Source organism: Panicum hallii, chromosome 4, assembly GCF_002211085.1.
Source record: "Panicum hallii strain FIL2 chromosome 4, PHallii_v3.1, whole genome shotgun sequence".
NCBI classification, from domain to species: Eukaryota; Viridiplantae; Streptophyta; class Magnoliopsida; order Poales; family Poaceae; genus Panicum; species Panicum hallii.
This window is the reverse complement of record NC_038045.1, coordinates 4319159-4385515: the sequence shown is the minus strand read 5'-3', so window position 1 is coordinate 4385515 and position 66357 is coordinate 4319159. Positions and strand designations below refer to the sequence as shown.

General features: G+C 49.5%; 3 protein-coding genes, 2 long non-coding RNA genes and 1 other non-coding gene across 10 annotated transcripts; 2 read left to right on the top strand and 4 right to left on the bottom strand.

Annotated features, from left to right (window-relative positions):
* Positions 1 to 24468: 24468 nt before the first annotated feature.
* LOC112889932 lies at positions 24469 to 29267 on the bottom strand. 2 transcript variants are annotated; one of them, XR_003228229.1, is made up of 2 exons: positions 24833 to 29267; positions 24469 to 24691 (listed from the first exon to the last, which is right to left on the bottom strand). It is a non-coding gene; the product is annotated as an uncharacterized LOC112889932 (long non-coding RNA). The 2 variants fall into 2 exon arrangements; XR_003228228.1 differs by having other exon boundaries at positions 24851 to 29267.
* Positions 29268 to 29837: 570 nt separating this feature from the next.
* Positions 29838 to 31604, bottom strand: LOC112888646. The gene is made up of 3 exons (XR_003227874.1): positions 31528 to 31604; positions 30379 to 30463; positions 29838 to 29929 (listed from the first exon to the last, which is right to left on the bottom strand). It is a non-coding gene; the product is annotated as an uncharacterized LOC112888646 (long non-coding RNA).
* A 2188-nt stretch (positions 31605 to 33792) lies between these two features.
* Positions 33793 to 35759, bottom strand: LOC112889464 (protein POLAR LOCALIZATION DURING ASYMMETRIC DIVISION AND REDISTRIBUTION-like). Of its 2 annotated transcripts, none has more exons than XM_025956127.1 (4): positions 35348 to 35759; positions 34602 to 35122; positions 34219 to 34517; positions 33793 to 34128 (listed from the first exon to the last, which is right to left on the bottom strand). In XM_025956127.1, exons 1-4 carry the CDS (start codon positions 35640 to 35642, stop codon positions 34125 to 34127), a joined length of 1119 nt encoding a protein of 372 aa, XP_025811912.1. In that variant the 5' UTR covers positions 35643 to 35759; the 3' UTR covers positions 33793 to 34124. The 2 variants fall into 2 exon arrangements, with proteins under 2 accessions (XP_025811912.1, XP_025811913.1); XM_025956128.1 differs by having other exon boundaries at positions 34602 to 35059; positions 35348 to 35756.
* A 1962-nt stretch (positions 35760 to 37721) lies between these two features.
* Positions 37722 to 37803, top strand: TRNAS-AGA. Its single transcript has one exon. It is a non-coding gene; the product is annotated as a tRNA-Ser (tRNA).
* A 2455-nt stretch (positions 37804 to 40258) lies between these two features.
* Positions 40259 to 42033, bottom strand: LOC112888552 (WRKY transcription factor WRKY28-like). Of its 3 annotated transcripts, none has more exons than XM_025954778.1 (3): positions 41656 to 42033; positions 41156 to 41554; positions 40259 to 41032 (listed from the first exon to the last, which is right to left on the bottom strand). In XM_025954778.1, the coding sequence occupies exons 1-3, from the start codon at positions 41791 to 41793 to the stop codon at positions 40574 to 40576; spliced, it is 996 nt and encodes a 331-aa protein (XP_025810563.1). In that variant the 5' UTR covers positions 41794 to 42033; the 3' UTR covers positions 40259 to 40573. The 3 variants fall into 3 exon arrangements, with proteins under 3 accessions (XP_025810563.1, XP_025810565.1, XP_025810564.1); XM_025954780.1 differs by having other exon boundaries at positions 41156 to 41548; XM_025954779.1 differs by having other exon boundaries at positions 41156 to 41551; positions 41656 to 41989.
* An 11324-nt stretch (positions 42034 to 53357) lies between these two features.
* On the top strand, positions 53358 to 66157 carry LOC112889142 (transcription initiation factor TFIID subunit 5-like). Its single transcript, XM_025955631.1, has 23 exons — positions 53358 to 53609; positions 54448 to 54649; positions 54721 to 55482; positions 58056 to 58209; positions 58752 to 58950; positions 59885 to 59966; positions 60263 to 60341; positions 60436 to 60533; positions 60658 to 60714; positions 61265 to 61352; positions 61458 to 61567; positions 61725 to 61823; positions 62065 to 62216; positions 62613 to 62723; positions 62800 to 62869; positions 62948 to 62987; positions 63435 to 63599; positions 63705 to 63781; positions 63895 to 64011; positions 64198 to 64463; positions 65420 to 65515; positions 65611 to 65686; positions 65781 to 66157. The coding sequence occupies exons 1-23, from the start codon at positions 53476 to 53478 to the stop codon at positions 65835 to 65837; spliced, it is 3291 nt and encodes a 1096-aa protein (XP_025811416.1). The 5' UTR covers positions 53358 to 53475; the 3' UTR covers positions 65838 to 66157.
* Positions 66158 to 66357: the final 200 nt, after the last annotated feature.

Genomic DNA, 66357 nt, shown 5'->3' with positions numbered 1-66357 from the left:
ATGCGTGCTCTCCCTTTTATAGGCTCAAGGGGAGCGCGTACACTGAGCGGGGTCCCGACAGGTGGACCCGGCGACATATTAAATAACGTACACATTGGAGCCTTAAATGCCTCAGATCCTAAGATCTTCCTCATCAGCCTCCATGTGTATCCTCCGTCCGGATATGGTCTTGTGCCGTCTTGTTAGCATAGGGTATGCTACCACTGACGTGCGTAGAGGGAGTCGTGCTGTCGCTACAGAGTCAGCTCCCGTTGACAGGCAAAGGGGCTATGCTGACCTGCCGTGCTGTAGCCTTTGCGCACTATAGCAGCGCACGCCGTGGCCTTCCTGTAGCAGGTCATAATAACCCTTCGCCTACGCGCGGGGCGTTGTGATGTGACCATACGCCCCTCACCCACGCATGCGGCGCTGTGATGTGACGCGCCGACTCGGCAACTGGCGGGCTTACCGTGATGTCACCCATACCTGCCCAATATGTCAGAGGGCAGCCCATGCCCTGTCTCAGGCACGCGCACCCCAACCACCCGTATTTAATGCGGTAGTTGGGCTGGCTTCTCGCAGAAGACTGGAATCCTCCGGACACGTGGCGGCCTTGGTTTAGCGGCTGCTCCCTCAGGGGCACGTGGCTGCACCAGACCTCCTCCCCGGAGGGATGGGAGGTCCGGGCCCCCTGGCTGGCGCAGGCACCCAGGCTCCCTAGTGGTCCGGCTTCCACACGTGGGGGCCCAAGACCATCCCGCAGTGGTGCGGGCCCGTGGTGGTTGTTCCTGAGCACCTCGTCCTTGCGGGCTCGTGAAGGCGCCGGACCTGCTGGAGCGTGGGGGGGAGGTCCGGGGACCGTGCCCCAAGTCATCAGACCCGGACCGTACGTCCTGTCGCCCAGAACCTTAGTACGAGGTTATGGTTAACCTCACGCCCCTCGGGCTGGACACACTAGTAGGAGGTACCCCTGTCTGTATGTACCGACAGAGGCTCCCGGGCCCACCTCGGGTGAGGTACGAACCCGCAGGTGAGGCCATAATCTTGTGTTGCGCTGGGTGGACTGCTTGCTCCCATTGCGAAGGGGTAAGAAGGACTCCCCCCCCCCCCGCGGCGAGATCTCCGAGGCGTCATCCACTGCCCGCGATCAGCGCGCCTGACGGTTCAGCTTCCGTCTTATTCGCGCACGTCCCGCTGTACTGGCGATTCAAATTCCACCTTTTCCTCCCGCCTTCAGCGACCACGCCTTTGACTGGCGGGCCCGGGCCCACCGGTCATAGGGGGTGAGAGGCGGGCTCTTGGTGCGATCGACTCTTCGGATTCCCCTCGGTCACCGTGGAGTTCAAAGGGGGAACAGCCTTATTTAAAGGCATGTGCCGCAGGGGTTGGCTACCTATTCGCATTTGCCTTCTTCAGACGCTGCAGCGCCCTTTCGTCTTCTCTCGCACTTTGCGACTTGCTCTTTTCGCCCATCGCCTTTTCCCTTCCTGCTTCCGCACGATCATTTCCTTCGCACCCGCGGCAATCTCCACCATGTCTCCTTTAGCCATCCTCGCCGCTTCCAGCGTCAGGAGCAGCTCGACTCGGTGCGCCGCCTCCTGGGTTGGACCGCGCCGGAACTTGCCGGGAAGATCCGGGCAGGTTCGAGCTCCCTCAACGACCTGGTCGCGGGGGAATTCGTCCTCTTCAACGCGTACATCTCCTGCGGGCTAGCCCCTCTGATCTTCTCCTTCTTTCTTTTGCTCCTGGAGGAGTTCAGGCTTCAGCTGTAGCACCTCACCCCCCACTCCATCCTGCTCGTGTTCGTGTTCGTCCACTTTATGGAGATGTTCGTGGGGGTCTGCCCCTGCGTCATCATCTTCAAGCACTTCTACGCCCTGGTCGGGTCAGGGAGGAGCAGGTGCGCCATCGGCGCCTACTACTTCCAGCTGCGGCATGGGATGTCCAACTCTTCAGCGCCTTCTCCAGCGTCAAGTGGGAGGACTGGCGCACGGACTGGGTCATCGCCATGACCAACGCCAACGACTGCCTCGAGATGCCGACCGAAGGGCCCCTCGTCGACCGCAACAGCTGGAGAGCTAGGCCATCCCTTCCGGCAGAGCTCGACCCAGTGCTGGACCGGGTCAAGGTTCTAGCGAGGGGCGGCCTCACATCGATGACGGTGCTGGGCAACTTCCTGAGGAGCCGCATCGCTCCTCTGCAACAACGATCTAGGTTGGCCTGCATGTTCACCGGAGTGAACGACTGCAGCAGGATCGTGCGCGGGGCCGGCACGGATCTGACCGACACGGAGCTGGAGGTCCTGATCCGAGGGATGACCGGCGAGGCGTACGCCCCGGAGTTGCTGGTGCTACCGAGAGGGATCAAGGCGCTGTGTGAGGACCAAGGGATGCGGACGGCGATCCTAGCATCACTGCGTACCCTCGACGACGACGGCCAGGCAGTCCGGCAGGTGAGGGGTGACCCCAATCGCGGGATCCGGATCCCTGGCACCTCGCCCGACAACCCCCGGCGTGCCAATCCAAGCCCCGGCGGGTCTAGCCATGGAGCCCCGACACCCTCCGGCAAAGGGAAGGAGCCGGGGGCGACCAGCACGCGGACCAGCCGGGACCGCGAGGAAGACAGGTCGCAGAGGCTCCGCCGCGACGACGGATCCTTCGTGAGGGAGCTAGGCCCCAAGCGCCAGAGGATGTCGGAGTCGGGGGGGGGCAGAGTAGCTCCCGAGATCCGCCGCCATCACCAGCAGCAGCCACAGGGGAGGCCTGAGGAGCCACGGCGGTTTCTGCCATAGCAGCGACTACCGCCGCCGCCTCAGCCTCCACAGCAGCGCCAGGCGCCACCACCGCCACCGCTCCAGCGGCAGCAGCAGGCCCCACCGCCCCAGCAGCAGCAGGCCCTGCCACCGCCACCGGAGACGCCTACGGCTGAGCATCCCCGCCGGTCGCTCGGGGCGCCAGCCTCAAGGATGAGGCAATCCCCAGTCTTCCAGGCAGGATGGGGGGTGCGGAGCTCCACGTGAGTGGTTAACTCCCCTTGTCCTCTTTATTTATTTATTTTTTATTTTTTGAATCCTTATCTTGATGATGCTTGCCAGGACTACTCGCCCTACCTCAACTTCTGCTTCCTCCGGCGATTCCTCGGCCGGGAGGTCCGGCCCCCAGCAGGCATCTCACGCCACCGCTGGGGGGCTGGCAGCATCACCGACAGCACCTCCAGCCCCGCCCACGGCCACGGAGGTCCGGGCCGGAGCTCCGGTGGCTGAGGCCGCACAACAAATGGAGGCGACCCCTCCAGCCATGGCGGCCGGAGAGGCGAGAGGCTGCACCGGCGGTCACAGCGGGAGCCACGGTGGGGGCACCCTCTTTAGAGCCGGCTGCGGAGGAGGTCACGGCGGAGATGCCAGTGGAGGCACCGACTGTGGGGACAGCCGCAGTCGAGGTCGCAGAAGCAGGTGGCCGGGGACCTGATGCGTGCGCCCCTAGCTCCGACCCCGAGTCCGCGCAGGGGGACGAGCCGGAGGTGGTGCATGGGAGGCGCCTCCTCCCAAGCCCGGTGGAGGTGCCTTTTCCCCGCCTCCTGGTCAAGGCCCAGCGGGCGATGGAGGAGGCGGAAGCGGGCTTCCGGCGGGAGTGGGAGAAGCTGGAGGCAGAGCGTCTTCGGCTCTCCGACTAGGAGCGCCGTCTGGGGGACCGCATCTAGGTGGTGGCCTCCCGCATCGCCGAGGAGCAGGCCCGACTCAAGCGGGAGCGCGAGGTTATCCGCGAGAAGATGGGCAGGGTCGTTGACCGGGAGATTGCGGTCGTCTCTCGGGAGAAGGCGGCGGCCCGGAAGGAGAAGGAGGTGGAGCTGAAGGAGCGGGCGGCTCGTCATACCATCGACACTGCCAAGGCTATGGCAAAGATGATCGATGACAAGCAGGCCGCCCTCAACCACCGGGAGCAGGACCTGTCCCTCCAGGAGGCTGTCGTCAAGTAGGAGGAGGCCCGCCTCTCTGCCCTCCGGACAGACCTAAAGGCCCGAACCCAAGCCCTCGAGGACCGATGCCTGCACCAGGAGGAGGAGAGCCGATCCCTCTCCCAACGGCTCGACGCCCTCAAGCGTCGCGAGGCCGAGGTGGAGGGGCTCCTGGCAGAGCAGCATACAGGGGTCGAGCAGATCGCGAAGTGAGTCGGTGAAGCAAGCACCGCCCTGGAATCTCTTGGGCTAAGTCCCATCCAGGTTGCAGAGGCCCCTTCTTCGATCGGTGCCGTTCTTCCACCGCTGGACTCCGCCGCCGAGCGTCTGCAGCGCCTGGAGTCCACTCTCGTCACGTGCCTCGAGGCTGAAGGACAGTAGGTTGCTCGGCTGGTGGTAGACCACGTCCTTACCTGCTTTCGGAGCCACGACCCCGCCATCTCCTTAACTCCAGTCCTAGAGGGCCCCGTACCAGAAGCGGAGGCCACCGCCCAGGAGGGAGTACAAGAGGCGGTGGAGGTCGTGGAGGCCCACTTCGAGCGCAGCATGGAGCCGGACCTGTAGAAGGAGAAGGCCCCCTCCGGGCTGCCGAAGAAATAGGAGTAGTATTTTTGTTGTTTTTGTACATATTGTAAGTTATGTGAAATTTTGTGTACGATATGTAAAACAAATTATTTTTGTACACATTATGACTAATGTAATATTCTGTGTATGATATGCAATATAAAAACTTAGCTGTTTTTCATTTGCTTGTTCTCCTTCTGTCATGTGCCTTCTGGACTACCGAGGTCCCTTGGCCCCCTGAGAGGTAGTCGCAAGGGATTGGGGCTAGCTACCACGAAAACGAGGTTTTGTCCTGCACATGACTTAGGATCGGTGCTTAGACATTCTCACAGGGTTCCGGATCTTGCTGGCAAGAGTCCTTTGAGATGTAAAACTAGCCTTAGTGAATCAGAGCGCCAGGACCCATCCTGTAGGAATGAGGGGATCCGGACTTCCGGATCCGCAGTTCTAGCTATTACGGTACTTATCCTAGGGAGGTAAAGCGTGCAGGCTTAGGCTACGAAACCAGGCTAAGCGGCTACATGACTCCGGGCCTCCCCCGAGGACAAGTACACTTCCCCGAAGCTGGTCCCTAGAAGACCGGACCCCTCCTTCCTGTGAAGGAGGGATCTTGGGCGGAGACACAGCCCAGCAACTCAATTCGGGACTCAAGCACAGCACAGGAATAAGGGACCGCATGGGGGTTAGGGTAAGCGGGAGGCAAGAAAAAGAACTGAATTGCATCAACCTAAAAGATAAACTCAGAATAAATTTTTCGTTGATAAATTGGTACAGATAGAATGTGCGATGAACGCCTGGAGCCGGGTTTACGAGGGCGGACCTCCACCGGCCTGGTCCGCACAAAGGTGCTACCATATTATAATGGAAAAAATTTATTCTCGGCTAGGTCCCTAAGGATAAAACTTACGGAGGTGCTCAATGTTCCATGGGTTGGGTAGTTGCACGCCCTCCTCCGTAGCTAAGCGAACTGAACCGGATCGGCACACCTTTGACACCTTGAAGGGGCCCTCCCAGCTGGGGGAGAGCTTATGGAGCCCTTCTCGGTTTAGGATTCGCCGCAGGACTAGGTCCCCGACCTGGAGCTCCCTACTATGCATGAACTGCTGATGGTAATGCCGGATTGCTTGGTTATACCATGCATTTCGGACTGCTGCTCGCCATCTTCGCTCGTCGACGAGGTCTACATCTTGACGGCGTTACCGCTCCTGCAATTCCTCATCGAAGGCTTGGACTCGTAGCGAGCCCATAGTGATCTCCGGGGGAAGGCATGCTTCGGCCCCGTAGACCAGTAAGAAAGGGGTCTCCCCAGTTGCTCGGCTAGGTGTGGTCCGGTTCCCCCATAGTACGCTCAAAAGCTGGTCAACCCATTTCGCACTATGCTTCTCAAGATCGTTGTATGTGCGAATCTTGAGCCCTATGAGTATCTCAGCATTAGCCCGTTCTACTTGGCCATTGCTTCTGGGACGTGCCACAGAAACAAAACAGAGCTGGATGCCGATGTCCTCGCAGTATTCTTGAAAGTGCTGGCTCTTGAACTGGGTCCCATTGTCGGTGACGACTTGGTTCGGGACCCCGAACCTCCACACAATTGACTTGAGGAATGTGATAGCAAATGCTTTGCTGATGTTGACCATAGGGGTAGCTTCCGGCCACTTGATGAATTTGTTGATAGCAATGTACAGGTACCGGTACCCGCCGACGGCCCTGAGGAAAGGTCCCAAGATATCCAACCCCCATACAGCGAAAGGCCAAGAGGGTGGAATCATTTGCAGAGCCTGAGCTGGAGTGTGTATCTGCTTTGCATGGAACTGGCATGCTTTGCAGGACTCTACCAGCTCAGCTGCATCCTGGAGCGTTGTCGGCCAATAAAAGCCATGCCGGAAGGCCTTACCGACCAGCGTGCGGGATAAAGAATAACTTCCGCACTCGCGTCCATGGATCTCTACGAGCAAGTCGCAGCCCTCTTCCCGAGTGATGCACCACATGAGGATGCCATTGGCGCCACGGCGGTAGAGATCCCCTTCTACCACCGCGTATCGTTTAGCCAATCGCACTATTCGCTCAGCGGATGCTTGGTCTTCAAAAAGGATGTTGTCTTTCAGGTAGTCCCGGATCTCGGAGATCCATGCATCGGGACCCCCCTGAGAGTTTGGATGCGGCTCCTCGAGGTCTTCGGGACCCTCGAAGGTGCACACAATTCTTGGCGGACCCACGGATGGAGCGCCGCCGGGACCGCTAGTTTCGAGGTGCTAGACTGACCCCCTTCGCCCAGTTCGGCAGGCTGGGCAGATGGCTTCAGCAGCCGTCTTTGAAAGACGCCCTCCGGCACGGATGCCTGAGTTGATGCCCTCGTGGAGAGTGCATCTGCTGCCGAGTTGTCTTCACGTGGAACGTGTTGCAGTTCCAGTACGTCAAAATCCGTCTCCAGCTTCCTCACATGGATAAGTTATGCTGCGAGCTGGGGTTTATTGCAACTGCACTCCCTCCGGACCTGCTTGATGATGAGCTGAGAGTCTCCCTTGACCAGGAGCTGCCGGACCCCAGGGATAGCGCCGCAGTCAGTCCGAAGATCAGGTCCTCGTATTGCGCTATGTTATTGGTGGCCTCAAAGTCGAGGAGCACCATGTATTTCACTTGTTCGCTACTTGGGTCGATGAGGACCACACCAGCTCCAGCCTTCTTGTTGCAGGTGGACCCATCGAAGAAGAGCGTCCAGTGGGGTCCGGTGAACACCAAAGCCCTGACTTCTAGAAGTGGGGGATTCGAACCATGGTCCGAATCCCCAGGAACGCTTGGCGTAGGCGTCAACTCTGCAATGAAGTCGGCAAGGACCTGACTCTTGATGGCGTGGCGGGGCTAGAAGTCAAGTTGAAATCCAGCAAGCTCAGCAACCCACTTGGCGATGTTGCCCGTGGCGTTGGTGTTGTGTAGGATGGCCCTCAAAGGGTAAGAGGTCACCACCACAATTTTGTGGGCCTGGAAATAATGGGGGAGCTTTCGGGACGCAATGAGTATAGCATAAAGGAGTTTATGCGTCTCGAAATACCTGGCCTTTGCTTCATGTAGGATCTCGATGACGTAGTAGACCGGCTTTTGGACGGTCTTGACTTTAGCAGCAGGACTAGGCCCTTCTCCCTGAGCTGGGGATTCTCCGGACCCCAGGTCTTCTGGCTCTTTCCCGGGTCGGGACCTGGCCGGACCCCCGAAGCAAGGTCGGTTGTCACATCGGTGAAGGTCGGACCTCCACTTTCCACAGGGGGGACCATAGGGGCTCCCTGTATGAGCTACTCGGACCTCTCTGTGACTAGCACCATGCTGATCACCTCAGTCATCGCTACAAGATACAGAAACAGCGTCTCACCAGGCTCCGGAGCTACCAGTACTGGTAGGGAGGTGAGATACTGCTTCATTTCTTGGAAGGCTTGCTCTGCCTTCTCAGTCCATGTGAATGGACCGGACCCCCCTCATCAACTTGAAGAAGGGGAGAGCTCTCTTCGCCAGCCTTGAGATGACGCGGCTAAGGGCTACAAGCGATCCCGTTAACCTCTGCACGTCCTTGAGTCGTGCAGGTGGCCTTATTGCTTCGATTGCCCGGATCTTGTCCGGGTTTGCCTCGATTCCCCGGTGTGACACCAGGAACCCAAGTAGCTTCCTCGCCGAAATGCCAAAGACATATTTCTCAGGGTTGAGCTTCGTGGATGTTGCGCGCAGTTTGTCGAAGACCTGAGCTAAATTCTCTAGAAGGGAATTCGATTCTCTAGTCTTGACTACGATGTCATCGACATAAACCTCAACTATGTCTCTAATCAAACCACCTAATGTAATATTCATTGCGCGAGCAAAGGTGGGCAAGGCATTAAGCAGTCCATATGGTATTACAACATAGCAATAAAGACCATCCACTGTTACAAAAGTTGTATGCTTCCTATCTGCCTTAGCCATTTTAATTTGATGAAAACCAGAATAGGCATCTATGAAGGATAGCAAGTCACACCCGGAGGTGTAATCTACAATTTGATCTATACGTGGAAGTGGATAGGGGTCTTTTGGACATGCCTTATTTAGGTTGATGTAGTCGATGCACATCCGAAGCTTCCCGTTGGCCTTTGGGACGACGACCGGATTGGCCAACCACTCGAGGTGGTGGACCTCTTCGATGAAACCAGCTTGCAGCAGCTTGCGGACCTCTTCACGGATGAAGTTCAGCCACTCGATGGACTGCTTCCGTGGCTTTTGTCGCACCGGCCTAGCGTCGGGGTGGATCCTCAGATGGTGCTCAATCACCTCCCTGCGGATCCCCTGCATCTGTGACGGCTCCCAAGCGAACACGTCAATATTTGCTCGGAGGAAGGCGTTGAGCGTGCTTTCCTATTTCTCTCCCAGGTTCCCCCCGATGCGGGTGGTCTATGAGGGCTCCGCTCCAACCTGGACGGTCTTCACGGGGACATGGTCCGTATCAGATGGACGAACTTTCGGCGCTCTTGCTGGTGGCCTAGCGCGCGAGGATGAGGGCTCGGACCCCTCTGCGCCGGTAGCTGGGGCGAGACCCGCTGCCCGTGCACACAGCTTCTCTACTGCCACTACGGCAGTAGTCCGGTCACCCTGCACGGTGAGGACTCGTGCAGGGGACGGCATCTTGAGGACCAAATACCCATACATCTAGGCCCCTAATTGATTTTGGTGATTCTTGACAATCATAATTTGGGATATGATGCTTTGATGAAGTTGTGTGCAGGAATAAAATGAAAGAATTGAGAAGAAGATGAAAAAAAGGTCCCTAATTCAAATATGTATGGTGGTGGAGTTCACTGGTGATTTAATTCAGATTTTCATTTTGAATTTGAGTATAGGACTACCATACTATAAAGGGGGATGCTGTTGATTGATCCAGGTTGTCAAAGTGCTTCAGTTTGAGATGAAATTCTTTCTTGAGAAAATCTACCTTCTAAATTCATCTGGGATGGATGATCCGGCCTGCCAGCAAATTTTCCTCTACCCCACGCCAGATGATCCGGTCTGCCTGGCCGTTCCCCTCTGTCCTGGGTCGGACGATCCGGCCCTAGGCCAGATGATCCGGCCTCTAAGCCTGAAACCTTCTGTCGTCTGTCGGATGATCCGACCCCATGGCCAGATGATCCGGCCCTGGAAATTCTTAAGAGTTTTTCGTGCTTAAATGAGTGCTCGGTCGGATAATCCGGCCATGGGAGTTGCGTAGTTTATTTTGACCTATTCTGTTGCTTGCTCGGATGATCCGGTACCCCTTAGAAATACACATAACGGTCACCTGAGGTGGGTGGGGTATTTATACCCTTTCACCCCCCCCCCCTCATCCACTGCTGCTGCTTCCCACGACCTAACACACCTCCACAGCATTCATTTCAACCCTCCCCTCCATCCAAAGCTTGATTCTTGCAAGGATTCACCTAGGGATTGAGAGGGAGTGAGATTTGTGGTGTGGGAAGAGAGCACTTCGTGGGCTTTCACTTGTTCATCTCAACAAGCACTTGAAGCATCCTTTGATTCATCGATTTGCGTTTGTTACTCTTGGAGCCCAGCTCCTAATGTTTAGAGGTGCCGGTAAGCTCCCATTGCTTTGTGATTTGAGCTCCCAGAAGTTTATATTACCCCTCTTTGTGAGATCAATAGTAAGTAACTCAATCCTCCTTTGTGGTTGATTGTGAGAGACTTGGGGCTAGTGACAGCCCGGCTCTTTGTGAGCATCTCAATGGAGACGTATTTCCTTTGTGGAGTGAACTTCGGATTAAATCTTGTGTCTCCATTTACTTATTGTTGTTCATATTGTTCTTAAGCTTGTTTCGACCCGATCTACTAGATAGGTGTAGATCTCGTATATTGGATTCATGCATAGGCTTTGCAATACCTTTTACCAACTTATTCAAAGGGAATCGTCAAAAGTTAAGTATATTTTGAACTTAGTTGTTGGTTATTTTCTCCCGGCTGGAAGATCCGACCTTAGGCTGGATCATCCGGAACCCGGAAGATCCGACCTTGAGCCGGATCATCCGGCCACTGACGTTTTTCTGCCAAGATTTTCAGGAAAAATTTGAACAAAGCCTATTCACCCCCCCCCACCCTCTAGGCCTAGTGTTGGTCCTTTCAGGGGCGCCGCTTTCGGTGCCCCCGGCTTCACCGAGAAAACTTCCTGACGAAGACTCTTGACGTCTCTCCGGGAGACGAGCTCCGAGCTGCCGCCGTACATGACGTACAGCTTCTTGTGGCGCTCGTCACCCCGGACTCGGAGTCAGACTGGTGGTAGAGACCCTTAAGGTCCTTCTTTTGGGTTTGGTACCCCAATTCCTTCTCCGTCGCAGCGGCGTCGGAAACCTTCTCCTTGCCAGACCGCCGCGGCGGGGAGGAGTCATCCTTTGAGGCCTGCTCGCGCCTCTTGCTGACGCGCTCCGCGAGTTTCAAGATCTCGTTCAGGAAAAATTTGAACAAGGCCTATTCACCCCCCCTCTAGGACTAGTATTGGTCCTTTCAATTGTTATCAGAGCCTAATCCCTTGATTAAGGCTTAACCGCTAAGGGAAACACACTATGGCCAGGATCAGTGATAACTCCGGTATTGGTGCATCCTCCGAGAAAGAACATGTGGTTGTGGAATGATGCTCAGATGATGATGATGACTTCGCTATAAGCGATGTTGATGAGAGCTTGGAAAAAACAAAGAAGAAGAAATGAAGTGAGAAGATAAGAAAGAAGATTGCCGAATAAACCGAGAAGAAAGCACAAAAGCTTCTATTTCCTCACTTTGATGGGAGTGAGTATGCTCGTTGGAGCGATGATATGAAAATATACTTATATGGTCTTCATCCCTCTCTTTGGACTATTGTGGTTGTAGGTGTGGACATTAACGCCAAGCCCCCTCACACAAAAGAGTAAGAACATGACTTCTTCCGAAATGCTCAAGCCGCGATGGTTCTTCGAAGCTCTCTAAGCTCATATGAATACAACAAGATAAGAGGGCTTGAAATTGCAAAGGACATTTGGGATACACTCCAATTGTCTCATAAAGGAACGGATGTGGTCAAGGAGGGAAAGATGGATATTCTTCAAGGGGAACTTGAATCCTTTGTCATGAAGAAGGATGAAAGTCTTAAAGAAATACATGATCGCTTGAAGCTTCTTGTGACCGAGATAAGGATGCTTGGTAGTAAGGATTGGGATGAGCACAAAGTCACCAAGAAAATGCTTAGAGCATATGCTCCGAAGAATCCAATGCTTGCAACCATGATCAGAAACAAGAGAAAATTTAAGCATATGCTACCCATGGAGTTGTTCAACAAGTTGCAATTCCATGAGATGAACAACTTGGATGTGTCCAAATAAATTGAACAAAGTGAAGTCAAGGCAATTGCTCTAAAGGCCGAACCAAGCAAGAAGAATGAGTCAAAAGAAAAGACCTCAAAGTCAAAGAAGAAGGAAGATTCAAGTGACAATGATAGCACCGATGAAGAGACTGCCATGATGGTGAAGAACTTCAAGAAGTTCATGAAGAGAAGAGGTGACAAGAAGTCGGTTCACCAAAGAAGATGTTATGAGTGCGGTGAGAAAGGTCACTACATCGTCGATTGTCCTCACAACAAAAATGACAAGGAGGACAATAAGTCAAAAGACAAGTACCATGATAAAGAGAAGAAGTACAAGGAGAAGAGCAAGGAATACAAGAAGAAACATGGCAATGCTCATGTTGGTGAAGGTTGGGAGTCAAGTGATGACTCCGACAAAAAAGAAGTAGCAACTCTTGCTATTCAAGCCCCTACACCAACTCAAAGACTCTTCAACAACTACTCTGAAAGTGATGATGAATTTCCCATTTGCCTTATGGCTCAAGGGACCAAGGTATTAAATGCTTCCGCTCCTCCATCATCTACTCCCTCAACATCTAGTGACATAGAAAATAATCTAGATAAAGAGGAAGCCGAACTAGAAAGAAATATGATAAATGAGTTTGGCAAAAAGGGCTATAAACAAATTAAAAAACTAATGGAGAAATTGAAAAGGAGAAAAGAGACTCTCGAGAGGCAAGAAGACTTGCTTATCCTTGAAAAGGAAAGAAACCTTACCCTTAAGAAAACTCTAGTTGAGGAAAAGGTGAAGGTTGATAAATTGACACTTGACTTGTCAAGTGCCAATGACTCACTTAAGAGGATGTCTAAGGAATCATCTTTGATTAATGACTCTTTTGTAATCTAAAGAATGCACATAGTGAGCTTCAAGAAAGGCATTCAAGCCTAGAGGTCAAATATAAAGATCTTGAAGCTAACTTTGATACTCTTTCGAAAAATAACAAAACCAACTCCAAAACAACTCATGATCCAAATGTCTCCACTAGTGAAGGTTGCTCAAAATGTTATTCAATTGATATCAAATCTTGTGTAACTAACCTTGTTAAGCTAGAAGAAAAAGTCAAAGCGAAAAATGCTCAAATTAGGGATTTGAACAAATTGGTTGACATGAGTAAAGCCAAAGGTAAGAGTGTATTCGAGTCACATCCGGCATATAAGGTCGAGAGATATCCTAGTATTCAGGATGGACTCAGATTCACACGAGGTGGAAGGTCAAATGGCACAAGAAAAATAAATGGATATGAGGTGCCCTTGTTCAAGAGAGGCACTAATATTGGAGAGTTGATGAACATTACTCATGGTGCGTCAAGGGTGAACAACATTGAAGCAAAGCCCTTGGTTAAGATTCTTAGCAAGGTTGCCAAGGACTCAACCAATCTCAAGGAAAAAGAGAAGATCATTGAGCGCAAACCATCTTCCAACTATATAATTGATTACACGGTCATGTGGGATCAAAATGGGAAGATGGTGGTCAAGTATGTTGGCGCTCATGCCAAAAAAATGATGAGAAGTGTTTGGCTGCCCAAGATGTCTCGGTCTAACCCTCAAGGACCCAACCTCATTTGAGTACCTAAAATCAAGATTTGATTTGTTTTGTAGGCATATTCCTCCGATGGTCCTATATGGTTGCTAGATAGCAGTTCTTCAAATCATATGACCGGAGAGAAGAAAATATTTACTAATCTTGAAAAATATGACTCGCCTATTGAGAGAATCATGTTTGGTGATAATAATTATGGTGATGTTGCTGGTCTAGGTGATATCCCTATCTCAAAAGATTCATCACTTACTAATGTCTATTTAGTTGATACTTTGGGGTGCAATTTGTTGTCCGTTTCACAACTTTGTGAGAAAGGCTACAATTGTCTCTTTACTAATAAGGGTGTGACCATCTTGAGAAGGGAGGATTCCTCTATTGCTTTTACAGGTAGTTTAAAGGAAAAACTTTATTTAGTTGATTTCACAACTACTAAAGTGAAACCTAAGACATGTTTAGTGGCAAAATCTAACTTGGGTTGGTTTTGGCATCGCCGGCTTGCCCACGTTGGCATGAGGAACTTGGCCAAACTTCAAAAAGGTGAGCACATCCTAGTTCTAACAAATGTTACTTTTGAGAAAAACAGGTTATGTAATGCTTGCCAAGCCGGAAAACAAGTTAGTGCTCCTCATCCACCCAAGAACATATTGACTAGTTCAAGACCTTTGAAACTACTTCATATGGATTTATTTGGTCCAATTGCTTATGTTAGTATTGGTGGGAATAAATATGGTCTTGTGATTGTGGATGACTTCTCTAGATACACTTGGGTATACTTCTTACATGATAAAAGTGAAGCTCAAAGGGTTATCAAAAAGTTCATTAGAAGAGCACAAAATGAGTTTGAATTGAAGATTAAGAATATTAGAAGTGATAATGGTTCGGAGTTTCGGAATCTCAATGTCGACGAATATCTTGATGAAGAAGGGATCAAGCATGAGCTCTCAGCTCCTTATACTGCTCAACAAAATGGCATTGTTGAAAGGAAGAATAGAACTCTTATTGAGATGGCTAGAACTATGCTTGATGAATACAAGACTCCGGATTCATTTTGGGCCGAAGCAATTAATACGGCGTGCCATGCCGTGAATCGTCTCTATCTTCAAAAGTACTTGGGCAAGACTCCATATGAGATCTTCAACGGTAACGAGCCAAAGGTGCATTACTTTAGAGTCTTTGGTTGCAAGTGTTATATTCTTAACAAGAAAATCAAAAGTTCTAAGTTTTCACCTAAGGTTGATGAAGGTTTTCTACTTGGTCATGGTACTAACGAACATGCCTATCGTGTCTTCAACAAAACCTCCGGGTGTGTTGAGGTCACGGTAGATGTGAAATTTGATGAATCAAACAGCTCTCAAGTAGAGCAAGTTGAAAATGACCTTGTAGGTAATGAAGAGCCTCCAAACCAATCCATCTTGAAGATGGGTCTAGGAGAAGTAAGACCTCATGAAGATCAAGAAAAAGAGCAAACGGAAACCCAAGCTCCGAATATTTATCCTAATCTTAATTCATCATCATCAACAAGAGTCGAACCACCAAATTCTTCTCAAGATCAAGATCAAGCTCATGGTGACGATCATGATCGTGGCAATGATCAAGGGGGAGCTAGTGGTGAAGATGCTCAAGTTGATGGTTCTCATGATGAGGGCGATGATGATGAGCCTATTCAACGCCAATCAATATTCCCTCACCCAAGAGTTCATCAAAGTATTCAACGGGATCATCCCGTTGATAATATCCTTGGGAGTATTCGAAGAGGGGTAACTACTCGTTCACGTTTACTAAATTTTTATGCATATTACTCGTTTGTTTCCTCTTTGGAACCTCTTAAGGTACAAGATGCTCTTGGTGATGCGGATTGGATCATTGCAATACAAGAAGAGCTGAATAACTTTACAAGAAATAAAGTTTGGGAGTTGGTTCCAAGACCCAAACCCAAGCAAAATGTAATTGGTACAAAGTGGGTTTTCCGGAACAAGCAAGATGAGCATGGCATTGTCACAAGAAACAAGTCTAGATTGGTTGCTAAAGGTTTTACTCAAATTGAAGGTCTAGATTTTGATGAGACTTACGCTCCGGTGGCTAGGCTTGAGTCCATTCGTATTCTTCTAACCTATGCCGCCCATCATGACTTCGAACTATATCAAATGGATGTGAAGAGTGCATTCTTAAATGGACCTCTCTCCGAGTTGGTATATGTAGAGCAACCTCCGGGCTTTGAAGATTCTCAATTTCCCGATTATGTGTACAAGCTCCATAAGGCGCTCTATGGGCTCAAGCAAGTTCCAAGAGCATGGTATGAATGACTTAAGGAATTTCTTCTTAAGAATAGCTTTGAAATGGGCAAAACTGATTCTATACTCTTCATTCAAAAAGTAGACAAGAACTTATTTATTTGCCAAATTTATATTGATGATATTATCTTTGGTTCTACTAATAAGAAGTTTTGTGAAGAATTTACTAGGATCATGACAAAGAGGTTTGAGATGTCCATGATGGGTAAATTGAAGTTCTTTCTTGGTTTTCAAATCAAGCAATTGAAGAACGGAACTTTCTTATGTCAAACCAAGTATACAAGTGATATGCTCAAGAAGTTTGACATGGCAAATGCTAAGCCCATCAAGACTCCTATGGTTGTAAATGGACATCTTGATCTCAATGAAGATGGAAAACCGGTCGATCAAAAAGTATATCGCTCCATGATTGGATCTCTTCTTTACCTTTGTGCATCTAGGCCGGATATTATGCTTAGTGTGTGCATGTGTGCAAGATTTCAAGCCAATCCTAAGGAATGTCATTTAGTGGCTGTTAAAAGAATCTTTAGATATTTAGTGCATACTCCAAACCTTGGCTTATGGTATCCCAAGGGCTCCACTTTTGACCTACTTGGCTACTCCGATTCGGATTATGCCAGTTGCAAGGTAGATCGAAAGAGTACAACAGTGACTTGCCAATTTCTTGGTCGGTCCTTGGTGTCTTGGAGTTCTAAGAAATAAAATTCCATTGCGCTATCCACCGTCGAGGCCGAGTATGTTGCAGCCGATGCTTGTTGTGCTCAACTGCTTTGGATGAGGCAAACCTTGAGTGATTTCGGTTGTGAGTACAAAAAGATTCCTCTCTTGTGTGATAATGAGAGTGCCATTAAACTAGCCAACAACCCAGTCCAACACTCAACAACCAAGCATATTGACATAACACACCATTTCCTTAGAGACCACGAAGCCAAAGGAGATATCGCACTAAGTCATGTAGGAACTGAAAAACAACTAGCCGATATCTTCACAAAGCCTCTCGATGAGCAAAGGTTTTGTTCTTTGAGGAGTGAGCTAAATATTTTGGATTCTCATAACTTGGCTTGACTTGTTGTATACACCTTGTATTGATGCTTAGACTAAGAAAAATTCATTTGTGTGAGTTTTTCAAAAATCTTTGGTGTTGAGATCTTTAGATCTTTCATTGGCTCAAATGATCATAGTTATGTAATAATAAATGTGACCGATCATTTTAAGTCAAGGGTCTTATATGTCCATACTTCCAATTATCTTCTTCGAATCAAATTCCTCAAATCAACATCACCTAGGCTTTTATCTCTCGTGGAAGTCGGATCATCCGGCCCTACACCGGATCATCCGACTCTCTATTATGTTATCGTCTGTCGACCGTCGGATCATCCGACCCTATACCGGATGATCCGGCCCCTTCGTCCGGGTTGCCTCTATTACGTACCGGATCATCCGGCCCTACACCGGATGATCCGACCGCTCCAGTCGTGTATCTCTGTTAGCCGTCGGATCATCCGGCCTTACACCAGATGCACTTCACCTATATAAGGAACCGACCATTTGGAACCCTAGACATCACCTCTTCTTTCATCCGCCGGCTCCTTTTCTCTCCAAAACTTGCACGGCGATTTTTTGACCCAACCAAAATTTCTTCATGCCCTCTTGTGCCTTGCTTCCTCCGCATCGGAAAATCCGGCATTACTCCGGAACTTTGTTTCAAATTGCGCGGGAAACTCGAAGGTATTTCTTTCAAAATCCTCTCGCCCCGATCTCTCAATGTAGGATGTCTTATGCTTTCCTCCAGTGAATCATCTTCTTTACCCATCTAGAAATCATGCCTAGAGTTTCATACGTTTTGGTCAGCTAGTTTGTCGTATTCACGAATTTAGAGTTCATCCCCGAGCAGGGCCGGATGACCCGATGGTGGGCCGGATGATCCAGCTCCCGGATCATCCGAGCTAGGGCCGGATCATCCGTCCTGCCCTGAGATGCACAACGAGCTCATGAATTCATATCGTTCTCTTGATCCATATCCTAAATTCTTGTTAATCATTTGATCTAGATGGTGAGGGAAAATGTGACCAAGAAGAAGGGTCCTCCCACCGACTCCAAATCAACGGAGTATGAAACCGGTTCCGATGGAGAGGTGTACGTTAAAGAAAAGACAAGAAAGAAAACCGTCCCTCAGAGGAATGTAGGAGGACGTGGTGCACAAATTCCTCAAGGGAGAGGCTCGACGGCTGCAGGAAGTTCTAGTGGTCATCCCAGAATGAAGCAAGCAAGTATTAGCCGTCCAACAGATGAGTATGATGATGATATTGATCTTTCATATCTAGAAACCATGGTTGTTAGTATCATGCGTCCAACTCGTGGCCCCCATGATCCCTCAATGGTGAATTACAAGAGGGGTGGCAACTCTATCTCAACGCTTCAATACAGTGAAGATCCTAGACATGTTGAGCGCAGTTTCTTTGAAGATGTTCGCTTTTGCTTTCCTCATCAAGCTGATTGGTTTGAATCAGTTATCATGACCAAGAAGCACGTCACCACTGAGATGAGGTGGATTGATTGGGATCACTTGAAGAGGTTGTCGTCACCGGTTAAGGAAGTGGTTGAGGCTGTGTATGATCGCTGCAATGAGATGGATCTTGTGGAGATCATGAGTTTCAGATGTGATTGGAATGAAGAGGTTGTGGCCCAATTCTATGCCACACTCTTTGTTGAGAAAGATGAGCGAACCATCCATTGGTCAATCGGAGAAAAGCGATTCAGATACAAGATGGCTCAGTTTAGTATCTTATTTGGTCACACGGAGACTCTACAGTTTATGGAGGTGGCTACATTGTGGTTCGTGACAACTCTAAGGTTGACTTGCATGAAGGCAATGAACTTGAGCCCTCCAAGATGCACTTCATGTATGATAGAGCATATAGAGAGATAATGTATGGACAAATCAAGGGGCTCACTCCTTATTACAAGATGCTCAACACTCTCTTTAGGTTCACTCTCACTCCTAGAGTTGGTGACACAGATAAAATATCCTCTAGAGCCAAGAACCTACTAGCTCAAATGGCGCCCGATCGAACCAAGTTTGTTGCATAGAGTTTATTTGGCATGAGATCATTGCTTGTTCATCTGATTCATCTAGTGCATGCCATTATGCTCCGTACATCTTTCACATGATTAAAGCGGCAACTCAGCTCAACATAGTGCACAGCACCATTCACATGGCCTATCGGTCAAACAAAGGAAAGATCGAACAGACTCTTCATATTGCCACTCATGGCACGGGGATTCCTGCTTCTGGACCCTTTCCGGGTGCCTATGCTTCGAACTTCACTCCCGGTGCATCATCTTCGCAAGCTGCTCCTCCGTCTCCTACGACACCATCTACTTCTCGTGGGCGCAAGGCTTCCAAGTCCAAGAAAGGCAAGTTATCCTTTATTGCTCAAGGCATTTTTGCTTGCTTCAATATGTGTCGTCAAAATGCACATCTAGGCCCCTAATTGATTTTGGTGATTCTTGACAATCACAATTTGGGATATGATGCTTTGATGAAGTTGTGTGCAGAAATAAAATGAAAGAATTGAGAAGAAGATGAAAAGAAGATCCCCAATTCAAATATGTATGGTGGTGGAGTTCACTAGTGATTTAATTCAGATTTTCATTTTAAATTTGAGTATAGGACCACCGTACTATAAAGGGGGATGCTGTCAATTGATCCAGGTTCTCAAAGTGCTTCAGTTTGAGATGAAATTTTTTCTTGAGAAAATCTACCTTCTAAATTCATCTGGGACGGATGATCCGGCCTGCCAGCAAATTTTCCTCTACCCCAGGCCAGATGATCCGGTCTGCCTGGCTGTTCCCCTTTGTCATAGGTCGGATGATCCGGCCTCTAAGCCTGAAACCTTCGGTCGCCTGTCGGATGATCCGACCCCATGGCCGGATGATCCGGCCCTGGGAATTCTTGAGAGCTTTTCTTGCTTAAATAAGTGTTGGGTCGGATGATCCGGCCATGGGAGTTGCGTAGTGTATTTTAACCTATTCTGTTGCTTGCTCGGATGATCCGGACTAACACCGGATGATCCGGTACCCCTCAGAAATACAAATAACAGTCACTTGAGGTGGGTGGGGTATTTATACCCTTTCACCCCCCTCATGCACTGCTGCTGCTTCCCACGACCTAACACACCTCCACAGCATTAATTTCAACCCTCCCCTCCATCCAAGAGCTTGATTCTTGCAAGAATTCACCTAGGGATTGAGAGGGAGTGAGATTTGGGGTGTGGAAAGAGAGCACTTCGTGGGCTTTCACTTGTTCATCTCAAGAAGCACTTGAAGCATCCTTTAATTCATCGATTTGCGTTTATTACTCTTGGAGCCCAGCTCCTAGACGTTTAGAGGTGCCAGTAAGCTCCCATTGCTTTGTGATTTGAGCTCCTGGAAGTTTGTATTATCCCTCTTTGTGAGATCAATAGTAAGTAACTCAATTCTCCTTTGTGGTTGATTGTGAGAGATTTGGGGCTAGTGACAGCCCGGCTCTTTGTCAGCATCTCAATGGAGACGTAGCTCCTTTGTGGAGTGAATTTCGGATTAAATCTTGTGTCTCCATTAACTTATTGTTGTTCATATCGTTCTTGAGCTTGTTTCGACCCGATCTACTAGATAGGTGTAGATCTCGTATATTGGATTCCCGCATAGGCTTTGCCATACCTTTTACCAACTTTGTATTCAAAGGAAATCATCAAAAGTTAAGTATATTTTGAACTTAGTTGTTGGTTATTTTCTCCCGGCTGGAAGATCCGACCTTAGGCCGGATCATCCGGGTTCCGAAAAAATTTTCAGGAAAAATTTGAACAAGGCCTATTCACCCCCTCCCCCATCCTCTAGGCCTAGTGCTGGTCCTTTCAGGGGCGCCGCTTTCGGTGCCCCCGGATTCACCGAGAAAACTTCCTGACGAAGACTCTTGACGTCTCTCCGGGAGACGAGCTCCGAGCTGCCGCCGTACATGACATACAGTTTCTTGTGGCGCTCGTCACCCCGGACTTGGAGTCAGACTGGTGGTAGAGACCCTTAAGGTCCTTCTTTCGGGTTTGGTACCCAAATTCCTTCTCCGCCGCGGCGACGTCGGAAACCTTCTCCTTGCCAGACCGCCGCGGCGGGGAGGAGTCATCCTTTGAGGCCTGCTCGCGCCTCTTGCTGATGCGCTCCGCGAGATTCAAAATCTCGCGGCATTCGGAGGCACTGTGGCGGGCCCCAGGATGAACAGGACACAACCCCGGGTCGCTACGCTGTTGGCGCGAACGCTTGCCGCGCGGGTTCTGGCCCCCGGCCGCTGCAGCTGCAGCGATCGGAGCTCCAGTCTGCGGCTTGTTTGCGCCGCGATTCTTCTTGTTCTTCTTCTTGCTGCCACCAGGGGCAGCAGCACTGGAGCCCCCCATCTAGGTTGGCCCTCTTTGAGGGGCAGAGTGCCATGCACGGCCCTCTGCAGCCCTGTTGCACTTGTCCGCCAAGGCAAACAAGGTGGTGACAGTCTCCACCTGATGGGTCGCCAGCTTCTCCAGCATCTTCTCGTCACGGACCCCCTGTCGGAAAGCCGTGATAATAAATGCATCGGAAATACGTAGAATGCTTCCACGTACCTTTGTGAAACGGAAGATGAAGGCCCGGAGGGTTTCCCCTGGTTGCTGCCTCACAGCGTGGAGGTGGACCAACACCGCGCTGGCCCGGTCAAGGCTACGTGGAAGTAACTTGCCATTACGGCGTCCGTACCCCCAGCCGTAGTGATAGCGGTGATTTAGACTTGCAGAAATTCTGACAGGTTGGTGGACCCGTCGTACTTTTCCCGCAGGTGGGGCCGAAATTTGGCCGAAATTTGGACGGCCAGACCACCGCTCGGAGGTGGTCTGCGAGCGCTGCGCAACCCACCCCAGCCATCGAGGCCTGGACATGTCCTTACGGCTTCGGTACAGCCGCTTCGAGCTCGGCCTCGAGGTTACGACCCTCAATATTGAGTCGGCGCTCACGCACCCGATCCATGGTGACGCGGGCGTTCTCTCCCGCATGCCTACATTTAAGTTCTGCCCGCAGGTCTTCGGTCCGTGCACTCCTCACTGTTGGGGAGTGCACAGAGCCGGATGCGCCGCCGCCTTGACAGCGGCGCTGCTTGGACGCAGATCCCCCCGCTGAGCCTGGGGTGACCTATGCCAAGTTGAGGAGGTGGTCGACGTCATCACGCCATTGCCTCAGCACGTCAGGCGAGGCCGCCACATCCGGCGCGTTACGGAGCAACTCCCTGGCCGCCACTAACGGCCCATTTGGTGCGGGCTGCGATAGGGCCTTGAGGCCTGCTCCGCAGCACGCTGCGGCGCGATGCGCGCCCCAACCCTCGACGGAGGACGACGAGAGGCATGCGGCGCAGATGACGCAACTTCCTCTCCCATCGGATGGTCACGGTGCTCGACTACCAATGGCATTGTGGTCTTGAGCCTTGATCAAGCGAAAATCAAACCTCCCCTACCAGGCGCGCCAAATGTCGGAGAATTTCTCCAGCCGGGTGGCGAAGTGCATCCGCCTAATCCTAATTTAGGATGAGTTTGGAGGAAGTCAAGGGATGCTCGATCGAGAGGTGTATGAACACGAGAAGCGCACAAGGGTTTAGAGTGGCTCAGGCCGCCGGAGCATAAAACCCTACGTCCACAGTGTGTTGTGAAAACTTTTGCTTTCGTGAGAACTTTTGTTTTAACGTGCGCGCCCTCTCTTTTATAGGCCCAAAGGGAGCGCGTACACTGAGCGGGATCCCGACAATTGGATCCTGCAATATATTAAATAACGTACACATTGAACCCTTAAATGCCTCAATGCCTCATGCCTCAGTTCCTGAGATCTTCCTCATCAACCTCTGTATATATTCCCCGTCCGGTCTTGTACCGTCTTGTTAGCATAGGATCTGCTACCGCTAACGTGCGTAGAGGTGCGTACGGATATAGTCTCGTGCCGTCTTATTAGCATAGGGTCTGTTACCGCTAACGTGCGTAGAGGTGTGTAGAGGGAGTTGTACTGTCGCTATAGAGTCAGCTCCCGCTGATAGGCGCTATAGAGTCAGCTCCCGCTGATAGGCGAAGGGACTATACTGACCTGCCGTGCTGTAGCCTTTGCGCACTATAGCAGCGCACGCCGTGGCCTTCCTCATAATAACTCTTCACCCACGCGCGCGGCGCTGTGATGTGACCATACGCCCCTCGCCCACGCACGCGGCGCTGTGACGCGCCGCCTCGGTACCTAGCGAGCTTACCGTGATGTCACCCATACCTGCCCAACGTGTCAAAGGGCAGCCCATACCCTGTCTCAAGCATGCGCACCCCAACCACCCGCATTTAATGCAGTAATTGGACTGGCTTCTCGCAGAAGACTGAAATCCTCCGGACACGTGACGGCCTTGGTTTAGCGGTCGCTCTCTCAGAGGCTCTCTCAGAGGCACATGGCAGCACCGGACTTCCTCTCCGAAGGGATGGGAGGTCCGGGCCCACTAGCTAGCCCAGATGCCCAGGCTCCCTCGGGTCCGGCTTCCACACGTGGGGGGGTCCGGCTTCCACACGTGGGGCTCAAAGACCATCCCGCGGTGGTGCGAACCCATGGTGGCTGATCCTAAGCACCTCATCCTTACGGGTTCATGAAGGCGCTGGACCTGCTGGAGCGTGGGGAAGGTCCGAAAACCGTGCCCCCAGTCATCAGATCCGGGCCGTACGCCCTGAAGCTTAGTACGAGGTTACGGTTAACCTCACGCCCCTCGATCTGGACACACTAGCATGAGTACCCTCGCGCCCCTCGGGGTGGACACACTACCCCTGTTACCCCTATCTGTATGTACAGACAACTATTTTCTTTATTTTTGACTTTTCTTTCCCTCGCACTCGCATTTCCTTTTTTTTTTGCAACTATACATCCTTGCCGCCACAAAATGTGAGCAAAGACAAGTAGATCAACTCACACAAAAACGGAAGAAACAAACCAAGAACAATAGAGTTAAGCACCACTGAAATTGGGCAGCATTTTGAGGTTATGCCACCGGGCGATTGGAGAAAGTAGTTAATGAGACCTTGCAGGAAAAAAAATTAGATCAAAACAAGCAATTCATCCAAACAAGCAATTCATCCAAACAAGTTGGGTCATCCCAACCAACAAAACAAGGAATCTACCCACATCTGAAATGCATCAAATCAAGACACAAGACAAGTTGACATCTTAGTCCCGTTACCACGATCCAGGTCCCATTTGAAATCACGCATAGAAGAATACTGGATAGCATAAGGAATAAGTAGATAGAGAGCAAAAGAGAACTACTTAAGTACAAAATAATGATAAAGCATAAACAGTAAGGTCATTCGAATGGCTCAGATCTGCCCCAATGTCAACACAATACTTGGTGGAAGCACCATGTAATCTCTCTCTTTCTCTCTCTGAATCGAACTTTTTAAGTAGGATTGTTATTCCAATGTGTACTACTGCTACCCCACCACCACCACCACCGCCGCCACCGAAGCAGCAGCAATGACAACAATTAGTTGCAAAACTGGTTACTTGTAATGGTACAAGCCATCCTAGTTTTGCAGCAAATTGAGCAAAATACTAAAGGTAACAACAATTCAGGGATTCTAAAAAGCAATTGATCTATGGGGCATTCGATCATCACTGCCACTGAAGAACAGTACAAAAGGAAGATCAACAGATAGAAGTGGGAAAGAAAATTGAAAAACCAAAGGAATGTATAGGAACTACCAGAATGGATCAACAATGCACAGATATAATAGTTCTGATGGCCCAAAGGTTACTAGCAATTGCCAAAAGTTCAATGCCTTCAGAGTCCAAACTCAACCAGGTCCAACAGGAGTACAGGACCTAAACATAACTCAAGAAATCATTGGAAGAAATTTTGAGATAAACAAAGGTAACTGAAAGTATCTTCATGAAAGGTAAGCACTGATATTGCAGCAAGGTAGAAGGTAACTGCATGGAGTTAGACAAGTGTAAGAAAAGGAAAAAGAAAATAGCAATTAGACCCAAAAAAAACACACTGCAACAAAATATTCAACTAAAATAAAGTACTGTGTGGGTAGCAGTAAAATATTTGAGTGGGCTCAGCTTCACCTTTGCTCGATCCTTCACCTTTGCTCGATCATATAACTGTATCCGCGCCTTCTCTTATCACCAGATCAACCTGTTGAGATAAGCGGAGCTGTCCTGGTTATCACCCATGAAAAATGGCATGACCATCCAAGGACAAAACCATTTGAGCATAGTTGGAAAGGTTTCCAAGAGAGGAGAGAGAGGATTCCAGTTTAATGCCAACAGCAGCCCTGATTCCTCAAATGTGCTTATCTCAGACATCATTGTTGATCATTGCCCCCAATTGGAATTTCATTTTTTTCATTCTTGAGACCAAGGCAGGTAGTCAATGAGATTGAACTGATTTGACACATTAGTCCCACTAACATTGACCAAGGTCCCAGGTTCGAATCCAGCAGGAAGGGAAGTGAAGTGAAGAGCCCCTAGAGATCCAGGTCAGCAATGCAAGACAGAATCGCAGAGCTGTAGAGATCAACAGGGCATGCAAGACGGCACAAAGGAATAAGTAGCTAAGAGCTCAAAAGAGTACAAAACCAAACGTTTGAAGCAATCAAATCAAAGAACAGATTAACTGCAATGGCACCAAAAGCCACCTTCAAAATAACCCTGGGGGTAACTCCGTAGGTTTTGCATAGTCCAAAGAGTGGGTTAGGTGGTTTTGGATTCCACACCAATATCACTCCTCACAACAACATTTGGACCATGGCACATCTCAACATATATGTCATTTAAAGACTTACAAACTCAGGTGTTATTCAGACAGGCTTCAAGAAAGAAAGGAAAAAGAGATCACTTGAATGGCTCAGATTTAACCCATTATCAGCAGGACAACTGCAATACAATGTAAGCTCTCTCTCTCTCTCCCCAAATGAACTTTTAAACAGCATTGTCCAATGTCCGATCAAATGGGCCACCAGCTGTCGTTACTATCAGCAGTAACAGACATCAGCCGCCGCAGTTGGCTGCAGAACTGGTTACTTGTTGCACAAGCCATCCTAGTTAAGCAGCAAAAAATACAAAATACCACAGGTACCAAATAAGATGATGCTAGAGAGCATAATAATACCACAGGTACCAAATAAGATGATGCTAGAGAGCATAATCTCTCTAATGGGAAGGTGAATCATCATAGCCACTCAAGAGTAGAACAAACAAAAAAGAAATATCACACAGCATCATAAACAATAACAAGTATCTTCCGTCCCCATATAAAACACAAGAAGTGAGGTACTGCATGTGAGCAGAAAGAGTGAGGTGAGAGGGAGACTGGGGGAAGAGGCAGTTTGTGGCCTGTTTGGAACACAGATCTGCCCCATATATTCAAGGGAAAACTCCAGATGACCATGCCCAGCAAAACGTGGATGTATAGTGGGATATGGATTGAGATTTCTTTTATCCTTCTCTTTTTTCCTCTTTTTTTTGAGGGGTGTTTCAAAAGGGGGGTTGAAAATTCCAAGTAAAAAAGTGCGACTGGAAAGCACCCAAACAAAAAACCAACTTGCAGTTCACACCCCTAGGTGCCACCACTGACCTTGTGGCAGCTGTTCAAGAACAGGGGCAGAACCACAGAACCCAGTATAGGACATGGGTGTACAAATGTACACCTGATAATTTTTGCCAAAAAGATCGAAGTTAGTAGGTACAATACATACATATACTTGTAACTGGGTCAGACCTGAATACAAATAGCTTACATTAGGGTTTGGGGTGCTCCATTTTGCACAGCAGGAAGGAAAGAGAAGGGATGAGCATACCTAGTGGGTGCCTGTCACCAGAGAATGACCTGATGAAAACGTGACGAAGGGCACCATGCTCGTCCAGTCATCGCCACCAGGAAAGGAAGGCCATGAGAGGGAGCTAGGTTATCACTCATCTGAATGACCATCCTAGGCAGAGAACCACAAACAAGGAATGGTTGCATAGGCGCAACAGAGGACAGGGTCAAGGTCAAATTTGATACCACAGCTGGCTCGATTGATGGAACATCAAAGGCAAGTCTTTTAGAAAGGGCTCATCATCATTGCCACTCGCCCACTCGTTAGCACTCCATTTTCATATAAATATGTGGGTCAATTTACACATGGCATTCTCAAATTCTCAAAGGCATGCATGTAAGCAAAAATTCAGACATGAGTGCATATACAAACAGATAAACAAACGAGGGAGGCAAGGATCCATCAATCACAGGCCAGCTCTCACACTGCCTGACAAAACCCCAACTGGGAACCACAGCAAACCTGCTCCACGGTTCCCAATCCTCTGCTGCTGCGAACATGCACAGCTGCTTGAGATCCTAAAAGTCAAAATGTCACAGCAGGAAGGATGGCCCCGGGAAGCACAGGTCCGAGAGGGCCACTGTTACTAGTCGAGTTCTGACTTCAGCATGAAGGCATTTTTCCACATTGTTAAATTTTCAAGCTGATGATAGTTTGAAAGATGAAAAGATAGATAGATAGACAGACAGATAGACAGACAGATAGACAGAGAGAAAATGAATTGTACAGAAAGACAATGCTGAAATATTGAAACAGCACTGAGAGGGCTCAGCTTCGCCTTTGCTCAATCATAGAAGCCTAGCTCTCACATCCATTGCTGCACAAATTTACTCATCCTAATGTAAGTGGAACTGCGCTGGTTATCACATATCTGAATGACCATCCTAGGCACAGAACCACAAACAATAAGGGATGGTTAAATAGGCTTCAAGAGGGGAGAGCTCAGCTCAAATTAGATACCCACAACTACCTTGATTATTCAATGGCATGCAATTCAGAAAAGGTTGAACATCATCACCCCTCATCAGTCATCAGCAACCCATACATAGGTCTGCGTCTGTTTCCATGTCAGAATTGGTCAGCCTAAGTAAAATTTCACTTACACTGGGTACTTTTACCCAAGTCAGAAAACCACATCTTTTCTCATCTCATCTCATATCCTGATCTCGTTCGCCTCTGACCATCCAAATTCCACCAAGGTGGAGAGGATGAGGAGCAGAAGGGCTAGGAACATTCAAAAGCAGAGCAGAGTAGATCACAGCACAGCCCACAGAGGCAACAGCAGGCGAAAGAGATCACCTCTGCAGCAGAGGCGGGGGCATCGACAGGAATAGAGAGAAGGCATCGCAAGCAAGGTATATATGCATCCATGCATCAAGAGGGCTCAGCTTCGCCTTTTCTCAATCATATAAACCCAACCCTAACACCTCTTGATCCAAAAGCAACTCATCTTGATGTAAGTGGAACTGCACCGGTTATCACTCATCTGAGTGACCATCCAAGGCAGAGAACCGCCAACAAAAAGGTATGATAGCATAGGCTGCAAGAGTAAGGGTGAGATTAAATTTTATACCCAACAGCTGCCTCGATTGCTCAAAGGCATGCTTTCAGAAAAGGATGATCATCATTGCCCCAGATTAGTATTTTCGGCCTGTTTGGCAGAGAATCCTTAAATCCTAAATCAGACAGCATCATCAAATATAAGTTAGGGACGTGAAACCTTCTTGATACCAAACAACGAATCAGGACACCGCGGCCGGCCAAACCAGACTCGGAAGCCCGTCAGGTGCCACCGCACAGTTCCCAGCCCCTGCCACCACCGATGCCAAGGCAATGCAACGGCGGCGAGGCGGCACCGTAGAGATGGGGACCTTAATCGACATCCGCTTCAGATAATGGCCCGCGCACAGCGTTGATTCGATCTAGGGTTTGGGTTCAGGGGAATGGAATGTGCAAATATACATACACACATACACATACACGAGAGAGAGAGAGAAAGAGAGGAAGACGAGGAGGAGGAGGAGAAGGACGACGACGACGACGACCATGGCGGCGGTGAGACGAGGCGGAGGAGGAAGAGGAGGAGACAGCGAGCGTACCAAAACGGAAACAATCGCAATCAAGCGCTCGAAAAAATCCATCAATGGCGGCTCAGATCCCGCGTTGCCCGGCCACGCCCCCGACCAGGACCCGCCGGCGGACCCCGCCCCCACGGTCCCCAACCCCAACCCCCGCCGCCGCAGCACCGTCGCCCGCCCAAGGGCCTGCAATCCGACGCGGCGCGTTGGAGCGGGGAGAGGGGTGGCCCCGAGGAAGCAGGGATCCGAGGCGGGCTGCCGCTCGGGAACCGGGCCGGCGCCAACCGCGTCGCCCTTCCTCATCGCCGCCGTTTTTTCCCCAAGGGCCGCGGGTATCGGTGTGGTGATCACCGGCCGCCGCGAGTGGGAGCAGGCGGCGGTGATGGCAGATTGGTGGCATGCAGGCATGGTACAGGACTGCACGAGTAGCCATAGAGCGCACGCCTCGCCGCCGCCGCCGCCACACGCGGTGGCCTCACACTTAAACTAACGAGTGAATGAGTAATCTGCGGTCGGAGGCGGCGAGGTCGGCGAGGTTTTGTGCGGGGTTGGGGGAGGAGCAACTGCGGGGCCCACTCGCACGCGTCCGCCACCAGCGGCTCGCTGGGGCGCTCGTGCTCCGCAATGTGGCCCAGGCGCAGCATTGGTCTCATACCACCGCCAGCACTGTCGACCGTTTTACACAGCCGAAATGTATTACTCCCTCCGTCCCATAAAAAAAAATCGTCGAAGCTCCCACGAGAGAAAACAAGGCATAGATGAAAATACGAAGCTGCCCCATATTAAATTCACAACAATCCAAAGAATAAGCACTCCCATATGCAAATGTGTCACACATTTAATAGTCTCCACTCCACTAGCCGATCAAAATGGCGGCAAAGTCCACATTGGACACTTAGACAGGCGCCAACTACTTAAACAAAAGGACAACGTTATACAGAAAATTACAAGCCGCAAATAGAATTTGACAAGCGGCAAAGAGAATTTGACATCCGCCAAAAAATTTAACTTGCAGCTGCTCCACTCTGCGTCCAGCTCTTGCCTATATAAACCAGTCTCAGTCCCCCATCTCCAGCCGCTGAAACACACTGGACAGCACACAAGCAACAACTCAAAAAATGACTTTACTAGATCTCAACGAGGTAGCACCAGGAGAAACTGAAGATGTTCTACCTGACCTCAATGGAGTCCTCCCTGCTGATCCTCCCCAGCATCTGTTCTACCCCTTTGATCTAAACATTCATCTTGATGAAGAACAAGAGAATCTGCATGCAGGTACATTTTGCATCAAAATAAATCAGACTTCACTATCCCTATCAATTTTTCACCATAATCACTATCCCTGATTTACTTGCACATAGAGACTTGATTTACATTCATGTTTTCCAGTCTGATTTCCATTATGAGATTGTACATAGAGCTATTAGTTGCACATAGAGCTAATTTTACTTAAACGACATAGGGCTGATTTGCATTCATGTTTTCCAGCCTGAATTCCATTATGAGATTGTACATAGAGCTATTACTTGCACATAGAGCTAATTTTACTTAAACGACATAGAGCTGATTTACATTCATGGTTTCCAGCCTGATTTCCATTATGAATTTGTACATAGAGCTATTACTTGCACATAGAGCTAATTTTACTTCTAGATGTAGAGCTAATTTACTTTCACATTCTTTAGACAGCGAATGGAATGGCTTGGAGGATTACCTGAATGATTATGGGGTGTATGGCAATGTTGACATTGTGTTCGATGAAGAAGAATTAACAGACTCAGATGACAATGACGAAATCCCTGAAAATGCAAGTGATCGCAAAAGACTTAAATGATGTGTCACGTAGCCAAAGGCAAGAAATATATGAAGCAATGCTTGAGAGGATTACAAATGGCAAATAAAAAAGGGACACTACAACTATAGTTGCAAATCTGTTCAATGTTAGCATTTGGACAGTGCAACGTGTTTGGCGTAGAGCCAAGCGTTGTCGTGAACGTGGTGAACCGGTTGATGTGTCATCGAGGAAACCTAAATATAGTGGCAGGAAAAAAAAGTCATTTGATCTGTCAACCATTGCTGCAATTCCCTTGCACAAGAGGAACACTATCCGAAAGCTAGCGGCTGAACTAGGTGTAAGCAAAAGCTGGCTACATAGACAGTTCAAAAGTGGCCTTTTGAGGAGGCATTTAGACGCACTGAAACCTAGTTTGAAGGAGGACAACAGAAAAGAAAGGCTGAGGTGGTGCATTTCTATGCTAGATCCAGCAACTTTGCCAAACAGCCCAAAATTCTTTGAGATGGATAATATTATCCACATAGATGAGAAGTGGTTCAATGCAACAAAAAAGAACAGGAACTTCTATATGCTACCAGAAGAGGAAGATCAATATAGGACAATTCAAAACAAGAATGCAATTGATAAATTGATGTTCTTGGGTGCAATTGGAAAACCTAAAAAGGATGCTAAAGGTAACATAATCTTTAATGGGAAGATAGGCATTTGGCCTTTTATTAGAAAGGTATCACAACACATTTCTTTTGAAGTAATGTTGTTCATCATTTGCTAACTATCCAATTGTTTTTATACACTAGGAACCAGCACAAAGAAATAGCTGTAATAGAGCGAAAGGAACCCTGGTGACTAAGTCTATCACTGTTGATAGGAATACTATGCGATCATATTTAATTGCCAAAGTTCTACCAGCGATCAAACGAGTTTGGCCTACATCAGAAGCACATAAAACTATATGGATCCAACAAGACAATGCAAGGACACACGTCCGTCATAATGATCCAGTTTTTGCTATGGCAGCTGCTGAAACAGGATTGAAAATATGACTCATGAATCAACCTCCAAACTCACCTGATATGAACTGTCTTGATTTAGTCTTCTTCGCTTCTCTGCAGTCCCTTACATTCAACAGGGTCTCTAGGAACCTGGATGAATTAATTGACAACGTTATCAAGGAATTTCAAGAATATGATATTACACTTCTGAATAGGGTGTACCTGTCTTTGCAGAGCTGCTTGATTGAAGTGATGAAAGCAGGTGGAGGAAATAGATATAAGATACCTCATATGAACAAAGAGAGGCTGCAAAGCTCTAGGTATCCTTCCGGATAGGCTTGAGTGTGATCAACAACTATACGAGCTTGTTCTTCAGTACTTGGCTGTAGGTCAGGGTTTAAGGAGCAGCTATTGTATAGGGAGCAGCTTTTGTACAGGGATCAGCTTTTGTTAAACTATGATGTTTAGGGAGAAGCTACTGTTGGATTATGATGTATAGGGAGCAGCTTTTGTTAAACTATGATATGCTTAGGGAGCAGGTTTAGTTTCATTACAATGTTCAGAGAGCATCTTTTGTTTAACTATGTTGTCTAGCTTATGTACGTGATGCTCTAGCTCCTGTATACTGCTATGTAGCCCATGCATACTACGCTGAAACAAAGCCATAGAATATTCCAAATCAAGGTGTTTTCTTCCTTAGTCTCGGCATCAGAAGGTGACGCCTTCTGCATCAACTTCTGCAGCAAGTCCACCGCACTCTCATCCTCAGTTTCGGCAACGGAAAGTGACACCTTCTGCAGCAAGTCCACCACATTCTCATCCTCAGTTTCGGCATCAGAAGGTGACACCTTCTGCAGCAAAGATAATGCAAAGATAATGCAACCTGCTTTCATGTGGAGTAATAGTGCAAAAATAATCCAAAAATAATGCTACCTACACAATCGAAACAGTAAAAATTGAACAACAAGGTTCTCATCTGGACTAATCTTTATAAATCCGAATTAGGCAAAGATAATGCTACCCGCTTGTCTTTCTCCTTAGCGACGTTGCCACCAGTGGATCCACGGGCACGGGAACCGGGGGTGCGCCATCCGTTCCCATCTACCTTGTCCTCGCCCTTGCCATCGATTTGGAGACGACAGCTGCGGGTTTCAATTTGTAGAGGACCCCGATGGGGATGGTGCTTGGGGGTGCCACTCCCCACATCGATTTGTAAAGGACCCCGAAGGGGATGGCGCTTGAAGGTGCCACTCCCCGCATCGATTTGTAGAGGAGCCCGTCGGGGATGGTGATTGGGGATGCCGCTGCCCACATCCTTTTGTACAGGAGCCCGACGGAGATGGTTCTTCGTGGTGCGCCAACCGCTCGCCGCTCCCATCGTCTCGTCAACGCCTCCGACCGAACGGCTGTTACCAACCATCGTCTTCTTCGCTGATCTGGATGTAGGCGGGACGGGGACGAGCGCCGATGTGGATGCAGGCGGGACGGGGACGCACGCCCGACCTAGATACCGGCGGGACGGGGACAAGAGCCCGATCTGGATGCAGGAGCTCGAGCCGGATTTGGTTGGCGGAGGGGAGGCGGAGCGAACAAAGGAAGCTGGCGGGCGCCGATCTGGAAGGCGAAGCCGGAGAGAAGAAAGAGAGAAAAACGCGTTCGTCGGTGGGAGTCTGTGAGATTTTTTCGTGACCCCACACGGAGCCTTCGGCGACTTCTTTTGTGGGACAAATCGCGAGCCCTTCGACGACCTTATTTTCGGGACGGAGGAAGTACAAGCTTCGTACAGGCTTCCATGGGCCCATCAGGAACTCGGGATTTAATTTTTTTTTCTTAATTTTCGGATTCAGTTCCCTCAAAAGAAATCCTTTGTTCTTACGCACCTTACGCAAATGAATACTCTGTCCCATTCTATAACGTTTGATATTTACTAAAATTTTATTATCCGGTCAAATTTTTAAAACTTTAATCATTAACAAATTTTAAAATATTTGGTTCGAAGACATAGAAATCATATCATGAGTTTTGTCCGGAAAAGTACTTTCCTAATATTGCGAATTTATTATTTTGCATGAATATTCCGTGACAGAAATATACTTTCATAAGCTCAAGGACAAGGTACGTGGGATCGAACTGAAAACAAAATGGGGTTCACAGGTAGCTGTAATGTAATCACAGCCAAAAAATGAAGTTCCAGCTTACCAATTGGCTTATCAAGAAGTAGGAAGTTAGTTTAGTATTCAGCAAAACTGTTTGCCTGCCGCCGACGCCGCCACACCGCCGGCGCGTGTGGCGCGGCGATCCAAACAGCTCTTAAAACCAACAAAAATAGTGGCACACCATATGAAGCTAGATTTTTCACATGTGATCCAAGCCATGCCCATGTAGATATGCTGAAACTTGCGGTGTCAAACGTCACAAGGATTCGTACATCAGTCAGGCTAACTTAGGCGGTATTCAACTGATTTCACCCAAAATCAAAACGTGCCCTGGCAATCTAAGAGGCTAATACTAAGCTTTGGTATGAACAGGTTCACTAGTATATCTTCTGCAGAAGATCCATTCTGCAGTTGACCGTAGCAAATCCGGACGTTTGCCCAAAATTCCCCCTTCGCGTGTGGTCATATACAACCGACGAGTTGTGTACAAGAGGTATGCCAACTCCACGCAATCTCCTCATCTGCAGAGCACCAGCACAGGGCAAAACACAATCAGGGAGGCGCAAGCACGTGAAGACTTGACTGAAAGAGAATGGGAACACGATGCTCACTGCAGCTCATTGTCCTGCCTCAGCGCCAATTTAGCCGTGTCCTTCCACAGAGACACCTCCATTTCTTTCTCGACGAGCTTCTTCTCCGCGCGTTGCAGCGCGGCTTCCAGCTCCTCGATCCGGTCCCGGTTCCTTTCATGGAGAAGCTCGTGGAGCCTCCTCTCCAGCTCAACAGCAGAAACTCCATTATAACAGGCATTATCGTCGTCGCCGTCGTCGTCGTCTTGTTCTTCGTCCTCAACAACTTCCCCTGAATCGTCATCAACTCCATTTCCGTAGCCGGCCATCACATCGTATGGCTGAAAAAAAAACATTTGTGTAGGACCCAAATCAGAGAGAATTCACATTTTCTCTAGAATGCAATTTTAGATGACCATATTTACCTCTGAATAGTGTTCTTCCTCTCCTTCTTCAGGCAGAAATGACGGGGTTTCTGAACCGTAATTAACCTTGAGCATCCCCAGCTCGGCGTGGAACTCCTCCTCCAGCACGTCCATCCTCGCGGAGCAACCACCATCCTGGAACGATTTCTCGCAGCTCGCCGGCTCCACGCCGGACGACGTGCCGGCCTGGTACTCCACGCCGGCACTAGAGCTCCGGTCGTTCCCGTCGGTGACGCAGCTCGACGTGGTGGACTCGCGGTTGCTAGCTTTCGGCGCATCGCCGTGGCGATCCTTGCTCCTGACCTCGTCTCTGATCTCCTTCAGGAGGGCCTCCATCTCCGTGCGCACCTTGACCATCTTGTTGAACTCGTCGGACGTCTTGGCCAGGAGGAACACGAGGCTTAGACCGACGCCGAGGTCCGAGTGCTTCGCGTCGGTTGCGGCCGCGGGCTCGCGAGCTGGAAATGCATAGCCGACAGGGTTACTGATGTTGACGATTATTCTCATCTCCATGACTCCATCTACAGTTGAAGCAAGGTAGTACATGCAGAACAGAACAGAACAGTGACCTCTGACAGATTCCGTGCCAACAAAATCAGTTGGTCAATACAGTAGATAGATATCCTTGCACGGTCGATTTTACTTAGAGAACAATGGCTCGATTTTACTTAGAGCGATCGATTTGTAAGATTTCGCCAAACAATGGCACCTTTGACGAGTAGCACAACGAAGCCACGCGCACGCACCTGAGGTAGACCCCGCCCGTGGCGGGTCGTCGCCCTTCTCCACCACGACCACCTCTTTCCCCTTCCCCTTGGCGGCGCCGCCCTTTCTGCCAAGGCTAACGAGCCGCGGCCACCTGAACCTCGGCAGCACCGACCCAGGCCGCACCGACCTCGCCCCCTGCCCCGCCGCCGCGGGGGTGCACGGCGGCGCCTCCGCCCCGGCGCCCTCGACCCCGAGCTCCTCGCCGTCGTTGAGGTAGTCAACGATCCTCCTGCTCGCGACCCTCACCTCGGAGGCAGCAGCAGCAGCAGCCATGGCGGCCGGCGACTGCCGACTGGGGAGGCGCGCCGCCCGAGGAGACTGTGCGCGAGCAAAGCAGAGGTTCTCCGGGGGAGGAAAGGCGAGGGGGAAGGAAAGCGGTTTTCAAATTGGAGCGGGTGGCGATCGGCGATCGAGGGGAATGGTCGTGGGGGCGTCGACCGCGGTGGGGCCCGCCCGACAGCGACCCCTGCTAATCCTGCCCGGCTGCCTCTTCCGACGGGCGTCTGATTCGCCCGAAAAGAACCAAAGGGGAAAAACATAAACTAATTAATTCGAAAAAAAACATAAATTAAATCCGGATGGGTGACGAGATGGGACGGCAGCGGCGGCATTATTACTACGAGTTGCTTGAGGATCGCAGATGATTTTTGCAGGTCAGGTGTTGCGATTTGATTTGAACGAACGGCAATTTTTTAATATCGGCGACGTGACGTGACAGGCCCGGGGAGGGTTCGCTCGCTCGTTTGTTTGTTCCCTTGCGCGCTTCTTTTTGTTCCATCCTAATCCTATCCATCGTCCAGGGCTCTCGTAGATTAGAACAGTCTCCCGCTCGCCAGGTTGCTGTCCCGAGCTGCCGAGCATCATGCTGCCGTCCAGCATGGCACGGGAGACGGACGGACGGACGGACCCGGGAGAATCATGTGCCAGGTGTATTTCGAAAAGGAAAGGGAAATCATGCGTACTCCTAGGAGTATCCCCGTATCCATGCAGCCGTCGACGGCGTTGCAAACTTGGAATGGCACGCGGCGGCGGCCGCGACGTGTTTCGTATCTTGCCGGAACGCACGGGAGTGCGGGCCCCATGTGCCGGCGACAACAGATTGACTGAACTTGCCCATCCACAAAACCGAAATGGTACTACGGGTACGGCAGTACCGCTGCCGGAGCAGCCACGAAGGCTGCACGGTGCACGCTGCGTGTTTCCAGGGTTCCCCCGCTGGTCGCCGCGCCGTGGAGTGGACTCTGGTCAAGGCCAGAATCATGGGCCCTGTCACTCGCCCGCCGGCCCGCGGATCAACCAGCGAGCGGCGGGCACGGGACAACGAGCGCGTTTGGCCGCCAGCAGAATCGCAGGACCCCCCGTGCGCTTTCAGCAGCCTCCGCCGCATCAACGCGCTGCGCGCCGGCGCCCATTGGCCGGGCGGCCGGCGGCCGGCCGCGTGGTCGCTGGCGCCTGGCGCCGACCTGGATCCCGGACGACCGGCCCGGTGTACCGGCGTAACCTGCCGCAGGTCTGACCCGCCGCGCCGGGCACCAGCCGTGCCGCGCCCGGCGGCGCCAGGGCATCCGTACGCGCGCGCCATACCGGGCATTGACTGCGCCGCAGCGGCGCCGAAAGGACGCGCGCCCGCCCGCCCGCCGCGTGCCGTACCGGACTGTGGACTCCAGCCGGGAACGAGAATATATGCTGTGCCCGTGCTTTCGTACGGCGAGCAGTGCGCCGGCACACGGCGCACGGCACGTGTCGCCGTCCTGATGCGTGCCATCCCACCCTCCGCTTGTTGCCAACGTGATCATCCATCCTCCATTCCTCCTCGCGCCTCGTCTTGAGGATGCCGGGTCGTCACGCGATTAAGCCCCTGGGCCGTTGTCGTGTTGCCGAGGCACAGCGTTGCCAACGGGTCCCAGGGGGCGGAGCGGCTGCTGATAAGGATTTATTCGATTCCGTGTTCTGTCACTTGCTCTCGACTCGGGACGTTTTGGTTGAGAGGGTGAGGTGAGGTGCAGGGTCGCGTCGCCCGAGTCGAGCTGACCACGGCGGTTGTGATTCCTTCTGATTTTTCATTCTCGTGGAGCAACTGCTGATTTCGACGTGGCGCCTGCCTCGCCTTCCACGGGAACAAGTGGCCATAGCCAGGAGCTGGGGTGATAAGCTAAGCGGTGGGAATCTAGTGGGACATAATCATCACGAGCTCTGGCGTGCGCCTGGTGTTCGAGTGGTGCTGCAAGCTGGCTAGCTGCTGCTGCTGAAAGCGGAAGGAGTAGTCCAGCGTGGCGACTGGCGATGGATAAAGGCCAAGTTTTTTGGAGATTTTATGATGATAACACACAGCGAAATGAGGTTTTTGTCAAAGTGGTCGTGCCGGAGTGGTTATCGGGCATGACTAGAAATCATGTGGGCTTTGCCCGCGCAGGTTCGAATCCTGCCGACCACGATTTTTTTGTGCTTTTGGTTTTTTGTGACAGGCCTCACCACCTCGCGTATGACATGGGCCGGTATTAATATACATTAAGCCCAACAAAAAAAACTCCCATCATCTCACCGCCACTCACGGCCCGAGTCACCACTCGGCGTCCTGGGCCATTTTTTCCCCCTCCAGTCAGGCGTCAACTTAGTAATGGTCCTTTCCTCTTTTTTTTCCCCTTTCCAACACGACCTTCTCCTCGTCTGAAAGGCCGTGGAGAGGTCCACGAGATCTAGCAGACTAGCACGACAGCTTCATGGCCTGACCAATGGGACAATCTGAATCTCTCGACACCCACGTGTTCCTGGCGTTCAACGGCGAGAGACGAGAGCGTAGATTAGCCTCCTACAGCGTAGATTAGCCTCCTACCGTCACGACAAAGGGATCGAGATTTAAATCCTAACTGACTCTCACGTTCAATTTTTCCATGCGGCTGTGGAAAAGAGAGGATCGCCTCACCTCGGACAAATCAGACTCTCATCCATCGTCGCATGGGCCCAGAAAATACAAATTGCAAACTTGTCACTAGTTTGCTGACCCTACTAATCCCCCCCAATTGTGATTTGCCGCTGCAACAACTCTAACTGCCATGCCATACTGCTACCGAAATCCGCCTCAATTCTTTCCGTTTGCCGGTAGCTGTAACTTGCATCCAGTATTGCTATCCGCTGGGCACAAAACAAAAGCATAAAATTGGTAGGAAAACAGTATGGAGCCACGGATGCGAAAATGGCCCGAAATTATTATCCCTATCAACACACTCAAATGTATACAGTGTATACATAACAGGTTCGCGGACGAGATCTTGGGGCTGGCATCCAGGCACCCAGCTGCTGGCTGCACACTGTAAGGAGCCGCGCATCATATGCATGCATGTAACAAGCCCGGTAATCTGGTGGTCAAGTCCAGCAGGAGAAAAACAATGCGCGTTCCTGTCCGCCTCGTCCAGCTCCAGGCCTCTCGTAGCCAGGCCATCCCCAAGAAAGATACGCCCGCTTCGTTTCGGTACCCCAGTTGTCCGCGGATCGCGACTCGATCCCCGGCGGCGAGAGGATCGACGGCGACGGCGACTTCAGAAACCTCTCGCCGCCGCCCGGAGACCAGCGAGACGCCGGCGACCACTCGCTGCGTCGCCATTCGCCGGCCGGGGCTTCCCGTGCGGATTGTAAATTGCCAACGAAGTTTTACCGCGCGAGAATTAACATCGAGCAGACATTCCGAGCCATCATCGATCGCTCTCTCGCTTTAGAGAAGCTGGGAAGGGCGGGGGGCCGGGGGCAGCCGCTGTGGACTGGTGTGTGAGGCGGGACGCCAGCACGAGCTGGCGCGGACGTGTTGACCGTTGGCGGGACCCGCCGCCACTCACGTGTTTGACTAATCGCCCGAGTCCAGCGAAGCGGAAGGGCCCCGCGGGCCCGGCAGGTACGCCCTCCGCTTCCGCTTCGGCTTTCCGCTCGGCTTCCTGGCCGGGCCGGGGCCCTGTCGTCTGCTACCGTCCCGTGGGCCCCGGACCGATGCGCTACAAGCCCACGGCTACCTGGTCACGCGCACGCGGACCACGACCGTGGCTGACTCCCGGGCCCCACCGCGTCGGCGGCACCTTTTCAACGGCCTGCTTCCTGCCGTCTTCCGGATCCTGGCGATGTCTGCTCGGATCGGAGTTCACGTCGCCATCTACGACGTGGCCATTTGGATCGCAAGGGTATGAGACCGTATGACCATGACTGACTGCTAGTAGAACACTCTCACGTAGCAGCCGCCACATGAATCCCTCCAACGGCTTTAAGAATGCGAGACACTGTTTACTTCGCGAATAACACGTTCGCTAAGGATTTTGAAAAGTTAATTGCGAAAGGTACGGTGTATTTTTGGAAGGGTTCAAACACTGGTAGTTGTTTGTGAATTTGAATCCTAATAACTTAGGCTATCTTTCTCTCACTTACATATGGGCACAATGACACGATTGAAGTCACAATTTAGCAAACACAGGTGGAGCGTAAATTGTAAGACTGTGATAGTCTAGGGTGGTGGGTTGTGGAAGATGTGAAAAAAATTGATTGTTTGCTTCCACTTTTTTAGCTTCTAAAGACCGTTTTTTCACCGTCTCTAGGTAAAACAAATGGACCCTTACTACGAACCCCTCGTTTTGTCTGATGGCTGCATAGTACTCTGAACTTTGAAATCAAGCAAAGCGAAATATTTTTTAAAAGAAAAACAAAGAAAACGTTATACCATTGCGAGGAAATAGCAATCCGATCAAATGAAAATACTATAGAGTCCAACAGGGATTACCCCGGCTGGATTTTGCTCGAGGGATCTGCACGGACTTCAATTCTTTGTCGATTATACAGCAGCATGCGATGATATTCTACATACCGCGCGCGCCGTACAAGCACGACCTCTTCAAGAACTTGATCGCGAACTATAATTGATCCCTTTTTCGAGGGGAGAACTATAATTGATCCTTGCATAAGCAAGTTTAAATATACATCAAAATCCGAGCGCCAGGGCGCCAGGTTAATCCGCGCTTCATCTCCAGATATTGAATGGAGCACAAGCTTGAATTAGCAACCGCAATGGCGGCCGGCGCACCACTTATCGATGCACGCAGAAGCAATCAACAGCAACTCGAATTTACTTTGCCTCGTGAATTCTTTTGAGCTATCGCGGCTAATCGTCTGAATCTGAATCAATTCGCTATCTACGGACTAATCGTAATTGATGGTTCAGGTCCTAATAATCAATCCCTGGTCGGCGAGAGCTCGAGGATCCGGCCGGAGAGCGCGCTGGCGAGCGCCGCCTTGAACCCGGGGTCCCTCGTCAGCGTGGCCGCCATGTGCTCTGCCAGGTTCTTCCTCACGACCTCCGACGGCCCCGCCGCCGCCGCAGCAGCGGCTTCGTGCCTCTGCTGCTGCGGCGGCTGCTTCTGCTGCTGCAGAGGCAGCGGCGCCGGCCGGACGACCGGCTCGCTCGCCGCGGCCGGCTTCGCGCCCTTGCCATCGTGCTGCGGCGGCTGCCCGTGGTTGTGCTCGCCCTCGTACGTGGCCACCAGGATGGTCTTGTCCTCCGCGCTGCGCTGCACCTTCTTCTTCACCGGGCACGCCGGCGCGAAGGAGCACCGAAAGTAGGCGCGCGGGCACGGGTTGTCCTTGGTCACCTTCTGCCCGTACTTCCGCCATTGGTACCCATCTTTCACCACCTGCAAGTTCAACGCGGCCGGCCGTTAGTTAATTAACTACACGCTAATCAATCAGGTGCGATGATCCCGAGGAAGAAGAAGAAGCTTGTTGGTGAATTGGTGGTGGTGGTGGTCGTCACTTACGAGGCTGAGGTCGGCGGGGTCGGCGTGGACGTATCGCCGGGACACCTTGGGCTTGCACTCCTCCCGGATGCGCCTGCCGGGCTCGTGGAAGACGGCCGCGGCAGCCGACGTGCACTCCATCTGGTCGTGGACCGGGATGGCGAACGGCGGCGACGGCTTGCGGTGGTGGCCGCCGCCGGCGGTGTCGAGGCTGTCGCTCCGGATGCGCTTCCTGGACGGCGAGGCGGCCGAGCCGCCCTCCGACGTGGAGGACTGGCGGTTGTTGCCGGCGGCCACCATGTCGTTGACCTGGCCCTGCAGCTCGGTGTACTTTGCCACGACCGCCCGCAGCATCTCGCTGAGCCGCCTGTTCTCCTCGCCCACTCGCCGGAGCTCCGCCTCCAGCGCCTCGACCTGCTGCTGCGACCAACCAAAAGCCAATTAGCAAACCGTTCTCGCGATCGAACTCATTCATGCCCGCGATTCGAGCGAGCTGCTGCGTGCGCACACGCGCCCATTACCTCTCGGTCTTTCCTGACGGCCAGGAAGTTCTCCTCGACGAGGACCTTGGTGGCCGCCGGCGCCACCGGGTGCGCCGTGGGCAGGCCGACGTTGAGGTCTAGGCTCAGGGATGGCTGCCCGCCGATCCACGGGTCCATGGCCGCCGCCGCTGCCGTCGTCGCCACAAGAACCGCTACCCCTTCGATCGCGTTTAGAACGACGGCGTCAAGAACCTGCTGCTACTCGTACTCGCGGCAGAGGCGACCGACTACTGGGAGCTGGATGAGAAGGGAGGATCTTGTTGACGGGGGGCGCGCTTGTGCAGTTAAGTTGTGCATGAGGGGGCCATGGCCCGGAGGGGCGGCAATATATAGGCAGCGGGAGGGGGAGGCGACATGCGTGCTGGCTGTTTGGTGGGGAGAGGCTGGCTCTCCGGGGGACGGGAGACGAAGCATCTCGCGGGGCCCCTGCCGCCCGTCGTCGTCTCGGTCGTGGCAGAATATATCAAAGCTGGAACGGCGATCGCGAATGGTATCCGCGCCCCGCATGCCGGTGACGGTCGAACCCGGAACAGATTAAATTAATTAATTGTTCCGGCCTCGATGTGATTTATGCGCGCGTGGCGCCAGTTTGTTTACCAGTTAACTAGCATTCTTCCCTGGACTGGAGTGTGGTGGAGCTCGTCAAGTGGGGTCGGGACGGAGCGCTCGGAATCTGGAAAGGCGGGGGAAATGGTCGCCGGCGGTCAAGGATAAGCACCGCGAGATTACGGGTGGGGGGCTTGGAACTTCGGGCAATCCGACGGCGGAGAAGAAGGGGCTTGCGTTCTGGGGCGGTTTGTTGGCTCCCATTCGTTTCACCCTCTTGGTGGCCCGTCTGTCTCTATCCAGCTGCGTGCCTCGTTAGCTGGAGGGATTAGCTCAGATCGATCAGCTCCAGAAAAAGGTTTTATGTTTCGCTTGTTTGGGAGCATGCTACACTGCAGCTTTGTTTAGTGGTTAGTACTGAATTGAAAAACACATCCAGCACCTGGCTGCAAAGAACAATACTTTGGGCTAGTGTTTTTTTTTTCCACTTTTCTGACATGTTCTTGGGAAACTCGGTCAATTGGTCATGCGGGCACGCAGGGCGTGTATAGAGAACACGACTCCATCAGTCCAATCACGCCTGTCCAAACGCCATTTCCCAGCACAGAGTCTCTCCAAACGTAAGATCCAGAGTCTGATCAGATCAGGCGGTCACGACCTAGCTCGCACTTCGCAGGCCATTGCTGACGAGGACCGTCCGGTTTCTCGATCTGGGTTGGAAGAAACCTGGCGCCGTGACGCTGGCCTGAACCGCCCGCTCGAAGCGTCCTGCGTCCATGATCCATCGGACCTGGCACCCGGCACGCGCGGGGACAGCCCGGGACTTCCCGGTTGACGAGAAGGAAGCACTAGCAGCAGCAGCAGCAGCAGGAGGCGGGACTTGGACCATGGTTACCAAGAACGAGTTGGCTTGATCTCTTCCGGCGGCGGCAGCTACTCGCGGGCGATCGAGGAGGAGGAAACCGCAGAGATCAGGTCGGATTTGTTGATCTTTTCTGAAGAAAGGGGCGGATTTCTGGAAGATCCATGCAGGCCAGATTGGTAGGAGTACACCAGATCTACGCGGTCAACGGTAGGTCTTGAAGTTATCCACAGGAAAAGGTATTAGTATCAGAGTATGGATCTCCATGCTGTTGAGAAGAGGAGACCGGATTGGCTGGATCAATTGCCCTTTTGACAAGAGCAAGACGGCGTCCAAAATGTGTCAGGCAGTTTAGGAAGCCTAGCTTAAACAACTTTCTTGCACACTCGCTCGTAAAAAAGTAATTTTGAGCCAAATTAAGATGCATGCTCCTCTTGACCAGAGTCATTGTCATAGGCTCAGGTCAACAGGATCAGGTGCTAATTAATAGCCGCACTCTAAAGCAAGAAAAGCTACATCAGACTACTCCTGCTGCTGCCCATCAAGCCCATTTGCTCACACATGTGAACTGGAGCAGAGCCGCCATATATATGAGGCGGCGACCTTATTCTGAAGTCTGAACCCTTTTTTGGTTAACAAGGTGATGCATGAACCGAACGAATCTCGGCAACACCGTCCTCACATTTCCCACATTTAGTACACCAAAGGTGTCAGCAGGAACCTGAACGAGACTGTTCTTGGCACGATGCGACATGATCATGGACTTCCTATATCGGGGCTCTCTGTTCGTGAGTGGAAGACGAGCCACACTACAGAGGAGATGGACAAAAAGATCCGAAGCTACGTGGAGAAAATTTGCAGCTTTTGCAACCAGTAGCTGCTATAGACGCCCTCAGGGAGAGGTTGTCACAGACATCACGAAAACGACTCGCGTTCACGTTCATGAATGTGCATTAGTTGCCCTAGTACAACGGCACGGAACTTTACTTGGGTCAAGTACTGATGCTTTCCAAGCACACAGGTTACAGGTATCACAAAACCACTTGGAGACAAAAAAAAAATGGGACTTGTGTTAGTTATCTATTTTAGAGTACATGGGTATAACTCTTCTCCAACAATTTATATTTTGAAATGGTAAACAACGTCTAATCTTGTGTTAGTTATCTCTATAATAACTGCTGGAAGTGATGTTGTTGGCTATGGTCAAAACTGTCGGGAAAGGTAAAAAAAAAAGTATTTAAAAAATGACACGAAAATTGGAAATGATGCTAGTTATGTATTTTGGAGCACGAAAATTGACACGAACATTTGCGTTACGAATTAACCACGCAAATAACGTGCCCCATGAACCCGCATGTTTCATCAAAAGTGCTTCTAATTTTGCTTTCAAAAAGAAAAAGGTGCTCCTAGCGAGCAGTGTAGATTTGGTGTGTGTGGGGGGGGGGGGGGGGGGGGAGCACGTGGAACATGCGACCGCGACCTATACCCCTCCTGCCAACCGGAGCGCTCCACGCGTGGCCAGGAAACCGATCTGGCCCCCACCAAAAGGAAACAAATACGCCCAGCCCAGCAAAGAAACGAGAAAAAAAAAGGCGCCAGACGAAGTCGCCGCAGGCCCCTCCGCGCAGGCAGCGACGACGGTGCCGCCCGCCCGGGCCGCGCTCCGGATGCGGTCGCCGTCGCGTGGACCCCGTCGAAGATGCGAGCGGCGGCCGAAGTCGCCCCGCCCCGCCTGCCGCCGCACGTCGCGTGGAGCCGCGGGAGCGGAAGGATCGGCCCGGGCCCCCGGTCGGCAGGTGGGACTTGGCCGCTCGTCGGCCACCGGCGGCAAGTGGCCGGCCGGCGACTTGTCGGTCCTGGACCTTGACCAGCTCGCTCGCTCGCTGGCCCCCCGTGCATGCGGGTGAGGAGGATACGGATGCTGACGGAGTGACGGGGGATCGTGCGAGCGAGCGAGGCCCGGTTGGTGGCCTCGTCAAAATTCTGCTGCTGCCACTACCGCCAGTGACCGACTGACTGGTGACTTTCTGCCCATGGCTCACGTGCGCAACAGTGCGGTGCGGGCCGGTTGGAATTTGCAAGTCTGGAGTCTAGCAATGTGCTTTTGTATCACCTTTTACTTGCACTTTCAAAAATAAATCTAAGAAATCCATGCATGCTCCTAACCTGTTGATTAAACTATACGGAAGTGTCACTCTCCTATTCTGCTCTTGGAAATGCACTTTCGACCAGGCTGAAATAAATGTTGGCTCTAGTGGGCTTGAGGAACTATATACTCCCTGTGTTTCGAATGTAAGTTATTTTGATTTTTTTAGATTTATAGATTTTGCTATGTCCCTAGACATATATTATATCTGAATATATAACAAATATTATCAATCTAAAAATACCAAAATGACCTATATTTTAGAATGGAGTGAGTATTCTTCATTGTACAATTCTCAGTCCGATTCACAAAATTTTTGTAGATAAACATGTTCCAACTTCCAACATTTATGAATCCTTTTAGACTCTTTTCTTTTTTTTGTGAACAGTAGGTGGATAAATTAATCCAACTACTTAATACTTTTCTTTTGTCTATGAGAGGTTGGTTAGTTTGAGAATAAGATTCTTCGAAATTATATGACCTATGCTATTTCTTGTGAAATTTCTGCGTTGTACGGAGGGCTCTTCACCTCTATGTTACTACCTCCACTAAATAATATATGCGTATGTAGAGAAACATGATCTGCCGAACATGTTCATTTATGTAGGATTTTCCTACAACCTTTTAGAAAACTAACTAAAGCAGCTGCATAAATGAACATTGGAAGTTTAGCGTGGACTAGGGACTGGTGGGAAAGTCAAGTCTGGACCAAGTTGCTTTTTGTATACTTTTTATATATTGTAGGTAGAGTAAACATGTTCCAACAAACTCAATGACATATATGAATTTATTCTATACTTCTTTTTATTTTTGCAAAGTTTAGGTTGAGGGATTAGTCCAACTATATACGTCTATGAGAGGTTAGCTGTACACGAGAGTAAGGTCGCGTTTGGCATGGCTCCAAGCAGCTCCGACTCCACCGCACATGCACTGTTTACATATCACCTCCTCTTCGCATGATGCATGCTTTAATTAGGTCCCGTTTGGATCCAAGTGCTAATGGATGAGAGTGCTAAACTTTAGTACTAACTCATCCAAATGGAAGTGCTAATGAGGTGGGCTAAACTTTAGCCAAGACTCAAAAACTTTAGCATGTGCATAAGTGCTAAGGCTTTAGTCCAGAGACTAAACTTTAGTCCCTACCCTGTTTGGAAGCATGGACTAAAGGTCATTAAAGCCCTCGTAAAAAGACCACCCTACCCCTTGTCTGCTGCCCCTGCGCCAACTCGTGCTACCCCTGCACCATGACGGAGCAGCAGCTGCGCGTGCACACCTTGTAGATGGCGAGGTGCGCATGCGGTGCCATCCCGGACGCCATGCCATCCGTGTTGGCCGCTGCCGTGTGCGTGACGTGGCCGGCGGCGTCCACCGGCGGTGCAATGGAGTTCACCGCCGCGCTCCCGAATGCCCGTGCCCCGGGCGACAGCCAATCACCACCCCGCGGCCAAAACCGGAGCGGCTCCAGGACCCCTCGTTCCGGAGGTGGAGGCCGAGGAAGCCCGGCGAGCAGGTGGTCAACAGCGGCAGAAACACCTCCAGGTACAGGCATACAGTTGTGCGCACGCAACTGTACGTGGCTCGCATCGCCTCCGCCTCCTCTTCCGTCAACCACACCGCGAAGCCGAGGAAGCGTCGTTGTAGGAGTAGATGATCTGCGGGCTATCATCGCCGCCGCCGCCGCCGTCGGACAAGAGAGTCCGGCCCCGCCGCCGCCTGCGGCCGGAACGAGCGGTGCCACTCCTCGACATAGCCGCCGCCGTCGCGCGGCTGGAGGTGCACGATGTAGTTCTTGTACTCCTGGACGTACGCCGCAGCGCGGGGCGGTGGGGACATAGATAGGAGCAGTAGCAGGGAGGTGGGGAGTGTCGCGAGGGGTGGCGGGGGCGAGGCTTGAGGGGTGACGCCGGGAGGATAGGAGGAATGCTGAGCGAGCGAGGGGAAAGGCCGTGCCTACGAGTGGATAGGGTTTGGTGGGAGGGGCAGGAGGTGAAAAGTGGGACTTTTAGTGCCTTTTAGCTAGCCTTTACAAAGGCGATCTAAACAGATCGTAGTATATGCTAAAATTTAGTGCTTAATTTTAATTTCTCCTATCTCTTAATTTTCTAAAAAGTAGAAGGAAAATGATACATAAAAATAACCTCTGTTCGCGGAATCATGTTTCGCTACACATGTGCATATGCTACCTGCAGGTAGCAGCTGGATATGTATGAATATTGAATAACGCCAACTAGTAGGCACGCAACTACTGAGAGATAAGCACGGTGTACCAACGGGGGAACACGTATAATTAATCTTGTCGCGCACGTCAGCCATTAGCAGCTCGACGATAAAATAAATTAGCTACCGCCGATGAAGCACGTGCGGGTCGTAGCGTAGTGGAAGCACGCTAGTATATTATTCCTGAACCATGTCTCTGCCACTACTTTTGTCTATCCTGATCCATGGGCTTGGTCAATCGACCAGCCATTTTGTCAGTTTGACTGCGCGGCAGCAAGGTCAGAGCCGGACGGTCCGAGGCTGCGAAGTAACCACCGGCCGGCGAGTCAAACTCCCATACGCCAGCACCAGCAATAATCGTATCAATTTACGGTCCCGATCGTGCTGTAATGGCGAAGACGAGACTCTAATGAAGTTCTAACTGCTCCATGACCAGCGATCTAATCAGAGGTCGAGGCTGCGGCTGATGACCGAGCTGATCCACGGTGCGTCAGTGCGTTGTCTGGATGGAAAGAAGGTCAGATCGATGCATGGAGTACCGTGGCGAGGGAAAAGGTAAAGAGCGGAAGAACGAACGGAGACGAAGCCCTCCAGTTTCCTCACGCAGCCGCCGGCTCTTTTTCTCGAAGGTCGCTCGCCTGGACTATCCTTTTCGGGGTTGGGACGGGTTCGTGGGCAGGTGCGGTTCACCACCCCAACCATGAAAGCAAATCACGGAAGAACTTGCTTGGTGGCGCGGCGTGCATGGAAGTGAATCCGTGGGCGTCAATACCACTCAGCAGCCGAAGCAGGGGTCGCTGCGTAGTCTGCGTTGCAGCTTGCCTGTCCCTTATTACGTTCTTGACAGGGAACAACCGGGGTGGTAGAGTAAAGCACTAGGAAAACTAATACTCTCTTTATTTCACAAAGACCATTCATTTAGCTTTCAAATTTTATCCCACAAAAAGTGTTCTTTGGAGTAAAGCCCATCTAACTAAAGCAATATTAAATACTAACAAATAATTGCATAGAGAAGAGCATGAAGCCAATCAAATGCTTAAGTAGATACTACTTTTCAAATTCCTATGCATTTGTATTTTTTGAGAATCCATGTAACCAAATAAACAGCGTGTTTCTCAATTACAACTGCTATAAATAGTTACGATTTTCCACTATTTATGATATATCTATTTATAATATATCTAAAATTTTGTAATCCTTGTGGGACGAAGGCTGTAAGTTAAAGCGAGGACAGCGGCAGCGAACTCGCGGTCCCGACCGCTCAAAGCTGCCAAACACGACCTCATCATTCACGACGCGCACGTTGCGTGGTAAGATGATTATCTCACTCGACTGGACGATTAGTCAAGTGCCTGCGTACGTTATTCGTCGGATCAGCCTTTTGACAAGTAGCAGTCTTTAGTCGCCAGGCGGTCATGCTGCACGGCGGTTAGTCGTTGGTGGGTGCGTAGTAGACGCAGCATGGTTTACTGACGTTAACCCATAAGGGAGCACCAGCGACCACGTGCGCGGATCCTGTCTGGTTCAAACCCATCTAATCTGCTCCGATCTACGTGTCGTTTGTACTGACAAAGTCGATCTGTTTCATTTTATTGTAAAATTAGTAGTAGCAATTTTGAAAATAGCAGATTAAAACTGTACGCTGACACTGACTTAATTATACAAATACAAGGACGGCACGGCATACCTGATACTGCACTGTCAGTTTTGTTTCCGAGGCAACAGTCGGGCAACGAAGATCATCGAGCGAGTGAAGCCAACGTGCAGTGCACGGCGAATGACAGCGACATGCGACTATGCGAGTCGATCGACATGGAACCCGAGGCCGGAGCGTGTCTGGCTAGCTAGCTGCAGCCACTGATCAATGGAGTGTCATGCGCGATGCATGTTCCTTTTTTTTATAAAAAAAGGGCCCATGAATAATGTAACCCGTGGTCGTCTCTGATCCATCTAGAGTCTATCTATACTCTATACTATACTCCTCACTGCTAGTAGCTAGCTAGGAAGGTGGAGGAGCGAGAGCGATGGCTGGCTGCTGGAGCGGTGGAGCCGTGGGCGTCCGCCGTCGCCGGGCGCGAGCGGGCGGACCGGGGGAGAGGCGTGCGTTCACACGGCGGCGGCGGCTCGGTTTTTCCTTTCCTTTTTCCTTCCCCGCGCGCGCCGGTCAGGCCCGTGTCAGTTCCCGCCATACTTTTCCCCGGCGGCGGTCGCCTGATTGGTCCCCCTGCCCGCCTTGGATCTGGATCGCCGTCGCGCCCCCTTCTTCTCCTTCGTCGTATTCTTAATTGTTTGTTTCCTCGGGTTCTCCCGCTCGTGCGCGCGTCGCCGTTGACGCCCGTTGGTCGCCGTCGTCGTGGCTGGCCACAGCAGCTGCCGGGCTGGCTGCCTCCGGCTGACCGGAGGAAATTTACTGAAGCCGAGCTGGACTCGCCCGGCTCCCCGACGGCGACGTGCTGGAACTTTCAGGCAGCTCGCGCGTGTCCGTCCGCTGCGAGCTCGGGCTGTAAAGTACGGAGCAGGAGAAATGAGAGCTGCATGTGGGCCGAGAAAAGTACCTGCGGGCGGAGATTCAGGATCCAGATAAGATCATTGACGCTCGCGTTTTCCAGCGGAGAGGGCACTGACAAGAACGAACTGTGACGGTCTCTGTTCTTTCTCTGGCTCGCGACGTTGACACGCCCAACTGCAAGTCCTGATCCGGATCCAGAACTGTCCGGCCAAATAAACTGCACCGCCGGTAGCACGTGCTCATGTAAACACAGACCTTTCTGGAATTGCATACGGAATTTTATGCGTGCGTCATCTCATCCGCTTGATCTTTGTGGAAGTTTTTGTGATGGTGTCGGAGAACACAAACAGGTGCGCACTTGCAGTTGCGACGTGCCGGACGGTGCGGTGGCCTCCACTTACAACGTGTGCATGAAAAAGGAGAGCGGCCGTATCTGATGCTGAGACCCAACTGATGACCGACGAAATTATCAGAAGCTACCACTGTTTGAGCTCCTCTTCTTCTATTCCCGTGCATGATTAAACGTCAATGCATGCAACGTTGTGCATCGAAGACGTTTGAAGTTTTCGTCGCGTACACTTAATGCTTAAGGTTCCAATAGAAATACTATAAATATTAAAAGGTAGCATACATTAACCGGTAGCAGGAAATTAACACAACCGGATTATGGAGATAACAAGGTATCTATCGATGTCGTGTTCTGAATTTGTCCACTGGCTTCTGACTGCTCGTGAGACTTTTCTTTTTGTCTCGCACTCGCAGTAGAAGAACGGGCTGCTGCGGTGGTCAACGGAAGTGTTAGCGGACAACGCACGCGGCTGCTTCCTGCACTCGAACCGGATAGCGATGACGTGTGCCATCAGAAAACAAAAGATAACGTACAGGGCTATAACCAGCGCGAAACACCACGTGCTCGAGATTAATTTTACACTTGTGACTTCTGAGGTCTGATTAGTTTGCTGCCGGGAGACCATAAACAAGCGGCGCGCAACTTGTACGTAGTAACATGACGCCCCGATCGCGATCAGGATTCAGGATAGGGCAATGGCGACGATCTCCGATCCGTAGCGTGCTCTGACGCCTGATCCACCAACCAACAGAACCGCTGCATCAGCACGCAGCACGGCAGCTCCCCTCCTCCTGGCGCTAATGATTAACAAGCAGCCCGCGGCGGCGGCACGCCGGCACCGGCGTCGGTTGGGATCCCGGCGGGCGCGGCGCCCGCCGCGGTTCCAGCTCCCTCCGCCGCCTCTCTCCTCGCCGAGCACGTGGAACCTGTGCCTCATGTGCCGCCCCATCTTTCACGCGTGCCGAACTGCTCCTGCTTGGTTGGTTAATTAATTGGGTGTTGCCTGCGCGGCGAACATGCTCCGAGGAATGATCTGGAAGGGTATGATATTATAGTAAGTTTAGTAACAATGGAAGGAAAGGATGGGGATATCATTTCATGAGTTCATTCATCAGGCTTCAGGCGAGCCGGTTCCATAGTTGACCCTGCTACTGGCGTCGTGGGGAGCAGGTCTCCCCGTCTCCTCCTGCACCAAGACCACTCTGTATTGTTGTTCTGGTACGTGGTCGAAAGCGTGCTGAATCCTACAAGTTTATTTTTTCTTTTTGTCGCTTTTGTTCTCCTTTTTGGCAGTTTGACATGGCTAAACATCCGCAGAGGTCCCATTCAGACTTCAGGCTCAACACGCGTCAAAAGCAGAACAACCGTGCCAAGGGGAGACCCGACCGAAGAAGACCTACGAAATTGTCAAAAGCCAGCGTCAGTCTGAAGCCTTCTTCTTCTTGTGCATGTTTTTGCGCTCGCATTTGCTTGCAAGGTGAATAACGGGAGACCCGATTGGTAAACGCTAAAGCGAGAACCGAACGAGAGCATTTCAACTTTTTTTTTCTCTCTCCCCTGAAAAGAACATTTGAAATTTTCGCCTCCTATCTTCATGCTTACATTTGCAGGGAGGTTTGAACGAGAGAGGACCCAGTTTAACACCAACTGGTGATTGGTGAAGTACGAAAAGCGTGGCTACAGATTTCCCGTTTCTATTTTCGGCTTTTCGCTCACGTTGCGAGCATCCTTTGAGCGAGTATCCCGTACGTTCCGGTTCCGGGTTGACTTTGGCGAGCCAGGACCGGGAGGTGGCGCCCCGCTCGGTTGGGTTGCGTCCATGGACCATGGCTGACTTTCTCCATGGCCACCAACGTTTCCATGTCATCCACAGGGACATGGTCAGCTTCAACGCCTCGTCGTCTCGGCAAGCTCCCGGCTCCCGGCCCTTGGAAGTTACCGCCGGTAATAACTGTACCCTCTGCCGACCGGCTTGGCGCATGCAGGTCAACGCGCGATCGTGAACCCGGTGTTTGACCTCCGAAAGGTCTGGCGGTGCCTGGCGCTGACGGACGCAGCTGGCTGGTGACCGGCGACCGAACGCCCACCTACCTATCTGGCGGTACAGGTCGGCGCAGGACTTTTCCGGAGGTCAAACACGGGGTTCCACGCACTCCGATCCTTGCCTTTTCCTTTCCCCAGCGCGCTGGTCAGACCGATAGAGCACCGGCAGGGCGGACGATCCGGCGGTCAGCGCGCGCGGCTCCGACGCTGACGTGGCCGGTCTCCTCCTCCTCCTGTGGCTGTGGGGCATGGCATGGACTGGGATCTCGAGCCGGGGAGAGGAGATCAGGGGAGCGTCGTGGGCAGTGCACACCACGCGTACCGACGCACGGCGCACGTCTGCGGCAGTGGAGCGGCGGCGCTCGCTTTGACGTCGGCCCTGACGTGCGCCGCAGTTCATCCAGCCGCCGGCGGCCTTCGAGCTTGCCGCCGCCTTCGGTTGGTCCGTCCGCCGCGCACGATCGTGTTGCGGCACGTTCCGAACTTTGCCCGTGCGCGCAACGCATCCGTGCATGTGCATCGGTCGTCCGCTCGTTCTCCGTTTCTTGATCCAGCTGGATTTCCCCTTTTTTTTTCTCTTTTCTGGGACTCATTTGCTTCTCAACACCGCTTCAAAACTCCTCCACAGTCTAGTTTCGTGCTTCCATTTACTTTTGACATAAAAAAACACTCAAGTGATGGTTAGGAATTCCGAAAAAAAAATCTTTCTTCTTCTTTTTAGGGAAAGCAGTAATTATTTTCCATTCAACAACCGCGGCCATTTTAGCCCGAGAACGGCCCGTTGTTGGGTGGGTGTTGGCAATCATTTGAGCGATGAGCCCGAGAACGGCCCAACACTTGTCCAGCCAGATTTGAGAGGCCCACGAGAAGAAGGCCTCCAACAATATCGACCCACCAACTAAACACTGGCCCATTAAACGCGGCCTATGACACACACAGCGCGAAGCCCATCAAGGATACGACGATCAGCGGCCCAGGACAACGTCAAGTCCAAACCACCCCCCACTCCCCCCGTTCCTTCCCTTCGGGCCTCGCCGTCTTCCTCCCCGGCGCCCCCCCGTCTCGTCGCTCGCCGGATCCGAGCCCTAAACCCTAGAGCCTGCCCGGCTGGGCTCCCCGCGGCGGCAATGGAGGACGAGCAGATGGACAAGAAGGTGCAGGAGTACCTGCAGCGCAAGGGCCTGCGCGTCACCGAGCTCGCGCCGCCGGGGGACCGCGGCCGCCTCCCTGCCTCCGTGCCGCCCAACGTCGCGCTCGCCAGGTAGTTTTCAACGCTTTCCCCGGCAATCGTGGCTCGCTGCCTCCGTCCGCGGTCGATCCTCCGCCGGCGGCAAGTGCCATGTATTTTTGCTGCTGCTGTTTCGCCATGGATGATTTGTTTTTTCATGGTATTTCCCCCTCACGCCTCTAGGATTTGTTTCATGGAGACGGAAAGAGTAAGGAATGGACTATGCTTAGGAGTTCGGATTGCTTTTGTTGGGAGGAAACCGGCACGGGAGCCACCTACCTTTAGTTTTATATATTGTTAAAAGGCGGAATTTGTACAATGAGGCTTACATGGGGATTATTATGTTTCTATAGAGGGAAGAATTGATAGGCGGCAGCATTTTTCTTATTCAAATCTCCACCCAAAATTCTGGCGACCTCCAGTTGATGAAGGCTGCAGTCTGCTCTCTGCTGGGAAATAAATTATATGCTAGAAAGTTACAAGCAATGTTCAGTTTGTATGATCCTTCTTTGAATTTGTATCCTCTAAGGATGAACTGTTGCTTCGCGCGCATATGCTTCTGTGTTTCTGTCAACATTGAGTTAATCAGAACTTACGCATGCCTAAATGGTTGCCAAGGATTAACTGTTAACTTCACAGCTCGTATTGAAAGATGAAATGATAATTGAGCCAAAATTCCGGGACTATGTAAAAGTAAGGAAGATGTTTTAATGAGTTTACTTTTTGTTTGATAATGTCCCTTTTGGGTAGAGTTAGAACAGTGAATTTGTCCTCCCTCTTGTTTGAGTGAAATCAGATTCTGAATGTATGTACCAGTTGTGTCATGCTAATGTATGGTATTAATTGCTTTATTCTATGTTACGGATCGCAGTATGCCTGGTGGTTTTCTAAGCTTTCCCCCAAATGGTCATGCTTATTTTGCACCACCATGGCCACCACAACCACTTCCTGTTTCAATGGCTCAACATGCTGCATTGGCTTCAAAAAGCAAACCTGCCATCAACATTGATGATGGTGATGATGTTAGGACTGAAAAGCGCCTGTCATGGAAACCAGATGAAGACTTGAGATTGGTAAGTAAAATCATTAAATTGCCCTTCACCAAAGAATCAAGCTGTCTCTGAACTTGTAAGCTAAATTGTAGGTGCGCGCTTGGTTAAACTGTTCCAATGACCCTGTCAGCGGTAATGGCAAGAAAAATGAGCAATACTGGGGAGATGTACTTGCATTCTACAACAGCACTACGTCTACAAAACGGAAAAGGAAAGTGAAGCATCTTAAAGATCGATTTCAAAAGATTAAGAGATGGGTTGGGTTTTTCTGCTGGTCATTGAAGAAGGCTGCATCAGTTGAAGAAAACAGTCAATCGGATGACCAGTTGATAGAAAAGGCTCTGCAATTTTATTTGGACGACTATAAAGAAGGCCCATTCATAGTTCTGCATTGCTGGAAGGCTCTCCGTGACGAACCCAAGTGGCATGCAGTCTTGGAGGACCTTGAGAAATCAAACAAAAGGAAACTTGGTGACGAGGGAGAGGTGGGGAACAGCACACCCACATCTGAAGATACCAGAGAAAAGGAACATCCAACAGAGGAGAAAGAAGCTAAGAAACAATGCAATGGCAAAGGCAAGGTTAAGGCTAATGACAAGGGTTTGGATGAAGATATAAAGAAGTGCATGGATATTCATGCTGCAACTAAAAAACGCCATGAAGAATTCATAAAGGTCCAGCTGCGGGTTTCTGACGCAAAGGTTGAGGCGGCGAGGCTCAAGAGGGAGGCTGCTATGCTGAAAACATACAATTCTTTTATGGGCATGGATACTAGGGAGATGACTAATGAGCTGAAAGCTGAGCATGCAATAGGCTTGAAGCTTCTGAGAGAGAAATTGTTTGGCAACAATAATTGAGGTACTTGCCCAATTTGCACTTCCTGTCTGATCTTATAGGTATTTAGGTAGTGTGGGGGTCTGGTAGCCTTTTCTTAGTAGTCTGATACTCTGATCATTCCTGTTCACTATCTATTTGTGACCATCATGCATCGAAAATAATCATGCAGTCTAAATGCAATCCAAATAATAAGCATGCATTTCCAGAACACAATTACTCCCAAGCATTCCCGCTTTATGTCATAATTTAGTTCATCTTCCAGCACAGTTGTAGAGCCATGAGGCTATTGGCAGCAACGGTGGAACCAGGGGGCGAGCAGGGGCCTTGGCCCCCCCTAACACCGGTGAGAATTTTTAACTCCCTGCCTACATTCTAAAGCCCAACACACATGTTACCAATGCAATGATGCTTTGTGTTTAAGTTCTTCAGTTATCATTCTTAACACACCCAACAACACATACCTAAACGATGCATGCGATACTCATCTAGCTAGGCGGATAGGCAGATAGCTAAATACTAGTCAAATCGAAACACAGGACTGACATTATGGGCCAAATTGCATATGTTAGCAGATGGCTTGTATGCTATGAAGTCGTATAAAGTGTAAATAGGTCATATGTGAAGCATTTTCCCTATCTAAAATATTGGTGACACGTATATTAAGGGTGGTAAAGGATCGTGGCCCTAGTGCTCTCTTCGCAATCCAACTTGGCCCTTATTTTTAGCTCAAAATTGTATAAGATAAGAGCTCAGCCTTTAGATTATTTAGGCTAAAATTTGAGGCCCTTTACCACCCCTGCGTATATATATCTTGATATATTTTCTCACGTATAGTATAAGGTGACCGGTCAGTCCCAAACTCGAGGATCTGCCGGCTCAGTCTCTCGGAGGTGCTCATAAGGGTAGGGTTGTGTGCGTGTATTCATAGGGGTGAGTGTGCATACTTGTTTGTGAGCGTCTGTGTCTGTACTGTGTTTCTCAAAAAGATGTTCGGTCGCCTCCCTTACTCAAAATTCCTGGTTCCGCCACGGATTGGCAGAATCATGCAAGCTTGTGTTGTTCTTGGAAACATGATAGTTATAGATGAGGGAGATATGGGTATGTATTCTATTAACTTGGGATGCAGATTGTTCTTCCACGTGAAGTGTAATTAAGGCAATTACGCTAACACATGCTTACATACCAAGTGATAGGGAAGTTTAGCATATTTTGCAATAGGCCGAACAATTAGTAGTTGATCATGATCTTTTAATGTGAGCTCTTTCATCTGTTTGGTTGGACATTTATGTCATAATTTAGATACCTTTTTATTGAGAAAATCATCTTTATATCTGGTGAATTCTAAATAAAGCATCCTTGGGTGCTAGATTCATGCTTACTGATAGTAAAGTTGTCTTTCATCTGTGAAGCATTTTGAGAACCAGAATCCGTGGATTACCTGTGAGGCTGTGACCTTTCTCTTTGTGAAATATGTTTATTTTTTTTGGAAAGTTTGTTGTAGTGAGCTTGCTGTTGGAGTTTGTGTATACTGTAAATGAAATTTATTTCAATGAGATTTGTTTTGTCTGTGCAGGTATGGAAACAGCTTCCGGAGGTGTTGTATGGGCATGGTTTTCATGGTTGTCTCAGAAAATGCTTGTGCAAGCTGTTTTTCTGTCTGAATGTGTTCTAACCCTTGAAGACGTTCTCCTGTGATACCCGTGTACAGGATGTAAAGGTGCTAACATGGTAGTGGACTAGTGGTACTCTTTTTAGAGGACATGGTAGTGATACTAGTGGTGGACTAGTGGTGTTTGATTTGGGTGCCTCGTCTGAAGCCGATGCCCACCGTGTGGCTCAACATGTGAAAGCTCTTACCTTATCGACCCACCAAAACCCGGGCCGTTCTAGGGGCCACCCAGACCACACCCCGAAGCCCATCCCGAACGGCCCATAGCAACACGAAGTCCGAATCATTTTCCATCTCCTGTACACTCATGATTCATGAATGAGTCTTGACTCCTAGATCATCTTTCTCCGAGCTTTTTTCAAAAAAGGGTTTAAAAAAAATTAAATTCGAAAAAGGGGTGCCAATTTGGAAAATTTCTAAAAATGGGTACATCCCGCCCGATCAACGGGCGGGAGGCGTGGGGCCGGAGACCTTCCGCCCGTTGCCAAATTTTTTTCTAAGCCCCTCCTGAGGGCCTCTTCGCAAATAAATTTTTTTCTTATTCGCAAAGAGATCCCTGACGCGGTCGCGGGGGCATCCCGCCCGGCCAATGGGCGGGAGGTTGGGGACCCTACAGTGCGGAGGGGCATCCTGCCCGTTGGGCGGGCGGGAGATCCCCCAAAAATTAAAATTAATAGTTTGTTCTACCAGGTAGTGTCAGTGGCAAACAATTATTTTTAGTGCCAAGAAGAAACCTGAGTGCCTGGGCACAATGTGAAGTTTGCCGTAGAACTGCTTGTGCACTCCACATCCCTCCATGAGTGGAGGCGGGGTGCAGACATACGTGGACGTGGACGGCTTGTCAGGGTCGTATGACAGGGATGGGTGGTCGGGCAGCATCGCGGAGATCACCTAGAGCTGACCGTGCGAAATGTTCTCAAGAACGGGTACCAAGGCTGGGGCGGCCGGAGCACCGTCGGCACCGGACGCCGCGCGCTCCGCGTCGACGATAGCAAGCACCGAGGGGTGAGGCCGGCCGACGGCGTGGTCGTCTGCACCTCCCGCCCGCCCAACGGGCGGGATGTCTTCGTGAGGGGTCTCTTCGTAAATAAAAAAATTTTATTGACGAAGAGATCCTCGCGAGGGGACTGGAAAAATATTTGGCACCTACCGCCCGTCCAACGGGCGGGAGGTATCCGGCCCCACGTCTCCCGCCCGTTGATCGGGCGGGAGGTACCCATTTTTGCAAATTTTTCAAATGGGCACCCCTTTTTCGAATTTAATTTTTATTTTAACCCCTTTTTTTAAAAAATTCATCTTTCTCCACCTCCAGCAACGTTCGTTCTCATCTAAAAGAACCCAACAACATTCGTCACATCTAGCGGGGACGGCCCAGGTAGGCCCAACAACTCGACGCGACCGGCCGGGCCATTGGCCCATCCCGGCAGTGCGCCGCCGTGTCCGCTCGTCGCGCCGTCGTGCCGCTCGCTGCCAGGTCCGCTCGCCACGACCTCGGTCGCCAGATGCCACGCTAGCCGGGCGCCCTCGCCGCCGCCGACCTCGTGGACCAGCCGCTCTCCACCCACCATCGCCCTCTCCCAGCCGCGCGCTGGGGAGATCCGGGCCCCTAAACCCTAGAGCTCGCCGGCGCTCGATTCGCTGCGCCCCCCGCCCCCCCCCCCCCCCCCCCCCCCGCAGCGGCAATGGAGGACGAGGAGATGGAGAAGAAGGTTCAGCAGTACCTGCAGCGCAAGGGGTTCCGGCTCACCGAGCTCGCGCTGCAGGAGGAGCGCAATCGCCTCTCCACCTCAGCCATTTCCGATGTTGCGCTTGAAAGGTAGGTTCGCCTGATTCCCAAAGCTAGCTAGGCTGTGGGTCCTAGGACGTCTCCGCCTGTGCGGTACCTTCGGTATGATGAAAGCTAGTGGACTTGCGTAATTTGTTCGGATGAATTCGAATTGGTGCATTTTTTTTCCTGGGTGCCCGGAGTTTATGATTTGACTAGTTTGCTTGCTTGGATGTGAACTGCCGCCTAGTTTTCTCGCCCCTTGAAAGTAATTAGCTGAGAGAATCTAGTAGGAGGAATTGACACTCACATTATGGAGTTTAAGGGGTGTAAAATTGCGGTAACTTGTTTTCCTAGAAAGTCCAATGTTTTAAGTGCCTGCCAGATGGCATGCCATTGTCCAACCTTGACTGAAATTTTATTACTAATTGAAAATTGTGATAATTTTCTGTGACAAAAATTTAATCTTATTGTGCTGGTGGACACACTGTTACCGTTAATTTAAGAGCAGGAAGAGTGTGTGGGGATACACTGTAGTTGCACTGTTTTATTCTGTCTCTCGATAGAATGACACACAGTTCTCCTGAAAAGGTTTTTTTATTTACATATCTAATGATTTTTTCTTTAGGAGAGGGAGAAATTGGCTACAAGTTGCTTAGGTCTTAGGACAGGAAGGGAAGGGAAGGGGATAAGTAACAGCAAATTCAATATTCAAATCTCTACCGGGGAGTGACACCTAGTTCACAAAGCCTGTCTGTGGCTATGTGGAAAACTATGTTTACTTGAATGTGATGATTGGCAAAGCAGTCTGTTTGTTGGTTCATTGGTGATTGATGGATATTATAATAATTCAGTTGTTTTGATGGTATCTGCCCACAAATATTTTTCTAATCCATTAATATACGCAGATTCTTGAAGGGCTTATATTTTCTCTTATGATATTACCACATACCATCTTTTGTCTGCTTATATCCTTCAATTACAGGTCTGACAATGATCCGGCAAGATACCATGATGGATATAGTAAACTAAGAACATGGGCATATAGTTCTCTTGATCAATACAAGGTACGTCTCTAGTAAATGTGATTGCTTTTGATACCTTGTATCCAAGTTGTTCATTTGTTTCTGTTTGCCTCAAGTAACACATTTAATCGATTTTACACTTCTGGGCTCCTTTTATGAATAAAAAATATGTTCTTTTAAACCGGTTTTGCACTTGACTAGTTTGTTGAAAGGGTATTTGCTTTTGGTGCACAAACCATTTATGCTCATAATTTGGTTTCTTTTTCTTATGGTGCACCTTTCTGTTCTTAAATCTGGCAATATAATTCATGTTTCTTAATTCTGATCTTTCTGCGTAGCACGAATTACTTCGCATCCTTTACCCAGTTTTTATCCATTGCTTCATGGATCTAGTGGCAGAGGGACATATGCAGGAAGGTATATCTCGTTGTTTGGGCATATAATTTATAAAGCTGTATTTGTTTTTCACCTTAGTTTATTCAGAGCATTTCTTTCTTTTTTTATCCTGCAGCGCGGTCATTTTTCCATACATTTCGGGAAGATCATGAAGTGATGCACTCAAGGGATCTTCAGAAGCTGGAGGGAATTCTCTCTCCTTCACATTTGGAGGTTATTTAGCTTTCCATTACATTGTGCCATTACCATTTGAAAGAACAATTATTTTGTATAATCGATTGTACCCTCTTAAGATTCCAGGACTGCGCATTTACTTTGTGCATGTCATAATTTTCAGGAAATGGAACTGGCCCGTTCGTTAAGGCAAAATAAATTTAAAATTAAGTTGTGTGAGGTAACAACGTTTCTAATTCCTTCTCATTTCTAACCTATAGTTTTGAATTATGCTTGTTAATTCAACCATGCTCTTTTGCTCACATTGATCACTTTATGGAGATAAAATATTGCACATCATAAAAAAAATAGGTTAATGCTTTATCATGACTTAGTTTTGCAAGTTCACACCTACATATAAAGACAGGGGAACAGTCACCTTAGGGTCTGTTTATGTTCTTCCTTCTGTTGCTTAATCCAATGGGCGCTTTGTTGAAAATGGAAGTGTTACTTCAGCTTGTATTTATTGGACAGTAAGATAGTAAAGAGGTAATACAATTATTATTTTTCGGGTTTATAGATGGTCCCTATGGATTTTATAGGCAAGAAGAACTGTTCTCAGCTGAAGCTTTCACTTTATTGTGTTGCAGCATGCTATTATTCTATTCCCCCCCCCTCCCCCCCCCTGCATTCCTTGACAGTTATCATATATGATTCATTGGAAGCTTCAGTGTTGCTATTTAAGAATCAGCTGCTCCAACTAAAATTTTGGCCTTATTTTCCAATTGCAGTATTCATATGAATTGCTTCTCCAGTATCTCCAGAAAACACAAGCTCTTGTGGTGCTGGGAGTAATCAATGAGCGCATAACTTTTGAAGGTACAATTCCATGATCTGTTGAATTTAGTACTTATGATATGCATTGTGGTTGTGCATTTTCACTTCTGAGAATCTTCTCTACCACTTCTGTTTGTACACTGGCAGTATCTCCTGGGCAGCCCTCATTAATCTCTGATGATGCGGATGTTGTTGCTCTGATTGGAACAAGTAAGGACTTGGCAAAACAGATAAATCAGAAGGAAGTACATTGGGGGGTATGTCATGCATCAGTTGGATTGTTTGCATTTAAGTCGTAACGAAGAGTCAATGTAGCAGATCATACAATTTGTATTTGATTTTTTTCCAGTGAAGTTAATATATTCTTTTCTATGTGCTCTCATGCACTTCTTTTACTAAAATCATGTTTCCCAGTTGCTTGAAGATTCCGTTGAAGAGCGAATGGAGAAGGCACTAGCAGAATCTGATAAAATTGAAGCTGAAAGCAAGGATGCTGACGCAGAAGATAACAAGGCAAGTGATCAGAATCTTCTTACATTATGTGTTCTATTCTGTTGGGCTGAATATCAACCTTATTCAGAGAATGGAACTCCCACTGCATTATCTTTATGTTTTAGCTGATAGCAAGTGCTCATTGCCTGGTTCCACGGTGCATACCGGTGTTCCTGGTCATAAAAAATATGGTGTCTTTGCAGTGTGTACCTGTGCATACCTGTGTTCATTGTCATAAGTTTTTTTTCATTATTTACCACAGAAAAGAAACGCAGAAGGTGGAAAGCAAGGTGCTTCTCTTAAGAAGACCAAGAAGGATAAGCTTGCAGGTGCAACTGGAAAAAATGTCAGAACTGAAACAAGCATGGTTTCCGTGGCACCTCGAGTGAAACCGGAGCTACCTCTTCCAACGACGTATGTTTGTAATTCCTTTATGGTTATAACTATGGAAAATTGTCCTCTAAATTCCTGTACGGTCTTTAATCTTTATTTTGTCTAATATTTCACAATCCCAAATAACACCTCAACCTTAGGCCTTCATTCAAAGGTAGGTCGAGTTCACACATGCTCATGACATCTACTTGCTATAACTTTTGATTTTGTGACCAGGACACTTGTTTTGGAATAGAAACTGAAATTGAAGAGTTTATTGCCCTGATGAATTCCCAACAAACTTAACCCTTTTGTGCACTACTCTTATCGCTCGATAATTTGGAGGTTATTGCCAGTTTACTTGTTTACACTTTTATCTGCCAAAGTAACGAACCTTGAGATATACGCAAATGGAAAATATTTATGTATTTGTTTCAGGCCTATTGAAGTTGAACAATCAATTCTTGAGGACTTGCGGAACCGTGCCCAGTTGAATAGTTTGGCATTGCCGTCTGTTAGCTTCTACACATTTCTTAATACACATAATGGGTAAATATAACTGTTATTCGATATTTCGAACTTCTCTGTTAATACTTGGGTTTGAGTATCATCCTGTGGAACACAGATTAAACTGCTCATCGATATCACATGATGGATCGTTGGTTGTGGGTGGCTTTTCTGATTCGTCAGTAAAGGTCAGTCCGTTCAGGTCAAATCTTCTTTGTCATGCTATTTATATTTGTTGCTGGTAAAAATTTCTTGCCTTTCACCAGGTTTGGGATATGTCAAAGATTGGTCAACCAGCAAAAACTTGTAAGTTCGACGCCTCTTGTTCCTGACCAATTCTTTCACTCTTTCTTCATATTCTCAATGTTTTTTTTTGAAAAGCTTTCATATTCTCAATGTTGTTATGCTAAAATACATGCATAATTTTGTATATAGTTTAGGCCAGGGTCATGATGATATTTTGTTTTGAAAATTTAATCAGTTTAAGTTGCAAACACTAAGCACTACAGCTACAGTGACATCTACAGCATTTGTGAGTCTTTCAATATTCTTCTGCGCCCAGTGCAATATATCATCTTCAGATCAAACTTGATGGTTTATTACAATTCTCAGCTATCTGGCATTATTTATCTCCAAAGTCTACTTATGGATATCAGATTTTTTGAAACATAGGACACCAGCATTATTCTGGCATTCAAATATGTCCAGTTAATTGTGGTGGCATTTGCTAATTCGGCAAACTTTAATTTTCAGCTAGTTCACTGGGGGAGAATGGATCTTCCCAGGGTGAACGCATGTCAACAGTAGATGAGGGAAAAAGACCCTATACACTATTCCAAGGTCATTCTGGACCAGTTTATTCCGTGGCCTTTAGCCCTTTTGGGGATTTTCTCCTGTCATCATCTTCAGACTCGACAAGTAAGACACCTAAACATAGTGCATTCATGTTTTGTAGGGAATCTTTCCCTTCTTAGTTTTTCTTTTAAAATTTAGCGCTCTATCCTTACTCTTTATTTGTTGCAGTCAGACTGTGGAGCACCAAGCTGAACGCCAATCTTGTCTGTTACAAAGGACACAACTACCCTGTTTGGGATGTCCAAGTATGTGAATAACCATTTAAGATGATGATCTCGTATTTGTAAACGTTTCAATAATATAATCATGCACTGTACTATTTGTTGATGCCTTCTTTTGTTTACTTTTATCATGATAGTTCAGCCCAGTTGGCCATTATTTTGCTAGTGCTTCGCATGACAGGACTGCTAGAATCTGGTCAATGGATAAAATTCAACCTTTGCGAATAATGGCCGGGCATCTTTCTGATGTTGATGTAAGTGAACTTCTGGTCCTATAGCTTTATATAATTCGAAAATTAATGGTTTGCTTAGATGGATTTTTTTTGGAGTTTTAACCCTTTTATATTTTGATATCCACTTGTTTATCAGTGTCCTGTATTGACGCCAACATCTCTTGACTGATTTTTCCCCCTTTTTCCTGCAAATTATTTGCTTAACAGTGTGTCCAGTGGCATGTGAACTGTAACTACATTGCCACCGGCTCTAGTGACAAAACTGTAAGACTATGGGATGTTCAGACGGGTGAATGTATACGGATGTTTATTGGTCATAGGAGTATGGTCTTGTCACTGGCGATGTCACCCGATGGACGATACATGGCCTCTGGTGATGAAGATGGAACCATCATGATGTGGGATCTATCAACTGGTCGCTGTGTTTCACCACTGCTAGGACACAGTTCTTGTGTGTGGACACTTGCTTTCAGGTAATCATTGCTGTAGCAATTGTCGTTGATACCACCACCCCAAGTCTACTTTGATCTGATAATTGTAAAATGAAAAATGCAAACTTGTGCAATGAGTAGGGTTCATTGTAATTAACAGCATGGCTTGATACTGGCCAGTCCTGCAGCCACCCATAACCAGTTAAATGAGCAGGACTGACTCTTTCGAACATAGCTGGAACATGAAACAGTTTAAATCAAGTTACAATTATCAGTAGTGCTATAACAAGAAATCAGTGTGCTAATCATTTATTTAACAGTGTAAAGGTCATGTAATTTCATTTATTTAACAGTGTAAAAGGTCATGTAATTCCATGTCTTCAATTACTGCTTTGGAACTGTTGGTCTCACAGATTCTGATGTGGTTCAGCCTCAGAATACATTAGTCATGGCATCAGCTAAATGGCATGCTGCTCTCTTTGCTTCTTGTTTTAGACTTTTTAGCTGATAAAAGTTGGTACTTGTCCTATGAGCTCTTTAGCCTTTAAACAGAACATTTTTTTTAAACCTGATTGCAATCCGATTTCAATGCCATTGGCAAAACTTAGGGTCCAGACTTCAAAGTGTAGTGTTAATTTGGGTTTAGCTCTCGTTGCCTTTTGGATGTACACTATAAATCCCTTGGCCTACAATATCAATAGATCATGGATCCATATTTTTTACCAGCAATAGAAAACTGTATCTTGAACATATTTTTGACACATAATCTACTGTTACAACAATAATCAAGGGCTTGAACTCTAGCAGCAATGAACCTTCTTTTGTGGAGAACCTTAGCAAATGGCAATGCAGTCATTGGTTTATTGCAATGCATTCCAATGGGATATATAATGTGTAAAGATTAAATACTGCAGTTGGTTGAAATTTTAAAGCAGTGTTGTTAATTATATGATCCAGTACAGTATGCTCATAGTTAATATGTCCTCTTATTATTTTAGCTGTGAAGGGGCATTGCTTGCATCTGGATCAGCTGACTGTACTGTAAAACTCTGGGATGTCACTTCCAGCACAAAGGCCCTGAAGACGGAGGACACGTAAGTTGGTTTACATATAAACATGATCATCCATCCGGGCACATACTTCATTCTCTTACTCGGACGGCAAACCAACCTTGTCTTTTCTGAAACAGCAAAGGTGGTTCCGGTAGCCGACTAAGGCTGCTCAAAGCTCTCCCTACAAAATCTACTCCTGTTTATAGCCTGCGGGTAAAAAAATTTCTACTCTATTCAGCATGGTTAAATTAACTTGTGTTATTATGGTGCAATAACTGAAGAATTAACTGATTTCTGGCTATTGCAGTTCTCTCGGAGGAATCTTCTGTTTGCATCCGGTGCTCTCTCGCTAAGCTCCTCGTAAGCTGTATGTATGTTTTGTAGAAAACAACTAGAATGGTTCCGGTTTTGGCATCAAGTAGTGAGGCTGAAATTTTGTATACTCAACTGTGGTTCCTGTTGTAGAGACATTTTCATTAGCTATCCCAACGAACCCAGCATGTTGCTTAGAACTGTGGCTAGCAAGCACAGCAGATCCTTCATTGCCCCCGGGTAATACTGTAACATTATTAGGTGATTACATCGTGTAAAATTACCTTTCTGTAGGTAGCGAGTCAAAAACCTGATGAACAATACTCAATGTATTAGAGTCTGATGATCCAAATGGTGTTTTTGTGGATAGTATGTTCCTAGCATCCTGCATCCAAAAACATAAGATGTCATGGTTGTCTGACTCCTCTCTTCCAGGGGATTTTTTTGAAGAAAAATCCAGGTGAAATTCTTGCGTTTCAGAAAGAGCCTAAGCCTGGGGCCTGAAAGTGAAGCGTCAGATTTGCATTGAAAACCTGTCGGCGCCGTGACATCATGCCTGATTAGCGATAAAA

What these genes read in the sequence shown, in the direction of transcription:
- LOC112888552 (XM_025954778.1), bottom strand. Translation starts at nt 41,793, where the DNA reads ATGGACCCGTGGATCGGCGGGCAGCCATCCCTGAGCCTAGACCTCAAC. An exon ending in CCGTCAGGAAAGACCGAGAG is followed by an intron (nt 41,555 to 41,655) that starts GTAATGGGCGCG and finishes GGTTGGTCGCAG; the next exon opens with CAGCAGGTCGAGGCGCTGGA. An exon ending in ACCCCGCCGACCTCAGCCTC is followed by an intron (nt 41,033 to 41,155) that starts GTAAGTGACGAC and finishes TTGAACTTGCAG; the next exon opens with GTGGTGAAAGATGGGTACCA.
- LOC112889464 (XM_025956127.1), bottom strand. Translation starts at nt 35,642, where the DNA reads ATGGCTGCTGCTGCTGCTGCCTCCGAGGTGAGGGTCGCGAGCAGGAGG. An exon ending in ACGGGCGGGGTCTACCTCAG is followed by an intron (nt 35,123 to 35,347) that starts GTGCGTGCGCGT and finishes CTTCAACTGTAG; the next exon opens with ATGGAGTCATGGAGATGAGA. An exon ending in AGGAAGAACACTATTCAGAG is followed by an intron (nt 34,518 to 34,601) that starts GTAAATATGGTC and finishes TTTTTTTTTCAG; the next exon opens with CCATACGATGTGATGGCCGG.
- LOC112889142 (XM_025955631.1), top strand. Translation starts at nt 53,476, where the DNA reads ATGGAGGACGAGCAGATGGACAAGAAGGTGCAGGAGTACCTGCAGCGC. An exon ending in CAGATGAAGACTTGAGATTG is followed by an intron (nt 54,650 to 54,720) that starts GTAAGTAAAATC and finishes GCTAAATTGTAG; the next exon opens with GTGCGCGCTTGGTTAAACTG. An exon ending in GCGGGATGTCTTCGTGAGGG is followed by an intron (nt 58,210 to 58,751) that starts GTCTCTTCGTAA and finishes CCTAAACCCTAG; the next exon opens with AGCTCGCCGGCGCTCGATTC.